Raw genomic sequence first — 71,524 nt, 5'->3', positions numbered from 1 at the left:
GAGGAGGAGGGAGACAGGGGGATGGGGTAGAGAGGAGGAGGGAGACAGGGGGATGGGGTAGAGAGGAGGAGGGAGACAGGGGGATGGGGTAGAGAGGAGGAGGGAGACAGGGGGATGGGGTAGGGAGGAGGAGGGAGACAGGGGGATGGGGTAGGGAGGAGGAGGGAGACAGAGGAATGGGGTAGGGAGGAGGAGGGAGACAGGGTGATGGGGTAGAGAGGAGGAGGGAGACAGGGGGATGGGGTAGAGAGGAGGAGGGAGACAGGGGGATGGGGTAGAGAGGAGGGGGGATGGGGTAGAGAGGAGGGGGGAGACAGGGGGATGGGGTAGAGAGGAGGAGGGAGACAGGGGGATGGGGTAGGGAGGAGGAGGGAGACAGGGGGATGGGGTAGAGAGGAGGGAGACAGGGGGATGGGGTAGAGAGGAGGAGGGAGACAGGGGGATGGGGTAGAGAGGAGGGGGGAGACAGGGGGATGGGGTAGAGAGGAGGGGGGAGACAGGGGGATGGGGTAGAGAGGAGGGGGGAGACAGGGGGATGGGGTAGAGAGGAGGGGGGAGACAGGGGGATGGGGTAGAGAGGAGGAGGGATACAGGGGGATGGGGTAGAGAGGGGGTAGAGAGGAGGAGGGAGACAGGGGGATGGGGTAGAGAGGAGGGAGACAGGGGGATGGGGTAGAGAGGAGGAGGGAGACAGGGGGATGGGGTAGAGAGGAGGAGGGAGACAGGGGGATGGGGTAGAGAGGAGGAGGGAGACAGGGGGATGGGGTAGAGAGGAGGAGGGAGACAGGGGGATGGGGTAGAGAGGAGGAGGGAGACAGGGTGATGGGGTAGAGAGGAGGAGGGAGACAGGGGGATGGGGTAGAGAGGAGGAGGGAGACAGGGGGATGGGGTAGAGAGGAGGGAGACAGGGGGATGGGGTAGAGAGGAGGGAGACAGGGGGATGGGGTAGAGAGGAGAAGGGAGACAGGGGATGGGGTAGAGAGGAGGAGGGAGACAGGGGGATGGGGTAGAGAGGAGGAGGGAGACAGGGGGATGGGGTAGAGAGGAGGAGGGAGACAGGGGGATGGGGTAGAGAGGAGGAGGGAGACAGGTTGATGGGGTAGAGAGGGGGTAGAGAGGAGGAGGGAGACAGGGGGATGGGGTAGAGAGGAGGAGGGAGACAGGGGGATGGGGTAGAGAGGAGGAGGGAGACAGGGGGATGGGGTAGAGAGGAGGAGGGAGACAGGGGGATGGGGTAAAGAGGAGGAGGGAGACAGGGGGATGGGGTAGAGAGGAGGGGGGAGACAGGGGGATGGGGTAGAGAGGAGGGGGAGACAGGGGGATGGGGTAAGGAGGAGGAGGGAGACAGGGGGATGGGGTAGAGAGGAGGGGGGAGACAGGGGGATGGGGTAGAGAGGAGGGGGGAGACAGGGGGATGGGGTAGAGAGGAGGGGGGAGACAGGGGGATGGGGTAGAGAGGAGGAGGGAGACATGGGGATGGGGTAGAGAGGAGGGGGGAGACAGGGGGATGGGGTAGAGAGGAGGGGGGAGACAGGGGGATGGGGTAGAGAGGAGGAGGGAGACATGGGGATGGGGTAGAGAGGAGGGGGGAGACAGGGGGATGGGGTAGAGAGGAGGAGGGAGACATGGGGATGGGGTAGAGAGGAGGAGGGAGACATGGGGATGGGGTAGAGAGGAGGAGGGAGACATGGGGATGGGGTAGAGAGGAGGAGGGAGACAGGGGGATGGGGTAGAGAGGAGGAGGGAGACAGGGGGATGGGGTAGAGAGAAGGGAGACAGGGGGATGGGGTAGAGAGGAGGAGGGAGACAGGGGGATGGGGTAGAGAGGAGGAGGGAGACAGGGGGATGGGGTAGAGAGGAGGAGGGAGACAGGGGGATGGGGTAGAGAGGAGGAGGGAGACAGGGGGATGGGGTAGAGAGGAGGAGGGAGACAGGGGGGTGGGGTAGAGAGGAGGAGGGAGACAGAGGGGTGGGGTAGAGAGGAGGAGGGAGACAGGGGGATGGGGTAGGGAGGAGGAGGGAGACAGGGAGATGGGGTAGAGAGGAGGGGGGATGGGGTAGAGAGGAGGGGGGATGGGGTAGAGAGGAGGAGGGAGACAGGGGGATGGGGTAGAGAGGAGGAGGGAGACAGGGGGATGGGGTAGAGAGGAGGAGGGAGGCAGGGGGATGGGGTAGAGAGGAGGAGGGAGGCAGGGGGATGGGGTAGAGAGGAGGAGGGAGGCAGGGGGATGGGGTAGAGAGGAGGAGGGAGACAGGGGGATGGGGTAGAGAGGAGGAGGCAGACAGGGGGATGGGGTAGGGAGGAGGAGGCAGACAGGGGGATGGGGTAGGGAGGAGGAGGGAGACAGGGGGATGGGGTAGGGAGGAGGAGGGAGACAGGGGGATGGGGTAGGGAGGAGGAGGGAGACAGGGGGATGGGGTAGAGAGGAGGGAGACAGGGGGATGGGGTAGAGAGGAGGGAGACAGGGGGATGGGGTAGAGAGGAGGAGGGAGACAGGGGGATGGGGTAGAGAGGAGGAGGGAGACAGGGGGATGGGGTAGGGAGGAGGAGGGAGACAGGGGGATGGGGTAGAGAGGAGGGGGGAGACAGGGGGATGGGGTAGAGAGGAGGGGGGAGACAGGGGGATGGGGTAGAGAGGAGGGGGGATACAGGGGGATGGGGTAGAGAGGGGGTAGAGAGGAGGAGGGGGATGGGGTAGAGAGGAGGGAGACAGGGGGATGGGGTAGAGAGGAGGAGGGAGACAGGGGGATGGGGTAGAGAGGAGGAGAGAGACAGGGGGATGGGGTAGAGAGGAGGAGGGAGACAGGGGGATGGGGTAGGGAGGAGGAGGGAGACAGGGGGGATGGGGTAGGGAGGAGGAGGGAGACAGGGGGATGGGGTAGAGAGAAGGGAGACAAGGGGATGGGGTAGAGAGGAGGGGGGAGACAGGGGGATGGGGTAGAGAGGAGGGGGGAGACAGGGGGATGGGGTAGAGAGGAGGAGGGAGACAGGGGGATGGGGTAGAGAGGAGGGGGGAGACAGGGGGATGGGGTAGAGAGGAGGGGGGAGACAGGGGGATGGGGTAGAGAGGAGGGGGGAGACAGGGGGATGGGGTAGAGAGGAGGAGGGAGACAGGGGGATGGGGTAGAGAGGAGGAGGGAGACAGGGGGATGGGGTAGAGAGGAGGGGGGAGACAGGGGGATGGGGTAGAGAGGAGGGGGGAGACAGGGGGATGGGGTAGAGAGGAGGGGGGAGACAGGGGGATGGGGTAGAGAGGAGGAGGGAGACAGGGGGATGGGGTAGAGAGGAGGAGGGAGACAGGGGGATGGGGTAGAGAGGAGGGGGGAGACAGGGGGATGGGGTAGAGAGGAGGGGGGAGACAGGGGGATGGGGTAGAGAGGAGGAGGGAGACAGGGGGATGGGGTAGAGAGGAGGAGGGAGACAGGGGGATGGGGTAGAGAGGAGGAGGGAGACAGGGGGATGGGGTAGAGAGGAGGAGGGAGACAGGGGGATGGGGTAGAGAGGAGGAGGGAGACAGGGGATGGGGTAGAGAGAAGGGAGACAGGGGGATGGGGTAGAGAGGAGGGGGGAGACAGGGGGATGGGGTAGAGAGGAGGGGGGAGACAGGGGGATGGGGTAGGGAGGAGGAGGGAGACAGGTGGATGGGGTAGAGAGGAGGGGGGAGACAGGGGGATGGGGTAGAGAGGAGGAGGGAGACAGGGGGATGGGGTAGAGAGGAGGAGGGAGACAGGGGGATGGGGTAGAGAGGAGGAGGGAGACAGGGGGATGGGGTAGAGAGGAGGAGGGAGACAGGGGGATGGGGTAGAGAGGAGGAGGGAGACAGGGGGATGGGGTAGAGAGGGGGTAGAGAGGAGGAGGGAGACAGGGGGATGGGGTAGAGAGGAGGAGGGAGACAGGGGGATGGGGTAGAGAGGAGGAGGGAGACAGGGGGATGGGGTAGAGAGGAGGAGGGAGACAGGGGGATGGGGTAGAGAGGAGGAGGGAGACAGGGGGATGGGGTAGAGAGGAGGAGGGAGACAGGGGGATGGGGTAGAGAGGAGGAGGGAGACAGGGGGATGGGGTAGAGAGGAGGAGGGAGACAGGGGGATGGGGTAGAGAGGAGGAGGGAGACAGGGGGATGGGGTAGAGAGGGGGTAGAGAGGAGGAGGGAGACAGGGGGATGGGGTAGAGAGGAGGAGGGAGACAGGGGGATGGGGTAGAGAGGAGGAGGGAGACAGGGGGATGGGGTAGAGAGGAGGAGGGAGACAGGGGGATGGGGTAGAGAGGAGGAGGGAGACAGGGGGATGGGGTAGAGAGGAGGAGGGAGACAGGGGGATGGGGTAGGGAGGAGGAGGGAGACAGGGGGATGGGGTAGGGAGGAGGAGGGAGACAGGGTGATGGGGTAGAGAGGAGGAGGGAGACAGGGGGATGGGGTAGAGAGGAGGGGGGAGACAGGGGGATGGGGTAGAGAGGAGGAGGGAGACAGGGGGATGGGGTAGGGAGGAGGAGGGAGACAGGGGGATGGGGTAGAGAGGAGGGAGACAGGGGGATGGGGTAGAGAGGAGGAGGGAGACAAGGGGATGGGGTAGAGAGGAGGGGGGAGACAGGGGGATGGGGTAGAGAGGAGGGGGGAGACGGGGGGATGGGGTAGAGAGGAGGGGGGAGACGGGGGGATGGGGTAGAGAGGAGGGGGGAGACGGGGGGATGGGGTAGAGAGGAGGGGGGAGACGGGGGGATGGGGTAGAGAGGAGGGGGGAGACGGGGGGATGGGGTAGAGAGGAGGGGGGAGACAGGGGGATGGGGTAGAGAGGAGGGGGGAGACAGGGGGATGGGGTAGAGAGGAGGGGGGAGACAGGGGGATGGGGTAGAGAGGAGGGGGGAGACAGGGGGATGGGGTAGAGAGGAGGGGGGAGACAGGGGGATGGGGTAGAGAGGAGGGGGGAGACAGGGGGATGGGGTAGAGAGGAGGGGGGAGACAGGGGGATGGGGTAGAGAGGAGGGGGGAGACAGGGGGATGGGGTAGAGAGGAGGGGGGAGACAGGGGAATGGGGTAGAGAGGAGGGGGGAGACAGGGGAATGGGGTAGAGAGGAGGGGGGAGACAGGGGAATGGGGTAGAGAGGAGGGGGGAGACAGGGGCATGGGGTAGAGAGGAGGGGGGAGACAGGGGCATGGGGTAGAGAGGAGGGGGGAGACAGGGGCATGGGGTAGAGAGGAGGGGGGAGACAGGGGCATGGGGTAGAGAGGAGGGGGGAGACAGGGGGATGGGGTAGGGAGGAGGAGGGAGACAGGGGGATGGGGTAGAGAGGAGGGAGACAGGGGGATGGGGTAGAGAGGAGGAGGGAGACAGGGGGATGGGGTAGAGAGGAGGAGGGAGACAGGGGGATGGGGTAGAGAGGAGGAGGGAGACAGGGGGATGGGGTAGAGAGGAGGAGAGAGACAGGGGGATGGGGTAGAGAGGAGGAGGGAGACAGGGGGATGGGGTAGAGAGGAGGAGGGAGACAGGGGGATGGGGTAGAGAGGAGGAGGGAGACAGGGGGATGGGGTAGGGAGGAGGAGGGAGACAGGGGGATGGGGTAGAGAGGAGGGGGGAGACAGGGGGATGGGGTAGAGAGGAGGGGGGAGACAGGGGGATGGGGTAGAGAGGAGGAGGGAGACAGGGGGATGGGGTAGAGGTAGAGGGATGTGGGGTAGTTATGGGTCTCAGAACCAGTCTTCAGGGCTGTGTTGATGTGGGCTAGTTATGGGTCTCAGACCCAGTCTTCAGGACTGTGTTGATGTGGGGTAGTTATGGGTCTCAGAACCAGTCTTCAGGACTGTATTGATGTGGGGTAGTTATGGGTCTCAGAACTAGTCTTCAGGACTGTGTTGATGTGGGGTAGTTATGGGTCTCAGACCCAGTCTTCAGGACTGTATTGATGTGGGGTAGTTATGGGTCTCAGACCCAGTCTTCAGGACTGTATTGATGTGGGGTAGTTATGGGTCTCAGAACCAGTCTTCAGGACTGTATTGATGGGGTAGTTATGGGTCTCAGAACCAGTCTTCAGGACTGTGTTGATGTGGGGTAGTTATGGGTCTCAGAACCAGTCTTCAGGGCTGTGTTGATGTGGGGTAGTTATGGGTCTCAGACCCAGTCTTCAGGGCTGTGTTGATGTGGGGTAGTTATGGGTCTCAGAACCAGTCTTCAGGGCTGTGTTGATGTGGGGTAGTTATGGGTCTCAGACCCAGTCTTCAGGACTGTGTTGATGTGGGGTAGTTATGGGTCTCAGACCCAGTCTTCAGGACTGTATTGATGTGGGGTAGTTATGGGTCTCAGACCCAGTCTTCAGGGCTGTGTTGATGTGGGGTAGTTATGAGTCTCAGACCCAGTCTTCAGGACTGTGTTGATGTGGATATAAGCCTTTGTATGGGTTATAGAGAAGGAGGAATGGACCGGAGCTGGAGGAGGGCGAGGAGGAACCTATGGTAGAGGTACAACACAGGTGCAGTCTGACAGCAGGACATCATAACACTAGCTCTACCTGAATGGAGAAGTCTGCTGGTCATTCAGTGTGTGGGAAATGCACTCCACAAACTAAATATCTATATTATTACTATTATTATGTGTCACACAAACAAAGATCTGGCACAAAGCAGCTGAGCGGCATGTCATGAACTGACATCACATGATATGATCCACATGTAAAGGCATTGTATTCAGCAGTAGAACATGAATGGTTCTAAAACGTCTAGATGTTAGAGAAGACTAGTCATGTGGTCCTCTGTAGCTCAGCTGGTAGAGCACGGCGCTTGTAACGCCAAGGTAGTGGGTTCGATCCCTGGGACCACCCATACACAAAAATGTATGCACGCATGACTGTAAGTCGCTTTGGATAAAAGCGTCTGCTAAATGGCATATTATTATTTTTATTTTTTTAAAGATCACTATCTACTGATAAATCTGACATATGGTCGACCAACTAGCGTTACACTCTAGGCTACTAAAAGTTAGTGGGTCAATCAGACTGTAGCCTCCTTTGGTGTTTCAATAGGATTTTACTCTAATTATACTGGGAGTTACAGGTTTGTCTTTACAAAAAGTCGCCAGAGATTTTTCAACTAACCTGGTATTGGCGATACCATCTTCGGTCTCGATTCATGGCAAATCTGTAACTCCCAGGATAATGGCTCCCAAAATGTTTGCGTTTAATCACATTATCTGGTGTTACAATCTCTAACTATAGCCTACTATGCTAGTGTCACACTGACACAGAGGACCGAACAAAAATGGCTCCACTGAACATAATGCACAGAAGCCTACAGTAGTAAGCAGCCTAGTGTGAAAGTCCTACCGTCATGTAAGAATTCAACCTGGGACTGATTATAACCAATAGACCGGCATTCAACAGACACGCGCTGTTCCTTCAGGGACTTTGACAACTGCTGGGTTGCAAAATAAAGCAGCAACATAGAGATACAACTCAGCTCAAATTACGCGCCATAAACACGAATCGTGGCGAATGTGATAAACGTGTGATTGTATCCTATGGTTACTTCTGAGACAGGCTGGCTACATTGTAGCCGCTACAAACACACAAACCGAGACATAGATACAGTGGGGAAATAAAGTATTTAGTCAGCCACCAATTGTGCAAGTTCTCCCACTTAAAAAGATGAGAGGCCTGTAATTTTCATCATAGGTACACGTCAACTATGACAGACAAAATGAGATTTTTTTTTCCAGAAAATCACATTGTAGGATTTTTAATGAATTTATTTGCAAATGATGGTGGAAAATAAGTATTTGGTCAATAACAAAAGTTTCTCAATACTTTGTTATATACCCTTTGTTGGCAATGACACAGGTCAAACGTTTTCTGTAAGTCTTCACAAGGTTTTCACACACTGTTGCTGGTATTTTGGCCCATTCCTCCATGCAGATCTCCTCTAGAGCAGTGATGTTTTGGGGCTGTCGCTGGGCAACACAGACTTTCAACTCCCTCCAAAGATTTTCTATGGGGTTGAGATCTGGAGACTGGCTAGGCCACTCCAGGACCTTGAAATGCTTCTTACGAAGCCACTCCTTCGTTGCCCGGGCGGTGTGTTTGGGATCATTGTCATGCTGAAAGACCCAGCCACGTTTCATCTTCAATGCCCTTGCTGATGGAAGGAGGTTTTCACTCAAAATCTCACGATACATGGCCCCATTCATTCTTTCCTTTACACGGATCAGTCGTCCTGGTCCCTTTGCAGAAAAACAGCCCCAAAGCATGATGTTTCCACCCCCATGCTTCACAGTAGGTATGGTGTTCTTTGGATGCAACTCAGCATTCTTTGTCCTCCAAACACGACGAGTTGAGTTTTTACCAAAAAGTTCTATTTTGGTTTCATCTGACCATATGACATTCTCCCAATCCTCTTCTGGATCATCCAAATGCACCCTAGCAAATTCAGACGGGCATGGACATGTACTGGCTTAAGCAGGGGGACACGTCTGGCACTGCAGGATTTGAGTCCCTGGCGGCGTAGTGTGTTACTGATGGCAGGCTTTGTTACTTTGGTCCCAGCTCTCTGCAGGTCATTCACTAGGTCCCCCCGTGTGGTTCTGGGATTTTTGCTCACCGTTCTTGTGATCATTTTGACCCCACGGGGTGAGATCTTGCTTGGAGCCCCAGATCGAGGGAGATTATCAGTGGTCTTGTATGTCTTCAATTTCCTAATAATTGCTCCCACAGTTGATTTCTTCAAACCAAGCTGCTTACCTATTGCAGATTCAGTCTTCGCAGCCTGGTACAGGTCTAACATTTTGTTTCTGGTGTCCTTTGACAGCTCCTTGGTCTTGGCCATAGTGGAGTTTGGAGTGTGACTGTTTGAGGTTGTGGACAGGTGTCTTTTATACTAATAACAAGTTCAAACAGGTGCCATTAATACAGGTAACGAGTGGAGGACAGAGGAGCCTCTTAAAGATGAAGTTACAGGTCTGTGAAAGCCAGAAATCTTGCTTGTTTGTAGGTGACCAAATATTTATTTTCCACCCTAATTTGCAAATAAATTCTTTAAAAATCCTACAATGTGATTTTTTTTTCTCAATTTGTCTGTCATAGTTGACGTGTACCTATGATGAAAATTACAGGCCTCTCTCGTCTTTTTAAGTGGGAGAACTTGCACAATTGGTGGCTGACTAAATACTTTTTTCCCCCACTGTACATGTAACTACTGCCACCTAGATTCACCGGGACATAGATACATGTAACTACTGCCACCTAGATTCACCGGGACATAGATACATGTAACTACTACCACCTAGATTCACCGGGACATAGATACATGTAACTACTGCCACCTAGATTCACCGGGACATAGATACATGTAACTACTACCACCTAGATTCACCGGGACATAGATACATGTAACTACTGCCACCTAGATTCACCGGGACATAGATACATGTAACTACTGCCACCTAGATTCACCGGGACGTAGATACATGTAACTACTGCCACCTAGATTCACCGGGACATAGATACATGTAACTACTACCACCTAGATTCACCGGGACGTAGATACATGTAACTACTACCACCTAGATTCACCGGGAAAAAGATACATGTAACTACTGCCACCTAGATTCACCGGGACATAGATACATGTAACTACTACCACCTAGATTCACCGGGACGTAGATACATGTAACTACTACCACCTAGATTCACCGGGACATAGATACATGTAACTACTGCCACCTAGATTCACCGGGACATAGATACATGTAACTACTGCCACCTAGATTCAGTAAGGATCAAGCTGAAGCAACTATAATCAGAATAATGCAATAACACACCAAAAGACAATATACACTATTGATATACAAGTCATTTACACACAAATGTAAATTGTTAATTTTTCTTTAGTGTCCATTGATTGAGAGTTCTGTCCCAAAATGATAGAAGCGTGCTACTCCGTATAACAAACAGGTTTTATTCATGTTTGCAATCAGCAGCTCCTCTACTATTGATTCGAATATTTTGAGCCAGATTCTAATAGGTATGTCTAATTTAATAGATTGTTTAATGGCAGAGAAAACCCTCCTTGGTTTGTCTTTCAGGTTGAAGTTCCCTGTGGAGCTCATTTCTAGTCCTAAATATGTGTAGGTGTGTGTTTTCTACTTTTGCATATTTGTGATACTGAATGTTATCAGAGCTTCAACCAAAACCTAATATTAGATAAAGGGAACATAAGTGAACAAATAACACAACAATTACATATTTATTTCAGAAACAAAGTTATGCAACACCCAATTCCCCTGTGTGAAAAAGTAATTGCCCCCTTACACTCAATAACTGGTTGTGCCACCTTTAGCTGCAATGCCTCCAACCAAATGCTTCCTGTAGTTGTTGATCAGTCTCTCACGTCACTGTGGAGGAATTTTGGCCCACTCTTCCATGTGGAACTGCTTTAACTCAGTGACGTGTGGGTTTTCACGCATGAACTGCTCGTTTCAAGTCCTGCCACAACATCTCAATTGGGATTAGGTCTGGACTTTGACTAGGCCATTCCAAAACTTCCAATTTGTTGCTTTTAGCAATTTTCATGTAGACTTGATTGTGTGTTTTGGATCATTGTCTTGCTGCATGACCCAGCTGCGCTTCAGCTTCAGCTCACAGACGGATGGTCTGACATTCTCCTGTAGAATTCTCTGATACAGAGCAGAATTCATGGTTGCTTCTATTAAGGCAAGTCATCCAGGTCCTGAGGCAGCAAAGCATCCTCAAACCATCACACCATCACCAAGATGCTTGACCTTTGGTATGATGTTCTTACTGTGGAATGCAGAGTTTTGTTTTCGCCAGGCATTACTGGAACCATGTCGTCCAAAAAGTTATACTTTTGAATCATCTGTCCATAGAACGTTCTTCCAAGAGTCTTGATGATCATCCAGGTGCTTTTTGGCAAACTTGAGTCAACTTTTTGTATGAGATGGGTCCCATTATGCCTGGCGAAAACCAAACATTGCATTCCACAGTAAGAACTTGTGAAAAAAAGTGACATTTGGGGGTTTTCAAGCCCTGCCACTTCTCAATTGGGATTAGGTCTGGATTTTGACTAGGCATTTGATTTCTGTGTCATTAAGAGTGAGAACGGGTGCTGTTGATATCTCAAGCGTTTTGGACAATTCATTTATATGGTTGTCTAGCAATGATCAACAACCAATTTGACAGAACTTGAAGAATTTTGAAAAGAATAATGGGCAAGTGTTGCACAGTCCAGGTGTGGAAAGCTCTTAGACTTAGCTAGAAAGGCTCACAGCTGTAATCACAGGTGACTGTAACATGTATTGACTCACAGGGTTGAAGACTTATCTAGTCAAGTTAGTGTTATTTTTATTTTTTATTTTTACAAACGTTAGAATTTTTCTTCCACTTTGACATGAATATTTTGTGTAGATCGTTGACAAAAAAGGACAATTAAATCCATTTGAATCTCACTTTTTAACAAGAAAATGTGGAAAAAAGTAAAGGGGTGTGACTACTTTATGAAGGCACTGTGTGTGTGTGTGTGTGTGTGTGTGTGTGTGTGTGTGTGTGTGTGTGTGTGTGTGTGTGTGTGTGTACACGCACAGTGCCTTTAGAAAGTAGTCACAATGCTTAACTTTTTTCCACATTTTCTTGTTAAACCATAAAAATCTGCATGGGCAGATTGGGCCAGACCACATTTTAATGGGGTGGGCTGGTCAGAATTGACCCAAAAAAGTATATATACATATACACACATATACATATACACTTTTTTTGGGGGGGGGTCAATTTTGACCAGCCCACCCCCATTAAAATATGGTCCAGCCCAATCTTCCCATGCAGACAGGTATACTATACTGTATAAAGGACTAATGTAACAATTTTTAGAGTGTAGGACCAAACGTTTAATTCTCCCTGCATCAATTGACTTCATCATCACCACCATAGTCACTATCATCACCACCACGATTGAACATTTTCATGACAGGACAGTTCCTGTACAGCCACATTCTGTAGAAGACATTCCAGAACATTCTCAGTTTCGAGGAAGCCTAGTATTCTGATGACCACATTCCCATTCATGCTTTCAGTTTCGACGAAGCTATAATACAAAACGTATCGATATTATTCATACAGTCAGTTAAATGCATTATCGTGATTGGTTCCTTTCTTATTAGGCTAAACTGCCTATATGTTATAACGTAAGGAGAATGATACTAAAATGAAAAGGCGGCAATATATTTGTATAATATAATGTGCGTGTATTTTAGCATATTATTAACTATGCTGATATAGCCTACTTCTGAAACCCAACATTTAGATACACATATAAAGTTAGTCGTATAATAGCCTATATCAGGTTTGACGAGTTAGAAGCTGTCTAAACCAGATGCAACAGGTGACACCACACCCAGCTTGTCGGTAATCAAGGTACCTCCCCTCTCAGTTTCAGTCTAACAAGTTTTTAAGACAACACTCCAGACTGTCGACTTCAGTTTACTTAGACAGACTAGGCTAGTGCTGCTGTATCACCTGAACAGGTTAGTAACAGCAGTCCAGCAGCTATGCCGAGCCAAACTGAGCAGTGGATCCGCACTTCGTTGCGCACCCCGGGCATTTTTATCTTCGGAATGGTCCTTGCCCCTTGCGGCTGGATCCTAAACCTCACAGCGACAGTCTCTCCCAACTGGAGAACCATCCACACTATCCCCTCAAACCCGCCTGATACGTTCCTTCAGCAAGGCATCTGGGACATATGCCTGGCGTCCGACTCATCCCGAGTGGTCCTCTGTAACCAAAATGACATAACCTACTTCAACAACCAGATTATAGTGGTCGCCCAGGGCTTGATGGTAGCGTCTCTGATACTGACTCTGATCGGGCTGGCCACGGCAACCCCCGGGGTAAGGTGCTGGACAGACCACCCGAACTGGACAGTAGCCGGGCTGGGGGGAATACTCATCTTTCTGTCGGGAGTCATGACGATCATCCCTATTGCATGGTACACTCACATCCTCAAAAGCATCGCAGCATCCAGCACCGACATTCGCGTCGGCTACTGTATTATTTTGGGATACATCGGGGGCATCTTCGAGCTACTGGGCGGCTTGGTCATGTGCATCGGGATGTGTCGTTGCTGTGGCGGTAAGAACCGCGGAGAGACGCGAATCTCGGAGACCACCGCACACTTCAGAAACACCAAACCCCCACGGCGCCGCATCGAGGTGCCTAGCATCGCCCGAACCCTGAGCAGCGCTAGCAGCGTCCCCTACTCTAAAGACTCCATGGAAGACGAGGCGGACTTTCCCCGGGCAAAGAGCACCTCGTACGGAGGAAGACGACCTGCTTATGACGCTGATCTGTGAGGACATTATGGTGAAGAGGGTCAGTTGCCATTGATAGAAGTTGTGACATGTACTGTACAGTGCTATAGAAGATATATCTACCAAATGAAGGACATTTACCTCTACATGTAGGCATGTTGTTTTAACCATAAAACACATTTTAACTACACCTAATCTTGTTGTTTGGGTGAATATGATAGAACTAAAAAGTATTTCACACTTTTAGGAATATGCCTATGATGTGGCCTGTGGCATTTTTGTATTTGAAGATGTTTGGTAGTCATTTGTAAATGGTTACTATGTCAGCTCCATAGAACATGGAATATATATATATATATACACACTTTTAAATATTGGATGGGTCAGGATCTGTGAGCTCAAATCATTGTGGACTTAACTGTCTAAATACACTTTACATTCTATTCCAGGAGGATAGACTGTTAGGCCTACATGTTGTGATCCTACTGTAAATTAGTTTAATAAGGGCTGCTAGGCCTACAAGTTATCCTACATGTTAGGCCTACATGTTGTGATCCTACTGTAAGTGATTTTTAGGGCTGTTAGGCCTACATCTCCCGAGTGGCGCAGTGGTCTAAGGCACTGCATTGCAGTGCTAGCTGTGCCACTAGAGATCCTGGTTCGAATCCAGGCTCTGTCGTAGCCAGCCGCGACCGGGAGAACCATGGGGCGGTGCACAATTGGCCCAGGGTAGGGGAGAGAATGGCCGGCAGGGATGTAGCTCAGTTGGTAAAGCATGGCGTTTGCAACGCCAGGGTTGTGGGTTCGATTCCCACGGGGGGGCCAGTATGAAAAAATAAACAATAAAAAAAGCACTCACTAACTGTAAGTCGCTCTGGATAAGAGCGTCTGCTAAATGACTATACATGTTGTGATCCTACTGTAAGTGATTTTTAGGGCTGTTATGTTCCTACTGTGGGATTTTAATAAATACACTTTTTTTTATAGTTGTGTTGGGGTTTTCTGTTGAATATATTGTATTAATTCCTACTGGGGATTGACATGTTGTTGAATTGACAGTTTAACGGTCGACTAGTGAAACAAAAGTCACAGGAATTAGAGTTGACAGACAATCGCTAGGGTGAACACATTTAAAGGGATGATTTTGCAGGACAGTGTAGCCTATACATTCATATTTTGGGGGGCTTAACATCACCAGCACCACATCCTTATGATATAATATCTTGTAAGTGCAACGTGACAGGTTGGAATGTCAATTCTCATCAAATGAAGTCTGAAATACGTGGCAAATTCACCTTTTTTTGTAAATTAGTGGTTTTAATTTGTTGATAAAATGTGGGACATGATTGTTTGGGTGCAGGACAAAGGGCCAACATGTGGAACTAAAGTGATCTATACTATTCCGGAACAGAACCGTATTCCGGAACAGAACCGTTATTTTAAAAGCATGGGATCGGTTAATAACTTTATTTTATGTTCTTTTTGACCCACAAAACTCAAAGCCATCCTATGCAAAGCCATCCTTCTGTCAATCAGAAACTTATTTCAGTGTCTGCCTGCAAGCTGAAAATCTTTGACTGTGTTTGGTCTACCTGCCAAAAATAATTTGTTCCAAACCCTGCTTTCTAATCTCAGAATGCCAACGAGTTGTTTTGTTGGCCAAGTGCATGGATGTCATAAACAGGTAAAAACTAGGCCTAGTGATCTAAAGGTTAGTTCTGCAAAGTGTGATGTGTTCTCCAAATGTGATAGACAATCTGTTTAAAAGCATACCACTGGGAGACATTGATCACACAGAAGTGAAGTAAACAGTGTTTAATGTGAATTTGCCCAGGTTTAAACATTTCCATATGTAAATTCAGATACAAGAACAAAGCTTAAAAAATTAAAATAATAAAACATTTTGTTCGCAGTGCTTCTACTATAATTATTCAAGAACATAATAGCATTTTATCTACATAGAATGAACAACGCGGTTGTGCGTTCCAAAGGTCCATGACCAGGCTTCCACTGTGTTCTCACCAACATCCAGATGGAGACTCCAGCAGCTTGGAATTAACACATACAAAAAACACTAGAGTTTACAACAGAGTTTACAGTTACAAGAGAAAATTATATCAGCGAGGGGACCAGACTTGTATACAACGGTTTATATTTTCAAACCTCTGTGGCCAATGAAAAGCACTGTTGGAATTCCTGTCATGTTTTGGAGCAACTGAATGTTTCCATTGCTTAGGTGTGCCTATCGGTCACTTGTCATGAGTCAGAGATAACACTAAGTCAGGCAACACAAAATCAGTCAGGCAACAGTCAGGCAACACAAAATCAGTCAGGCAACAGTCAGGCAACACAAAATCAGTCAGGCAACAGTCAGGCAACACAAACCAGTCAGGCAACAGTCAGGCAACACAAATCAGTCAGGCAACGGAGTGCATCACCACACTAACCAGTCATAACAGCCTTTATCAGCATATAAACCAGACAGGCCAGGATCAGTGTGAGAAAACCCGCTGCTCGTTAAGGCTTTGGTTTCCCAGAATGCAAAGCATAAAGTCAGTCAGTGTAAAGTAGCCAAAAAAATTGTCCTTTATACAAGTAGTCCTACCATATAGCGATTTATATTAGTACCACAGCATAGTTGTTTATATAAGTAGTCCTATGGTATAGTAGTTAACACTCGTATAGTAGTCCTATGGTATAGTAGTTAACACTCGTATAGTAGTCCTATGGTATAGTAGTTAACACTCGTATAGTAGTCCTATGGTATAGTAGTTAACACTCGTATAGTAGTCCTATGGTATAGTAGTTAACACTCGTATAGTAGTCCTATGGTATAGTAGTTAACACTCGTATAGTAGTCCTATGGTATAGTAGTTAACACTCGTATAGTAGTCCTATGGTATAGTAGTTAACACTCGTATAGTAGTCCTATGGTATAGTAGTTAACACTCGTATAGTAGTCCTATGGTATAGTAGTTAACACTCGTATAGTAGTCCTATGGTATAGTAGTTAACACTCGTATAGTAGTCCTATGGTATAGTAGTTAACACTCGTATAGTAGTCCTATGGTATAGTAGTTAACACTCGTATAGTAGTCCTATGGTATAGTAGTTAACACTCGTATAGTAGTCCTATGGTATAGTAGTTAACACTCGTATAGTAGTCCTATGGTATAGTAGTTAACACTCGTATAGTAGTCCTATGGTATAGTAGTTAACACTCGTACTAGCGTATGTAGTTTACATGAATAGTACTACAGTATATAGTTGTTTATATGAAGAGTACTACAGAATATAGTTGCTTATATAAATAGTACTACAGTATATAGTTGTTTATACCGGGGATAAAGCCTGATGAAGAGGATGTGCTCTGATGTGGACAGTCAACCTAACCTAAAAGAAGAGAAACAACGTCATTCAAATCACACAGAAGACATTCAGTTCTCTAGCCATGTTAAACACTTCATAAATGTTAAACATATATACTAATTATTTTAACTACTGTAAATCACAACATATCATACCTGTTTTTTGTTAGCATGAAATTCATGTTTTTGTGGCATGAGCTAGAGTTTAGTTCATGCTAATTGTCCTACCTTGAGTATGATGGTGCAACAGAATGCCTTTCTCTACCCCGTTGGAATCCTTGGCTGCAGCTTTCCTATAACGACACAAGGAGTAAGGTTTCACCATACGTTCAGTTGGCTGTATTTATATTGAGTTATTATGATTATAATGATTCTATAGTTACCGCCTTTTGGCCTTGACCCTCTGCCTGATGAAAGAAATGAGGAAGGACAGGATGAGGATACCAACGATTAAGGCCAACACCCCCAGGGTGAGCGGAATCCTGATTTCCTCATTGACACTCTCATGGCAGAACTCTCCTCTGTACCCCAGGATACACTCACAGGTGGTGGCCTGGCCCTGAGCCACACAATGACCATGTCCTTTACACAGCTGGGCAGCACAGGACTGCAGGTCCAGACCACGCACCACACCATCGTCCAGGTGTAGGGTTACGGTGGGAGAGATGGCCATGATGTCGGCTGAGCCTTAGGTCACACCAGGGGAGCTGGGGATAGAGCATAGACTTAGAGCCTTCACATACAGTATGTATAGTAACATCTATACCATGTGTTCTAATGGAATCCATACAGTATGTATAGTAACATCTATACCATGTGTTCTAATGGAATCCATACAGTATGTATAGTAACATCTATACCATGTGTTCTAATGTAATACATTCAGATGTAGTTATGGCAGAGCAGACAACTAGATTAGAAGTCAAATGTAGCCTTTTTATGGCTGAGCAGAGAACTACATCTGTCTTCTAATCTAGCTATGGCTGAGCAGACAGCTAGACTAGAATACAAATGTACAGTGCAGTCGGAAAATATTCAGACCCCTTCACGTTTTTCACATTTTCAATCAATACAAAATACCCCATAAATGACAAAGGAAATAGGTTTAGAAATTCTTGCAAATCTATTTAAAATAAAAAACTGAAATATGCCATATATATAAGTATTCAGAGCCTTTACTCAGTACTTTGTTGAAGCACCATTGGCAGCAATTACAGCCTCGAGTCTTCTTGGGTATGACGCTACAAGCTTGGCACACCTTTATTTGGGGAGTTTCTCCCAATCTTATCTGCAGATCCTCTCAAGCTCCGTCAGGTTGGATGAGGAGCGACGCTGCACAGCTATTTTCAGGTCTCTCCAGAGAGATCGGGTTCAAGTCCGGGCTCTGGCTGGGCCTCAAGGACATTCAGAGACTTGTCCCGAAGCCACTCATGTGTTGTCTTGACTGTGTGCTTAGGGTCATTGTCCTGTTGGAAGGTGTACAGGTGCAGTGCAGTGATCGGTAAGGTGCTCTGACAACTGATGCTTAAAGTTAGTGAGGGAGATAAGTGTCTCCAGCTTCAGAGATTTTTGCAGTTCGTTCCAGTCATTTGCAGCAGAGAACTGGAAGGAATGGCGGCCAAAAGAGGTGTTGGCTTTGGGGATGACCAGTGAGATATACCTGCTGGAGCGCATACTACGGGTGGGTGTTGCTATGGTGACCAATGAGCTAAGATAAGGCAGGGATTTGCCTAGCAGTAATTTATAGATGGCCTGGAGCCAGTGGGTTTGGCGACGAATATGTAGTGAGGACCAGCCAACAAGAGCGTACAGGTCACAGTGGTGGGTAGTGTATGGGGCTTTGGAGACAAAACGGATGGCACTGTGATAGACTACATCCAATTTGCTGAGTAGTGTTGGAGGCTATTTTATAAATGACATCGCCGAAGTCAAGGATCGGTAGGATAGTCAGTTTTACGAGGGCATGTTTGGCAGCATGAGTGAAGGAGGCTTTGTTGCGAAATAGGAAGCCGATTCTAGAATTAACTTTTGATTGGAGATGCTTAATGTGAGTCTGGAAGGAGAGTTTACAGTCTAACCAGACACCTAGGCATTTGTAGTTGTCCACATACTCTAGGTCAGACCCGCTGAGAGTAGTGATTCTAGTCGGGTGGGCGGGTGCCACCAGCATTCGATTGAAGAGCATGCATTTAGTTTTACTAGTGTTTAAGAGCAGTTGGAGGCTACTGAAGGAGTGTTGTATGGCATTGAAGCTCATTTGGAGGTTTGTTAACAGTGTCCAATGAAGGGCCAGATGTATACAAAATGGTGTTGTCTGCGTAGAGGTGGATCTGAGAGTCACCAGCAGCAAGAGCGACATCATTGATATACACAGAGAAAAGAGTCGGCCCAAGAATTGAACCTTGTGGCACCTCCATAGAGACTGCAATAGGTCCAGACAACAGGCCCTCCGATTTGACACATTGAACTTTATCTGAGAAGTAGTTGGTGAACCAGGCGAGGCAGTCATTTGAGAAACCAAGGCTATTTAGTCTGCCAATAAGAATGCGGTGGTTGACAGAGTCGAAAGCCTTGGCCAGGTCGATGATGACGGCTGCACAGTACTGTCTATTATCGATTGCGGTTATAATATAACATGCTTCACCGTAGGGATGGTGCCAGGCTTCCTCCAGACGTGACGCTTGGCATTCAGGCCAAAGAGTTCAATCTTGGTTTCATCAGACCAGAGAATCTTGTTTCTCATGGTCTGAGAGTCCTTTAGGGGTCTTTTGGCAAACTCCAAGCGGGCCGTCATGTGCCTTTTACTGAGTAGTGGCTTCCGTCTGGCCACTCTACCATAAAGGCCTGATTGGTGGGAGTGCTCCAGAGATGGTTGTCTTTCTGGAAGGTTCTCCCATCTCCACAGAGGAACTCTGGAGCTCTATCAGAGTGACCATTGGTGTCTTGTCACCTCCCTGACCAAGGCCCTTCTCCCCCGATTGCTCAGTTTGTCCGGGCAGACAGCTCCAGGAAGAGTCTTGGTGGTTCCAAACTTCTTCCATTTAAGAATGATGGAGGCCACTGTGTTCTTGGGGACCTTCAATGCTGCAGACAATTTTTGGTACCCTTCCCCAGATCTGTGCCTCGACACAATCCTGTCTCTGAGCTCTACGGACAATTCCTTCGACCTCATGGCTTGGTTTTTGCTCTGACATTAACTTTCAACTGTGGGACCTTTATATAGACAGGGGTGTGCCTTTCCAAATCATGTCCAATCAATTGAATTTACCACCGGTGGACTCCAATCAAGTTGAAGAAACATCTCAAGGATGATAAATGGAAACAGGATGTACCGGAGTTCAATTTCGAGTCTCATAGCAAAGGGTCTGAATACTTACGTAAATGTGATATTTCCTTTAAAAAATATATATAAAATACAGTTTGGGTGTGTGTATCTAAATACTTACATAAATAAGAGATATATATATATACACACATACATACAGTTGAAGTCGGAAGTTTACATACACCTTAGCCAAATACATTTAAACTCAGGTTTTTCACAATTCCTGACATTTAATCCTAGTAAAAATTCCCTGTCTTAGGTAAATTAGGATCACCACTATTTTAAGAATGTGAAATGTCAGAATAATAGTAGAGAGAATTATTTTATTTCAGCTTTTATTTATTTCATCACATTCCCAGTGGGTCAGAAGTTTACATACACTCAATTAGTATTTGGTAGCGTTGCCTTTAAATTGTTTAACTTGGGTCAAACGTTTCAGGTAGCCTTCCACAAGCTTCCCACAATAAGTTGGGTGAATTTTGGCCCATTCCTCCTGACAGAGCTGGTGTAAGTGAGTCAGGTTTGTAGGCTTCTTTGCTGCACACGCTTTTACAGTTCCGCCCACACATTTTCTATAGGATTGAGGTCAGGGCTTTGTGATGGCCACTCCAATACCTTGACTTTGTTGTCCTTAAGCCATTTTGCCACAACTTTGGAAGTATGCTTGGGGTCATTGTCCATTTGGAAGACCCATTTGCGACCAAGATTTAACTTCCTGATTGATGTCTTGAGATGTTGCTTCAATATATCCACATAATTTTCCTTCCTCATGATGCCATCTATTTTGTGAAGTGCACCAGTCCCTCCTGCAGCAAAGCACCCCCACAGCATGATGCTGCCACCCTCGTGCTTCACGGTTGGGATGGTGTTCTTCGGCTTGCAAGCCACACCCTTTTTCCTCCAAACATAACGATGGTCATTATGGCCAAACAGTTCTATTTTTGTTTAATCAGACCAGAGGACTTTTCTCCAAAAAGTACGATCTTTGTCCCCATGTGCAGTTGCAAACCGTAGTCTGGCTTTTTTATGGTGGTTTTGGAGGAGTGGCTTCGTCCTTGCTGAGCGGCCTTTCAGGTTATGTCGATATAGGACTCGTTTTACTGTGGATATAGATACTTTTGTACCTTTCCTCCAGCATCTTCACAAGGTCCTTTGCTGTTGTTCTGGGGTTGATTTGCACTTTTCACACCAAAGTACGTTACTCTCTAGGAGACAGAACGTGTCTCCTTCCTGAGCGGTATGACGGCTGCGTGGTCCCATGGTGTTTATACTTGCATACTATTGTTTGTACAGATGAACATGGTACCTTCAGGCGTTTGGAAATTGCTCCCAAGGATGAACCAGAATTGTGGAGGTCTACAATTTTTTTTATGATGTCTTGGCAGATTTCTTTTGATTTTCCCATGATGTCAAGCAAAGAGGAACTGAGTTTGAAGGTAGGCCTTGAAATACATCCACAGGTACACCTCCAATTGACTCAAATGATGTCCAGTAGCCTATCAGAAGCTTCTAAAGCCATGACATCCTTTTCTGGAATTTTCCAAGCTGTTTAAAGGCACAGTCAACTTAGTGTATGTAAACTTCTGACCCACTGGAATTGTGATACAGTGAATTATAAGTGAAATAATCTGTCTGTGAACAATTGTTGGAAAAATTACTTGTGTCATGCACAAAGTAGCTGTCCTAACCGACTTGCCAAAACTATAGTTTGTTAACAAGAAATGTGTGGAGTGGTTGAAAAACGAGTTAATGACTTCAACCTAAGTGTATGTAAACTTCCGACTTCAACTGTATGTATGTATGTATATATATGCAAAAATATCTAAAAACCTGTTTTCGCTTTTCATTATGGGGTATTATGTGTAGATTGATGAGGAAAAAAATGAATTTATTCAATTTTAGAATAATGCTGTAACGTAACAAAATGTGGAAAAAGTTAAAGGGTCTGAATACTTTTCAAATGCACTGTATCCTAGTTATGGCAGAGCAGACAGCTAGATTAGGAGACACAGATTTAGTTATGGATGAGCAGACAACTAGATTAGAAGACAAATATAGTTATGGCTGATGAGATTGCTAGAAAGAAGAGATGGAGCCTAGTTATGGCTGAGCAAACGCCTAGATTAGAAGACGTACACTACCGGTCAAAAGTTTTACAACACCTACTCATTCAAGGGTTTTTCTGGAATAATAGTGAAGACATCAAAACTATGAAATAACACATATGGAATCATGTAGTAACCAAAATAAATATATTTGAGATTTGAGATTCTTCAAATACCCACCCTTTGCCTTGACAGCTTTGCACACTCTTGGCATTCTCTCAACCAGCTTCATGAGGTAGTCACCTGGAATGCATTTCAATTAACAGGTGTGCCTTCTTAAAAGTTAATTCGTGGAATTTCTTTCCTTCTTAATGCGTTTGAGCCAATCAGTTGTGTTGTGACAAGGTAGGGGGGGTATACAGATGATAGCCCTATTTGGTAAAAGACCAAGTCCATATTATGGCAAGAACAGCTCAAATAAGCAAAGAGAAACGACAGTCCATCATTACTTTAAGACATGTAGGTCAGTCAACCCGTCAAGTGCAGTCACAAAAACCATCAAGCGCTATGACGAAACTGGCTCTCATGAGGACCGCCACAGGAATGGAAGACCCAGAGTTACCTCTGCTGCAGAGGATAATGTCATTAGAGTTACCAGCATCAGAAATTGCAGCCCAAATAAATGCTTCACAGAGTTCAAGTAACAGACACATCTCAACATCAATTGTTCAGAGGAGACTGATTTAGGCCTTCATAGTCGAATTGCTGCAAAGAAACCACTACTAAAGGACACCAATAAGAAGAAGAGATATTAGACCGGTGGAAATCTGTCCTTTGGTCTGTAGTCCAAATTGGAGATTTTTGGTTCCAACCGCCCTGTCTTTGTGAGACGCGGTGTGGGTGAACGGATGATCTCCGCACGTGTATTTCACAGCGTAAAGCATGGAGGAGATGGTGTGATGGTGCTTTCCTGGTGACAGTGATCTGCAGCGATGCGCCATCCCATCTGGTTTGGGCTTAGTGGGACTATCTATTACATTTTTTTCAACAGCACAATGACCCAACACACCTCCAGGCTCTGTAAGGGCTATGTTTACCAAGGAGGAGAGTGATGGAGTGCTGCATCAGATGACCTGGGCTCCACAATCCCCGACCTCAACCCAATTGAGAAGGTTTGGGATGAGTCGGACCGCAGAGTGAAGGAAAAGCAGCCAACAAGTGCTCAGCATAAGTGGGAACTCCTTCAAGACTGTTGGAAAAGCATTCCAGGTGAAGCTGGTTGAGAGAATGCCAAGAGTGTGCAAAGCTGACATCAAGGAAAAGGGTGGCTATTTGAAGAACCTCAAATATAAAATATATTTTGATTTGTTTAACACTTTTTTGGTTACTACATGATTCCATATGTGTTATTTCATAGTTTTGGTGTCTTCACTATTATTCTACAATGTAGAAAATAGTAAAAATAAAGATAAACCCTTGAATGAGTTGGTGTTCAAACTTTTGACCGGTAGTGTATATTGCCTAATTATGGCTGAGCAGACAAATAGATTAGAAGACACACGTAACCTAGTTATGGCTGAGCAGACAGCTAGATTAGACAGATAAAGCCTAGTTATGGCTGAGCAGACAGCTAGATTAGACAGATACAGCCTAGTTATGGCTGAGTAGACAGCTAGATTAGACAGATACAGCCTAGTTATGGCTGAGTAGACAGCTAGATTAGACAGATAAAGCCTAGTTATGGCTGAGCAGACAGCTAGATTAGACAGATACAGCCTAGTTATGGCTGAGCAGACAGCTAGATTAGACAGATATAGCCTAGTTATGGCTGAGCAGACCGCTAGATTAGACAGATAAAGCCTAGTTATGGCTGAGCAGACAGCTAGATTAGACAGATACAGCCTAGTTATGGCTGAGCAGACAGCTAGATTAGACAGATAAAGCCTAGTTATGGCTGAGCAGACAGCTAGATTAGACAGATATAGCCTAGTTATGGCTGAGTAGACAGCTAGATTAGACAGATAAAGCCTAGTTATGGCTGAGCAGACAGCTAGATTAGACAGATATAGCCTAGTTATGGCTGAGCAGACAGCTAGATTAGACAGATAAAGCCTAGTTATGGCTGAGTAGACAGCTAGATTAGACAGATAAAGCCTAGTTATGGCTGAGCAGACAGCTAGATTCGACAGATATAGCCTAGTTATGGCTGAGCAGACAGCTAGATTAGACAGATATAGCCTAGTTATGGCTGAGTAGACAGCTAGATTAGACAGATAAAGCCTAGTTATGGCTGAGCAGACAGCTAGATTAGACAGATAAAGCCTAGTTATGGCTGAGCAGACAGCTAGATTAGACAGATAAAGCCTAGTTATGGCTGAGTAGACAGCTAGATTAGACAGATAAAGCCTAGTTATGGCTGAGCAGACAGCTAGATTAGACAGATAAAGCCTAGTTATGGCTGAGCAGACAGCTAGATTAGACAGATAAAGCCTAGTTATGGCTGAGCAGACAGCTAGATTAGACAGATAAAGCCTAGTTATGGCTGAGCAGACAGCTAGATTAGACAGATACAGCCTAGTTATGGCTGAGTAGACAGCTAGATTAGACAGATAAAGCCTAGTTATGGCTGAGCAGACAGCTAGATTAGACAGATAAAGCCTAGTTATGGCTGAGCAGACAGCTAGATTAGACAGATATAGCCTAGTTATGGCTGAGCAGACAGCTAGATTAGACAGATAAAGCCTAGTTATGGCTGAGTAGACAGCTAGATTAGACAGATAAAGCCTAGTTATGGCTGAGCAGACAGCTAGATTAGACAGATAAAGCCTAGTTATGGCTGAGCAGACAGCTAGATTAGACAGATAAAGCCTAGTTATGGCTGAGCAGACAGCTAGATTAGACAGATAAAGCCTAGTTATGGCTGAGCAGACAGCTAGATTAGACAGATATAGCCTAGTTATGGCTGAGCAGACAGCTAGATTAGACAGATAAAGCCTAGTTATGGCTGAGTAGACAGCTAGATTAGACAGATATAGCCTAGTTATGGCTGAGTAGACAGCTAGATTACAATACATATGTAGCCTAGTTATGTCTGAACAAACACCTAGAATAGAAGACAGATGTATCCTAGTTATGTCTGAACAAACACCTAGAATAGAAGACAGATGTGTCCTGTTATGGCTGAACAAACACCTAGAATAGAAGACAGATGTGTCCTAGTTATGGCTGAACAAACACCTAGAATAGAAGACAGATGTGTCCTAGTTATGGCTGAACAAACACCTAGAATAGAAGACAGATGTGTCCTAGTTATGGCTGAACAAACACCTAGAATAGAAGACAGATGTGTCCTAGTTATGGCTGAACAAACACCTAGAATAGAAGACAGATGTGTCCTAGTTATGGCTGAACAAACACCTAGAATAGAAGACAGATGTGTCCTAGTTATGGCTGAACAAACACCTAACCCTAACCCTAACCCAATAGAATGTTATTTATATGGGGGATACAATCTTCCCAGCTCTGCAGGTTTTGCTGTGAAGAGACAGAATCATTAGATCATTTGTTTTGGTTCTGTCCATTTGTAGCTTGTGTTTGGACACAGGTCCAGGAATGGCTAAAGGATTGCAATATTTACCTGGAACTAACCTTGCAGATAGCATTACTGGGTGATCTGAAAAGTCATAGTCAATCATTCAATAATATAATAATACTTTTAGCAAAAATGTTTATTTTTAATTCACAATCTGTAGAAGCAATGAGAATAGAAAGGTTCAGAATTTTTGTAAAACATCACAGTACGGTTGAAATATATATGGCAAATAGAAATCCTATATGGATGGTGTTAAGAGATAGATGGGAGGTATTGAATAGAGTTGAAGGATGGGACTAATAACAAATAACAACAAATAATAACAAAGATAGCTAATAATGTAAGCATACTGTGTCCATAATAAGTATATAGGTTGTATGTTGGGAGCTTTTGGGAAGGAGCACAGTTAGAAAGATATGGCATATAGAAGCAAACCAGATGGACACCATGAAAATGATCGGAGAGTTTGAGAGTAGAAGAAGTTCAGGGGCAAAAAAACAAAAAACAAAAATCTCTATATATATATATATATATATATATATATATATATATAAAATAGAATTATTGTAAAATTAACTCTGTCCATAAGGTGTAGATAGTAAGTATAGACCGGAAGTAGAGGCCTGGGCATTGTTGTTCACTAATTTACTCCAAGTAGGGAAAGGATGGTGGGGTTGAAAAGTAATAAAGGGGAGTATATATATAAAAAAAAAAAAAACATGGGGGATTGGAAGTGATGCAGACAATTACATTGATAGAAGATACAATCTATCTGCAATATTAAGCTGATCCATTCCCCCCCCCCAAAAAAAAAAAAATATATATATATATATAAAAAAAAAAAAAAAAAAACAACACCTAGAATAGTAGACAGATGTGTCCTAGTTATGGCTGAACAAACACCTAGAATAGAAGACAGATGTATCCTAGTTATGGCTGAACAAACACCTAGAATAGAAGACAGATGTGTCCTAGTTATGGCTGAACAAACACCTAGAATAGAAGACAGATGTGTCCTAGTTATGGCTGAACAAACACCTAGAATAGAAGACAGATGTGTCCTAGTTATGGCTGAACAAACACCTAGAATAGAAGACAGATGTGTCCTAGTTATGGCTGAACAAACACCTAGAATAGAAGACAGATGTGTCCTAGTTATGGCTATCAGACATGGTTCTACGGGAGGCTTTATCTGGACATGGTTCTACAGGAGGCTTTATCTGGACATGGTTCTACAGGACCCTTTATCTGGACATGGTTCTACAGGAGGCTTTATCTGGACATGGTTCTACAGGACCCTTTATCTGGACATGGTTCTACAGGACCCTTTATCTGGACATGGTTCTACAGGACCCTTTATCTGGACATGGTTCTACAGGACCCTTTATCTGGACATGGTTCTACAGGACCCTTTATCTGGACATGGTTCTACAGGACCTCCACCAGCCGAAGCTAAGTAGTAACATTAACCCTATGCCATCTAATTGCAGTCGCTGTACTCATAATATACAGGAGAACTATCGCCTTATGGTGAGGATAGCCGTGCTGCAAGTACAGCTTCAGATGCAATCCTTAGGCAAGGGCAATTTAATTGTAGGAAAGGATGAAAGAGCGTCTGTGCCACCAGTAAGTACAGATAGTAGTATAAATCCCCTCTCAGAGTCCACGCAGCCGGACAATTTTCTCAAGGCTTCTGGAAAGAAATGTTGTTGGCATGCTCAACCGGTGTCGCTCATTCAGCCGACAAACTTTCAACCGGTTCTCCCCATTAAGCAACGAGTCGGAGTCTGAGTCTGAGCCTTCTCAGGTCTCTCCTCCACCCGTTACGGGGTCTGAGCTGCCGAAGCCTCCCAACATTATCTGACTAATTGAAAACTCATGTCATTTACGACTCTATTACCCGCAATATTAGACTTTAAAATAATCATCCAGCGATCATACACTGTTACCCAGGGGGCAGGGCTACCGACATAAAGGCTAATCTGAAGATGGTGCTGGCTAAGGGTAAAACTGGCGAGTGTAGAGAGTATAGGGATATTGTTATCCACGTTGGCACCAACGATGTTAGGATGAAAAAGTCAGAGGTCACCAAACGCAACATAGCTTCATCGTGTAAATTAGCTAGAAAGATGTGTCGGCATTGAGTAATTGTCTCTGGCCCCCTCCCAGTTAGGGGGAGGAGTGATGAGCTCTACAGCAGTAATTGTCTCTGGCCCCTCCCAGTTTGGGGGAGTGATGAGCTCTACAGCAGTAATTGTCTCTGGCCCCTCCCAGTTAGGGGGAGTGATGAGCTCTACAGCAGTAATTGTCTCTGGCCCCTCCCAGTTAGGGGGAGGAGTGATGAGCTCTACAGCAGAGTCTCACAACTCAATCGCTGGTTGAGAACTGTTTTCTGTCCGTCCCAAAAGATAGAATTCGTAGATAATTGGCCCTCTTTCTGGGACTCACCCAGAAACAGGACCAAGCCTGGCCTGCTGAGGAGTGATGGACTCCATCCTAGCTGGAGGGGTGCTACAGGACCAAGCCTGGCCTGCTGAGGAGTGATGGACTCCATCCTAGATGGAGGGGTGCTCTCATCTTATCTACCAACATAGACAGGGCTCTAACTCCTCTAGCTCCACAATGAGACAGGGTGCAGGCCAGGCAGCAGGCTGTTAGCCAGCCCAATGAGACAGGGTGCAGGCCAGGCAGCAGGCTGTTAGCCAGCCCAATGAGACAGGGTGCAGGCCAGGCAGCAGGCTGTTAGCCAGCCTGACAGCTTAGTGGAGTCTGCCACTAGCACAGTCAGTGTAGTCAGCTCAGCTATCCCTGTTGAGACCGTGTCTGTGCCTCGATCTAGGTCAGGCAAAACAAAACATGGCGGTATTCGCCTTAGCAATCTCACTGGAATAAAGACCTCCTCCATTCCTGTCATTATTGAAAGAGATTGTGATATTTCACATCTCAATATAGGGTTACTTAATGTTAGATCCCTCACTTCCAAAGGAGTCATAGTCAATGTACTAATCACTGATCATAATCTTGATGTGATTGGCCTGACTGAAACATGGCTTAAGCCTGATTAATTTACTGTGTTAAATGAGGCCTCTCCTCCTGGTTACACTAGTGACCATATCCCCCGCGCATCCCGCAAAGGCGAAGGTGTTGCTAACATTTATGACAGCAAAATTACTGCGTTTTATTCTTTTGAGGTTCTAGTCATGAAATCTATGCAGCCGACTCAATCCCTTTTTATAGCTACTGTTTACAGGCCTCCTGGGCCGTATAAAGCGTTCCTCACTGACTTCCCTGAATTCCCATCGGACCTTGTAGTCATGGCAGATAATATTCATATTTTGGTGCCTTTAATAATCACATGGAAAAGTCCACAGACTCAGTGGGTTTTGTCCAACATGTCTCCGGACCTACTCATTGCCACAGTCATACACTAGATCTAGTTTTGTCCCGTGGAATAAATATTGTGGATCTAAATGTTTTTACTCATAATCCTGGACTGTCGGACCACCATTTCTTTACGTTTGCAATCGCAACAAATAATCTGCTCAGACCCCAACCAAGGACCATCAAAAGCCGTGCTATAAATTCTTGGACAACCCAAAGAACCCTAGATACCCTTCCAGACTCCCTCCACCTACCCAAGGACGTCGGAGTACAACAATCGGTTAACCACCTAACTGAGGATCTTAATTTAACCTTGCGCTATACCCTAGATGCAGTCACACCCCTAAAAACAAAAAACTTTCGTAACAAGAAATTTGCTCCCTGGTATACAGAAAATAACAGAGCCCTGAAGCAAGCTTCCAGAAAATTGGAACGGAAATGGCGCTGAAGCAAACTGTCTTCCGACTAGCTTGGAAAGACAGTACCGTGCAATATCGAAGAGCCCTCACTCATGATCATTAGAAAGCAAATTATGGACTCCACATTGAATCTGCGTATTTCTCCAATGCTCAGTTGTCCTGAGTCTGCACAGAACTGCCAGGACCTAGGATCAATGGAGACACTCACGTTTTTTTATCCTGTATCTCGACACATTCATGAACATAGTCATGGCCTCTAAACCTTCAAGCTGCATACTGGATCCTATTCCAACTAAACTACTGAAAGAGCTACAGTGCCTTGCAAAAGTATTCATCCCCCCCCCCTTGGCGTTTTTCCTATTTTGTTGCATCACAACCTGTAATTTAAATGGATTTTGATTTTGATTTCATGTAATGAAAGCTGGAGACTTATCTCCCTCACTAACTTTAAGCATCAGTTGTCAGAGCAGCTTACCAATCACTGCAACTGTACACAGCCCATTTGTAATTAGCCCACCCAACAACCTCATCCCCATATTGTTATTTATTTTGCTCATTTGCACCCCAGTATCTCTATTTGCACATAATCTCTTGCACATCTAGCATTCCAGTGTTAATACTAATTGTAATTATTTTGCAGTATGGCCTATTTATTGCCTTACCTCCATAACTTACTACATTTGCACACACTGTATATAGATTTTCAATTGTGTTATTGACTGTACGTTTTGTTTATCCCATATGTAACTGTGTTGTTTTTAAATCGCACTGCTTTGCTTTATCTTGGCCAGGTCGCTGTTGTAAATAATATAATAATATGCCATTCAGCAGACGCTTTTATCCAAAGCGACTTACAATCATGCGTGCATACATTTTTGTGTATGGGTGGTCCCGGGGATCGAACCCACTACCTTGGCGTTACAAGCGCCGTGCTCTACCAGCTGAGCTACAGAGGACCACTACAAGTTCACATCCAAATGAGAACTTGTTCTCAACTGGCTTACCTGGTTAAATAAAGGTTAAATAAAATAAAAATACAAAAAATAATGGACATACAAAAAATAGTCCAAATTGGTGAACTGAAAAGATAAAAATTATAAAAAATAAATAACGGAAAAGTGGTGGGTGCATATGGATTCACCCTTTGCTATGAAGCCCCTAAATAAGATCTGGTGCAACCAATTACCTTCAGAAGTCACATAATTAGTTAAATAAAGTCCACCTGAGCGCAATCTAAGTGTCACATGATCTCAGTATACAGTGGGAAGAACAAGTATTTGATACACTGCCGATTTGCAGGTTTTCCTACTTACAAAGCATGTAGAGGTCTGTAATTTTTATCATAGGTACACTTCAACTGTGAGAGACAGAATCTAAAACAAAAATCCAGAAAATCACATTGTATGATTTTTAAGTAATTAATTTGCATTTTATTACATGACATAAGTATTTGATCACCTACCAACCAGTAAGAATTCCGGCTCTCACAGACCTGTTCGTTTTTCTTTAAGAAGCCCTCCTGTTCTCCACTCATTACCTGTATTAACTGCACCTGTTTGAACTTGTTACCTGTATAAAAGACACCTGTCCACACACTCAATCAAACAGACTCCAACCTCTCCACAATGGCCAAGACCAGAGAGCTGTGTAAGGACATCAGGGATACAATTGTAGACCTGCACAAGGCTGGGAAGGGCTACAGGACAATAGGCAAGCAGCTTGGTGAGAAGGCAACAACTGTTGGCGCAATTATTTGAAAATGGAAGAAGTTCAAGATGACGGTCAATCACCCTCGGTCTGGGGCTCCAAGCAAGATCTCACCTCGTGGGGCATCAATTATCATGAGGAAGGTGAGGGATCAGCTCAGAACTACACGGCAGGACCTGGTCAATGACCTGAAGAGAGCTGGGACAACAGTCTCAAAGAAAACCATTAGTAACACACAACGCCGTCATGGATTAAAATCCTGCAGCGCACGCAAGGTCCCCCTGCTCAAGCCAGCGCATGTCCAGACCCGTCTGAAGTTTGCCAATGACCATCTGGATGATTCAGAGGAGGAATGGGAGAAGGTCATGTTGTCTGATGAGACAAAAATAGAGCTTTTTGGTCTAAACTCCACTCGCCGTGTTTGGAGGAAGAAGGATGAGTAGAACCCCAAGAACACCATCCCAACCGTGAAGCAAGGAGGTGGAAACATTATTTGGGGATGCTTTTCTGCAAAGGGGACAGGACGACTGCACCGTATTGAGGGGAGGATGGATGGGGCATTGTTTCGCGAGATCTTGGCCAACAACCTCCTTCCCTCAGTAAGAGCATTGAAGATGGGTCGTGGCTGGGTCTTCCAGCATGACAACGACCCGAAACACACAGCCAGGGCAACTAAGGAGTGGCTCCGTAAGAAGCATCTCAAGGTCCTGGAGTGACCTAGCCAGTCTCCAGACCTGAACCCAATAGAAAATCTTTGGAGGGAGCTGAAAGTCCGTATTGCCCAGCCACAACCCAGAAACCTGAAGGATCTGGAGAAGGTCTGTATGGAGGAGTGGGCCAAAATCCCTGCTGCAGTGTGTGCAAACCTGGTCAAGACCTACAGGAAACGTATGATCTCTGTAATTGCAAACAAAGGTTTCTGTACCAAATATTAAGTTCTGCTTTTCTGATGTATCAAATACTTATGTCATGCAATAAAATGCAAATTAATTACTTAAAAATCATACAATGTGATTTTCTGGATTTTTGTTTTAGATTCCGTCTCTCACAGTTGAAGTGTACCTATGATAAAACCTCTACATGCTTTGTAAGTAGGAAAACCTGCAAAATCGGCAGTGTATCAAATACTCTCATAATTCTCCCCACTGTGTGTGTGTGTATATATATATATTATATATATATATATATATAAACACACACAGTGAGGGAAAAAAGTATTTGATCCCCTGCTGATTTTGTACGTTTGCCCACTGACAAAGACATGATCAGTCTATAATTTTAATGGTAGGTTTATTTGAACAGTGAGAGACAGAATAACAACAAAAAAATCCAGAAAAACGCATGTCAAAAATGTTATAAATTGATTTGCATTTTAAATGAGGGAAATAAGTATTTGACCCCTCTGCAAAACATGACTTAGTACTTGGTGGCAAAACCCTTGTTGGCAATCACAGAGGTCAGACGATTGTTGTAGTTGGCCACCAGGTTTGCACACATCTCAGGAGGGATTTTGTCCCACTCCTCTTTGCAGATCTTCTCCAAGTCATTTAGGTTTCGAGCCTGACGTTTGGCAACTCGAACCTTCAGCTCCCTCCACAGATTTTCTATGGGATTAAGGTTTGGAGACTGGCTAGGCCACTCCAGGACCTTAATGTGCTTCTTCTTGAGCCACTCCTTTGTTGCCTTGGCCGTGTGTTTTGGGTCGTTCTCTTGCTGGAATACCCATCCATGACCCATTTTCAATGCCCTGGCTGAGGGAAGGAGGTTCTCACCCAAAATTTGACGGTACATGGCCCCGTCCATCATCCCTTTGATGCGGTGAAGTTGTCCTGTCCCCTTAGCAGAAAAACACCCCCAAAGCATAATGTTTCCACCTCCATGTTTGACGGTGGGGATGGTGTTCTTGGGGTCATAGGCAGCATTCCTCCTCCAAACACGGCGAGTTGAGTTGATGCCAAAGAGCTCGATTTTGGTCTCATCTGACCACAACACTTTCACCCAGTTCTCCTCTGAATCATTCAGATGTTCATTGCCAAACTTCAGACGGGCCTGTATATGTGCTTTCTTGAGCAGGGGGACCTTGCGGGCGCTGCAGGATTTCAGTCCTTCACGGCGTAGTGTGTTACCAATTGTTTTCTTGGTGACTATGGTCCCAGCTGCCTTGAGATCATTGACAAGATCCTCCCGTGTAGTTCTGGGCTGATTCCTCACCGCTCTCATGATCATTGCATCTCCACGAGTTGAGATCTTGCATGGAGCCCCAGGACGAGGGAGATTGACAGTCCTTCTGTTTCTTTCATTTGCGAATAATCGCACCAACTGTTGTCACCTTCTCACCAAGCTGCTTGGCGATGGTCTTGTAGCCCATTCCAGCCTTGTGTAGGTCTACAATCTTGTCCCTGACATCCTTGGAGAGCTCTTTGGTCTTGGCCATGGTGGAGAGTTCGGAATCGGATTGATTGATTGCTTCTGTGGACAGGCGTCTTTTATACAGGTAACAAACTGAGATTAGAAGCACTCCCTTTAAGAGTGTGCTCCTAATCTCAGCTCGTTACCTGTATAAAAGACACGTAAGAGCCAGAAATCTTTCTGATTGAGAGGGGGTCAAATACTTATTTCCCTCATGAAAATGCCAATCAATTTATAAAATTTTTGACATGCGTTTTTCTGGATTTTTTTGTTGTTATTCTGTCTCTCACTGTTCAAATAAACCTACCATTAAAATTATAGACTGATCATTTCTTTGTCAGTGGGCAAACGTACAAAATCAGCAGGGGAATCAAATACTTTTTTCCCTCACTGTACATCTGCATTGCTTGCTCTTTGGAGTTTAAGGCTGGGTTTCTGTATAGCATTTTGTGACATCTGCTGATGTAAAAAGGGCTTTATAAATACATTTGATTGATTGATAGATCTACCAAGAGAGTTTATCTATATTCTTCCACAAACCGATGCTGGCACTAAGACCGCACTCAACGAGTTGTATAAGGCCATAAGCAAACAAGAAAATGCTCATCCAGAAGAGGCGCTCCTAGTGGCCGGGAACTTTAACGCAGGCAAACTTAAATCCGTTTGACCTCAATTCAACCAGCACGTCACGTGCAACCAGAGGAAAAACAACTCTAGACCACCTTTACTCCAAAACACAGAGAATCCTTCAAAGCTCTCCCTCGCCCTCCATTTGGCAAATCTGACCATAGTGACCGTACGTACATATCCCAACCAGAAGCCATGGATTACAGGCAATATCCGCACTGAGCTAAAGGCTAGAGCTGCCGCTTTCAAGGAGGACACTAATCCGGACGCTTTTAAGAAATCCTGCAATGCCTTCAGACGAACCATCAAACAGGCAAAGTGTCAATAAGGACGAAAATTGAATCTTACAACACCGGCTCTGAAACTCGTCAGATGTGCCAGGGCTTACAAACTATTACGGCCTACAAAGGGGTCCCAGCGGCAAGCTGCCCAGTGACGTCAGCCTACCAGACGAGCTAAATGCCTTTTATGCTCGCTTCGAGGCAAGCAACACTGAAGCATGTATGAGCACACAAGCTGTTCCGGACGACTGTGTGATCAAGCTCTCCGTTGCAGATGTGAGCAAGACCTTTAAACAGGTCAACATTCACAAGGCCGCGGGGCAGGACGGATTTCCAGGACGTGTACTCAGAGCATGCGTGGACCAACTGGTAAGTGTCTTCACCTACATTTTCAACCTCTCCCTGACCGAGTCTGTAATACCTACATGTTTCAAGCAGACCACCATGAAAAGCGAAGGTAACCTGCCTAAATGACTACCCCATAGCAATCACGTCGGTAGCCATGAAGTGCTTTGAAAAGCTGGTCATGGCTCACATCAACACCATCATCCAGGAAACCCTAGACCCACTCCTATTCGCATACCGCCCCAACAGATCCACAGATGACGCAATCTCAATCGCACTCCACACTGCCCTTTCCCACCTTTCCAAAAGGAACACCTGTGAGAATGCTGTTCATTGACTACAGCTCAGCACTCAACACCATACTGCCCACAATGCTCATCACTAAGTAAGGACCCTGGGACTGAACACCTCCCTCTGCAACAGGATCCTGGACTTCCTGACGGGCCGCCCCCAGGTGGTAAGGGTATGCAACAACACATCTGCCACGCTGATCCTCAACACGGGGGCCCCTCAGGGGTGCGTGCTCAGTCCCCTCCTGTACTCCCTGTTCACCCATGACTGCTTGGCCAGGCACGACTCAAAACACCATCATTAAGTTTGCTGACAACAACTGTGGTAAGCCTGATCACAGACAACGATGAGACAGCCTATAGGGAAGTCAGAGACCTGGCAGTGTGGTGCCAGGACAACAACCTCTTCCTCAACGTGAGCAAGACAAAAGGAGCTGATCGTGGACTACAGGAAAAGGAGGGCTGAACACGCCCCCATACACATAGACATGGCTTTGGTGGAGCGGGTCGAGAGTTTCAAGTTCCTTGGTGTCCACATCACCAACAAACTATCATGGTCCAAACACACCAAGAAAGTTGTGAAGAGGGCACGACAATGCCTTTTCCCCCTCAGGAGACTGAAAAGATTTGGCATGGGTCCCTAGATCCTCAAAAGGTTATACAGCTGCACCATCGAGAGCATCCTGACCAGTTGCATAACTGCCTGGTATGGAAACTGATCGGCATCCGACTAAGGCGCTACAGAGGGTCGTGCGTATGGCCCAGTACATCACTGGGGCCAAGCTTCCTGCCATCCAGGACCTACAGTTGAAGTCGGAAGTTTACATACACTTAGGTTGGAGTCATTAACTTGTTTTTCAACCACTCCACAAATTTCTTAACAAACTATAGTTTTGGCAAGTCGGTTAGGACAACTACTTTGTGCATGACAAGTAATTTTTCCAACAATTGTTCACAGACCAATTATTTCACTTAAAATTCACTGTATCACAATTCCAGAGGGTCAGAAGTTTACATACACTAAAGTTGACTGTGCCTTTAAACAGCTTGGAAAATTCCAGAAAATGATGTCATGGCTTTAATTAGCCTATCAGAAGATTCTGACATTATTTCAGTCAATTGGAGGTGTACCTGTGGATGTATTTCAAGGTCTACCTTCAAACTCAGTGCCTCTCTGCTTGACATCATCGGAAAATCAAAATAAATCAGAAAAAAATTGTAGACCGCCACAAGTCTGGTTCATCCTTGGGAGCAATTTCCAAACGCCTGAAGGTACCACGGTCATCTGTACAAACAATAGTACGCAAGTATAAACACCATGGGACCACGCAGCCGTCATACCGCTCAGGAAGGAGACGCGTTCGGTCTCCTAGAGATGAACGTACTTTGGTGTGAAAAGTGCAAATCAACCCCAGAACAACAGCAAAGGACCTTGTGAAGATGCTGGAGGAAAGGTACAAAAGTATCTATATCCACAGTAAAACGAGTCCTATATTGACATAACCTGAAAGGCCGCTCAGCAAGGAAGAAGCCACTGCTCCAAAACCGCCATAAAAATAGCCAGACTACGGTTTGCAACTGCACATGGGGACAAAGATCGTACTTTTTGGAGAAATGTCCTCTGGTCTGATTAAACAAAAATAGAACTGTTTGGCCATAATGACTATCGTTATGTTTGGAGGAAAAAGGGGGAAGGCTTGCAAGCTGAAGAACACCATCCCAACCGTGAAGCACGGTGGTGGCAGCATCATGCTGTGGGGGTGCTTTGCTGTAGGAAGGACTGGTGCACTTCACAAAATAGATGGCATCATGAGGAAGGAAAATTATGTGGATATATTGAAGCAACAGCTCAAGACATCAGTCAGGAAGTTGGTCGCAAATGGGTCATCCAAATGGACAATGACCCCAAATATACTTCCAAAGTTGTGGCAAAATGGCTTAAGGACAACAAAGTCAAGGTATTGGAGTGGCCATCACAAAGCCCTGACCTCAATCCTATAGAAAATGTGTGGGCAGAACTGAAAAAGCGTGCGCGAGCAAGGAGGCCTACAACCCTGACTCAGTTACACCCGCTGTCAGGAGGAAAGGTGTATGTAAACTTCCGACTTCAACTGTATATACTTGGTGGTTTCAGAGGAAGGCCCAAAAAATTGTTGAAGACTCCAGTCACCCAAGTCAGACTGTTCTCTCTGCTACCGCACGGCAAGCTGTACCGGAACGCCAAGTCTAGGCCCAAAAGGCTCCTTAACAGCTTCTACCCACAAGCTATAAGACTGCTGAACAATTAATCAAAATGGCCACACTGACTATTTACATTGACCCCCCCCCCCCCCCCATTTGTTTTTACACTGCTGCTACTCTGTTTATTATCTATGTATAGTCACTTTACTCCTACCTACATGTACATATTACCTCGACTAACCTGTACCGCCACACATTGACTCTGTACCGGTACCACCTGTATATAGCCTCGTTATTGTAATATATTTTCTAAACTCTATTTCTTGAACAGCATTGTTGTTTAAGGGTTTGTAAGTAAGCATTTCACGTTAAGGTCTACACCTGCTGTATTCGGCGCATGTGAAATAAAATTTGATTTGATTTTTTGATAAGAAGACAGATGTATCCTAGTTATGGCTGAGCAGACAGCTAGATTATAAACACAGATGTAGTTATGGCTGAGCAGACAGCTAGATTACACAGATAAAGCCTAGTTATGGCTGAGCAGACAGCTAGATTAGAAGACAGATGTATCCTAGTTATGGCTGAGCAGACAGCTAGATTATAACACAGATGTAGTTATGGCTGAGCAGACAGCTAGATTAGAACACAGATGTAGTTATGGCTGAGCAGACAGCTAGATTACACAGATAAAGCCTGGTTATGGCTGAGCAGACAGCTAGTCTAGACAGATAAAGCCTAGTTATGGCTGAGCAGACAGCTAGATTAGAACACCGATGTAGTTATGGCTGAGCAGACAGCTAGATTAGAACACAGATGTAGTTATGGCTGAGCAGACAGCTAGATTAGAACACAGATGTAGTTATGGCTGAGCAGACAGCTAGACTAGACAGATAAAGCCTAGTTATGGCTGAGCAGACAGCTAGATTAGACAGATAAAGCCTAGTTATGGCTGAGCAGACAGCTAGATTAGAACACAGATGTAGTTATGGCTGAGCAGACAGCTAGATTAGAACACAGATGTAGTTATGGCTGAGCAGACAGCTAGATTAGAACACATATGTAGTTATGGCTGAGCAGACAGCTAGATTAGAAGACCGAGGTAGTTATGGCTGAGCAGACAGCTAGATTAGACAGATAAAGCCTAGTTATGGCTGAGCAGACAGCTAGATTAGAACACATATGTAGTTATGGCTGAGCAGACAACTAGACTAGACAGATAAAGCCTAGTTATGGCTGAGCAGACAGCTAGATTAGAACACAGATGTAGTTATAGCTGAGCAGACAGCTAGATTAGAACACAGATGTAGTTATGGCTGAGCAGACAGCTAGATTAGAAGACCGAGGTAGTTATGGCTGAGCAGACAGCTAGATTAGACAGATAAAGCCTAGTTATGGCTGAGCAGACAGCTAGATTAGAACACAGATGTAGTTATGGCTGAGCAGACTGCTAGATTAGATCACAGATGTAGTTATGGCTGAGCAGACTGCTAGATTAGATCACAGATAAAGCCTAGTTATTGCTGAGCAAACAGCTAGATTAGAACACATATGTAGTTATGGCTGAGCAGACAGCTAGATTAGAACACAGATAAAGCCTAGTTATGGCTGAGCAGACAACTAGATTAGAACACAGATACAGCCTAGTTATGGTTGAGCAGACAGCTAGATTAGACAGATAAAGCCTAGTTATGGCTGAGTAGACAGCTAGATTAGACAGATAAAGCCTAGTTATGGCTGAGCAGACAGCTAGATTAGACAGATATAGCCTAGTTATGGCTGAGTAGACAGCTAGATTAGACAGATATAGCCTAGTTATGGCTGAGTAGACAGCTAGATTAGACAGATATAGCCTAGTTATGGCTGAGCAGACAGCTAGATTAGACAGATAAAGCCTAGTTATGGCTGAGTAGACAGCTAGCTTCGAAGACCGATGTAGCCTAGTTATGCTTGAGCAGCTTGGAGGCAGTCAGTCTAATTATACTACAGTCACCCAGTCAGTCAGGTTGAACAGGATCACAGACCTTAAACAATGGCTCCAGGTGAGAAACGGAAAACGCCTAAGGCAGGAATGGTGGAGAACATTACATACCAACACATCTCTAAAAGGTATACTTACTCGTATCAGAGTGTAGAGAAGACTAACCAGTCAGGGCGTAGAGAATGCTTCTTTAAAGAGGATTCCTTGGTTTAATCTGGGATATGAGTCTGAATGTAAACTCCTGCTGTAGAGGTGTTCAGAGAGAGAGCGAGAGAAAGAAACTTTCCTTTACAAAAGAAATCAGGAACAGAGGGGGGAACAGGAAGGAGGCGAGCCCTACCCCAAGCTCTGAATACCTGAAAACAGGAACTATCAGCTCAGCTGGAGGTAACTACTCCTCCCTGCAGTCACATAGACACTCACTGAACTGCTGCAGAGAAGACTGGCTGCATTTACACAGGCAGCCCAATTCTGATCTTTATTTCACTAATTGGTCTTTTGACCAATCAGATAAACTCTGAAAAAGATCTGATGTGAAAAGATCTTATGTGATTGGTCAACAAAAAAAAAATCAGAATCGGGCTGCCTGTTTAAAGGCAGCCACAGACATTCACTGGACAGCTGCAGAGAGCACAGGAATTAAGAAAAACTCATGCAAATTATTGCTAGAAAAAAACTAGAAATGAGGTGCAAATGGACAGTTGAGCGCTAGAGCATTCAATGGTAAATCAGTTTCAGGGCAGTGTCCTCTACTGCTCCTCGAAACTGCTCTGTTTTGGCCATTGTGTAGAGTGAGCGAGAGACTAGCGCGTGTTGCATGACCTAATATTGCTGCACTCGCTAAGTCTAAGGGTCTTATGTTGTCTGATTAATCATGCTGTAATACACTATTCAGCAGTGGTGGAATAAGTACCCAATTGTCATACTTGAGTAAAACTAAAGATACCTTCAAAAGTAAAAGTATAAATCATTTCAGATTCCTTATATTAAGCAAACAGCACCATTGTGTTTATTTTTACTTAAGTACTTTACACCACTGCAATTCATTGGTTTAATACAGCCTGAACCATGAGTGCAAAATCGTGTAAATGTTCCTTTTAAGCCAGAATATTGAATAACATTTAATTTAAAACGTACTCTACCAGTTGGTCCTTCAGCTGCTCGACAGGAAGGATTGTTTACCATACTTTTTAGAGAGGTGGTAGGTTTGGCACTGCCAGCTGAAAGCGAGGAAACCGATCATTCGTAATGTTCAGTCTGTGGTTCAGTTACTCTCTGCTGTTGTTTACATATTGTGCAAGTGTTTTAGTCGTGTGCGTCAGAACTAAAATACACACCGGAAATACAACCTACCGGCGCTCTAAACAGTTGGTTAACAATACTTTCCTGTGAATACTCAAATGTAGAGCAGCTGAAGGACAACCGGTAGAGTAAGTTCACATGTAATGTTATTCAACATTCTGGCTGGTTAGGAACATTTACACGATTTTACACTTCAAGGTTTCAGGCTGTATGCAGTACGTGCATTACATACAGCCTGATTAATCAGACAAGGTGTCATGGACGCCTTGTTATCTGGTCTGTAACCTGATTTAAGATGTGCATATATAGCTAGGTTTCCATCCAAAAAGGTGACATTTTCCTGAAACTATAAAACCCGCATAAAGAAAAATGTGGTGCACACAAAATGTGCTTTTTCGCTTAAATTGTCATCTACCAAATAAATGTCGAACAAATTATCTGTCGGCATTTTAAAAATTGTACAGAAACGTCCTATTTCCATCACAGCTGTCGTGATTATTATTTGTTTATACTGTATGACTTTACTCGCATAAAAACTGTGGATGGAAACTTGGTTGATGTGCGAAATCAAGACCGTGTTGTATATACATGTGCTCAGGAGATTGCAAACGTACCGAGTTCAGGGCCAGCTCAGTCTTGACCTCTTGGTCGTTGACAAAATAAATATGTACAAAAAAGCAACTAGATTAGAAGACAGATGTAGCCTCGTTATGGCTAACCCTAACTAAAGAGGTTAACTAACATAAATAAACGAGCAAAGGCTGGTTGAAAGGCTTCTAGCCTCCTTTCTCACGGACTGCCAATCAATCCTGAGTGTTCACACCTGAGTAATTATTACGACTTCCTGGCAGAGCACATCACCTAAACTGGTTGCTGCTGCCCCCTGGGGATTTTTATTGATTTGATTTAACCTTTAATGAGGTATGGTAGTGTAGTATGTTGTCTCTACAAAACCCCCCGTCGCCCTCAGCTTTAGCCTCGAGGTTAGAGACGCAGGCCAGCAACTGGAGGGTTGCCGGTTTGACTCCAACTGGAGGGTTGCCGGGCCAGCAACTGGAGGGTTGCCGGTTTGACTCCAACTGGAGGGTTGCCGGTTTGACTCCAACTGGAGGGTTGCCGGTTTGACTCCAACTGGAGGGTTGCCGGTTTGACTCCCAGTGCCGACGGAGGAAAAAATAGTAAACACATTTCTTAAAACTGCCTTGTTGAACTGTTGTTAGGGTTACCCTATGTTGGTTAAGGGCTGTAAGTAAACGTTTCACTGTAAGGTTTACACCTGTTGTATTAGGCGCATGTGGCAAATAACATTTGATTGGTCAATATCTCAGGTGCAGGTCCTTACGGCAACTTAACCCGCTAAACTTCTCATTGGGCGCTGCACTGCGGCAACCCTCTGCTCCAGCCTTTCTAACCTAATGCGTGTATATCGGGGGTTGGATAAGAGCATAAGACACATTTCCATCTTGCATGGATTTATAAAGTACATATTATCTGCTAGTAATTCATGCCCTGTACTAACACTATTACATACATCGTTTAATCTGCCCTTTGGTATTGTTACGATCGTTAACAAACGAGAAGGACCAAGGCGCAGCGTGATATGCATTCATGTTTATTTAACGAATAAACACACAACCAAAACAACAAACGAAACGTGAAGCAGGAACGGGCCGAACCGTACTGGGAACACACACCACTGGCTTAGTGCGGGAAGCAGGAACGGGCCGGACCGGACTGGCGACACGCACCACTTGATTGGTGCAAGGAGCGGGACTGGGTTCTTTCATTAACCCCCGCTCCTTCTGCTGCCTAACCAGCTCCTCTCGCCGTCCCTCTACACTTTCCTTCTGCTCCCTCTGAACCAATGACCCCCCTAATCTGGTGGCCTCCTCTGCTAAACAGGGGAACCGCTCTATCACGGCCTCCTGCTGCCTCGTCGTGAGCCCCCCCCCCCTACATTTTTTTGGGGATTGTCTCTCCCCCGTGATCATGGCCTCCATCCCTCTTGCCAGACTCGCTCATCTCCTCCCAAGTCCAACCTCTCTCCTCGTCACGCTGCTTGATCCAGGATTGGTGGGATCTTCTGTCACGATCGTTAACGAACGAGAAGGACCAAGGCGCAGCGTGATAAGCGTACATGTTTATTACAACTGTGCAAACACGACAAAACAACAAACAAACGATACGTGAAGTCTTAAGGTACACACAACAAACCTATACGGAACAAGATCCCACAACCCACTAGTGCCAACAGGCTACCTAAGTATGGTCCCCAATCAGAGACAACGAGCTTAGCAGACGCTCCAGAGCGACTTACAAATAGGTGCATTCACCTTATAGCCAGTGGGATAACCACTTTACAATGTTTTTTTTAATGTTTTTTTTTTTTTTGGGGGGGGTTGGGGTAAGTTGGGGTAAGGGGGGATAGAAGGATTACTTTATCCTATTCCAGGTATTCCTTAAAGAGGTGGGGTTTCAAATGTCTCCGGAAGGTGGTGAGTGACTCCGCTGTCCTGGCGTCGTGAGGGAGCTTGTTCCACCATTGGGGTGCCAGAGCAGCGAACAGTTTTGACTGGGCTGAGCGGGAACTATGCTTCCGCAGAGGTAGGGGAGCCAGCAGGCCAGAGGTGGATGAACGCAATGCCCTTGTTTGGGTGTAGGGACTGATCAGAGCCTGAAGGTACGGAGGTGCCGTTCCCCTCACAGCTCCATAGGCAAGCACCATGGTCTTGTAGCAGATGTGAGCTTCAACTGGAAGCCAGTGGAGTGTGCGGAGGAGCGGGGTGACGTGAGAGAACTTGGGAAGGTTGAACACCAGACGGGCTGCGGCATTCTGGATGAGTTGTAGGGGTTGAATGGCACAGGCAGGGAGCCCAGCCAACAGCGAGTTGCAGTAATCCAGACGGGAGATGACAAGTGCCGCTTCCTGTGTAAGGCAGGGTCGTACTCTCCGAATGTTGTAGAGCATGAACCTACAGGATCGGGTCACCGCCTTGATGTTAGCGGAGAACGACAGGGTGTTGTCCAGGTTCACGCCAAGGCTCTTCGCACTCTGGGAGGAGGACACAACGGAGTTGTCAACCGTGATGGCGAGATCATGGAACGGGCAGTCCTTCCCCGGGAGGAAGAGCAGCTCCGTCTTGCCAAGGTTCAGCTTGAGGTGGTGATCCGTCATCCATACTGATATGTCTGCCAGACATGCAGAGATGCGATTCGCCACCTGGTTATCAGAAAGGGGAAAGGAGAAGATTAGTTGTGTGTCGTCAGCGTAGCAATGATAGGAGAGGCCATGTGAGGATATGACAGAGCCAAGTGACTTGGTGTATAGCGAGAATAGGAGAGGGCCTAGAACTGAGCCCTGGGGGACACCAGTGGTGAGAGCACGTGGTGCGGAGACAGCTTCTCGCCACGCCACTTGGTAGGAGCGACCGGTCAGGTAGGACGCAATCCAAGAGTGAGCCGCGCCGGAGATGCCCAGCTCGGAGAGGGTGGAGAGGAGGATCTGATGGTTCACAGTATCAAAGGCAGCAGACCGGTCTAGAAGGACAAGAGCAGAGGAGAGAGAGTTAGCTTTAGCAGTGCGGAGAGCCTCCGTGACACAGAGAAGAGCAGTCTCAGTTGAATGACCAGTCTTGAAACCTGACTGGTTTGGATCAAGAAGGTAATTCTGAGAGAGATAGCAAGAGAGTTGGCTAAAGACGGCACGCTCAATAGTTTGAGAGAGAAAAGAAAGAAGGGATACTGGTCTGTAGTTTTTGACATCAGAGGGATCGAGTGTTGGTTTTTGAGAAGGGGTGCAACTCTCGCTCTCTTGAAGACGGAAGGGACATAGCCAGCGGTCAAGGATGAGTTGATCAGCGAGGTGAGGTAAGGGAGAAGGTCACCGGAGAGGGTCTGGAGAAGAGAGGAGGGGATAGGGTCAAGCGGGCAGGTTGTTGGGCGGCCTGCCGTCACAAGTCGCAAGATTTTATCTGGAGAGAGAGGGGAGAAAGAAGTCAAAGCATAGGGTAGGGCAGTGTGAGCAGGACCAGCAGTGTCATTTGACTTAACAAACGAGGATCGGATGTCGTCAACCTTCTTTTCAAAATGGTTGACGAAGTCATCCACAGAGAGGGAGGAGGGGGGAGGAGGATTCAGCAGGGAGGAGAATGTGGCAAAGAGCTTCCTAGGGTTAGAGGCAGATGCTTGGAATTTAGAGTGGTAGAAAGTGGCCTTAGCAGCAGAAACAGATGCCAGGTCCGCAGGGAGTCTAGTTTTCTTCCATTTCCTCTCAGCTGCCCGGAGCTCTGTTCTGTGAGCTCGCAATGAGTCATCAAGCCACGGAGCTGGAGGGGAGGACCGAGCCGGCCGGGAGGATAGGGGACATAGAGTCAAAGGATGCAGAAAGGGAGGAGAGGAAGGTTGAGGAGGCAGAATCAGGAGATTGGAGGGAGAAGGATTGAGCAGAGGGAAGAGATGATAGGATGGAAGAGGAGAGAGTAGCGGGAGAGAGAGAGTGAAGGTCGCGACGGCGCATTACCATCTGAGTAGGGGCAGAGTGAGTAGTGTTGGAGGAGAGGGAGACAGAAAAGGATACAAAGTAGTGGTCGGAGACTTGGAGGGGAGTTGCAGTGAGATTGGTAGAACAACAGCATCTAGTAAAGATGAGGTCAAGCGTATTGCCTGCCTTGTGAGTAGGGGGGGACGGTGAGAGGGTGAGGTCAAAAGAGGAGAGGAGTGGAAAGAAGGAGGCAGAGAAAAATGAGTCAAATGTAGACGTAGGGAGGTTGAAATCCCCCAGAACTGTGAGGGGTGAGCCATCCTCAGGAAAGGAACTTATCAAGGCGTCAAGCTCATTGATAACTCTCCAAGGGAACCTGGAGGGCGATAGATGACAAGGATATTAAGCTTAAATGGGCTAGTGACTGTGACGGCATGGAATTCAAATGAGGAGATAGACAGATGGGTCAGTGGAAAATTTGAGAATGTCCACTTGAGAGAGATGAGGATTCCTGTGCCACCACCCCGCTGACCAGATGCTCTCGGGGTATGCGAGAACACATGGTCAGACGAGGAGAGAGCAGTAGGAGTAGCAGTGTTTTCAGTGGTAATCCATGTTTCCGTCAGCGCCAAGAAGTCGAGGGACTGGAGGGTAGCATAGGCTGAGATGAACTCTGCCTTGTTGGCAGCAGAACGGCAGTTCCAGAGGCTGCCTGAGACCTGGAACTCCACGTGGGTGGTGTGTGCCTCTCTCCTGGATGAAACAGTTTATTAAAAAAAAAAAATATTTCACCTTTATTTAACCAGGTAAGCCAGTTGAGAACAAGTTCTCATTTACAACTGCGACCTGGCCAAGATAAAGCAAAGCAGTGCGATAAAAACAACACAGAGTTACATATGGGGTAAAACAAAACATAAAGTCAAAAATACAACAGAATATATATATACAGTGTGTGCAAATGTAGCAAGTTATGGAGGTAAGGCAATAAATAGGCCATAGTGCAAGATAATTACAATTAGTATTAACACTGGAATGATAGATGTGCAAGAGATTATGTGCAAATTGAGATACTGGGGTGCAAATTAGCTAAATAAATAACAATATGGGGATGAGGTAGTTGGGTGGGCTAATTTCAGATGGGCTGTGTACAGGTGCAGTGATCGGTAAGCTGCTCTGACAACTGATGCTTAAAGTTAGTGAGGGAGATAAGAGTCTCCAGCTTCAGAGATTTCTGCAGTTCGTTCCAGTCATTGGCAGCAGAGAACTGGAAGGAATGGCGGCCAAAGGAGGTGTTGGCTTTGGGGATGACCAGTGAGATATACCTGCTGGAGCGCATACTACGGATGGGTGTTGCTATGGTGACCAATGAGCTAAGATAAGGCGGGGATTTGCCTAGCAGTGATTTATAGATGGCCTGGAGCCAGTGGGTTTGGCGACGAATATGTAGTGAGGACCAGCCAACAAGAGCGTACAGGTCACAGTGGTGGGTAGTGTATGGGGCTTTGGAGACAAAACGGATGGCACTGTGATAGACTACATCCAATTTGCTGAGTAGTGTTGGAGGCTATTTTGTAAATGACATCGCTGAAGTCAAGGATCAGTAGGATAGTCAGTTTTAAGAGGGCATGTTCGGCAGCATGAGTGAAGGAGGCAATTTTAGATGTAACTTTGGATTGGAGATGCTTAACGTGAGTCTGGAAGGAGTGTTTACAGTCTAACCAGACACCTAGGTATTTGTAGTTGTCCACATACTCTAGGTCAGACCCGTTGAGAGTAGTGATTCTAGTCGGGTGGGCGGGTGCCAGCAGCGTTCGATTGTAGAGCATGCATTTAGTTTTACTAGTGTTTAAGAGCAGTTGGAGGCTACTGAAGGAGTGTTGTATGGCATTGAAGCTCGTTTGGACGTTTGCTAACACAGTGTCCAATGAAGGGCCAGATGTATACAAAATGGTGTCATCTGCGTAGAAGTGGATCTGAGAGTCACCAGCAGCAACAGCAACATCATTGATATACACAGAGAAAAGAGTCGGCCCAAGAATTGAACCCTGTGGCACCCCCATAGAGACTGCCATTGGTCCAGACAACAGGCCCTCCGATTTGACACATTGAACTCTATCTGAGAAGGAGTTGGTGAACCAGGCGTGGCAGTCACTTGAGAAACCAAAGCTATTTAGTCTGCCAATAAGAATGCGGTGGTTGACAGAGTCGAAAGCCTTGGCCAGGTCGATGAAGACGGCTGCAGAGTACTGTCTATTATCGATCGCGGTTATAATATCGTTCAGGACCTTGAGCATGGCTGAGGTGCACCCATGGCCAGCTCGGAAACCAGATTGCATAGTGGAGAAGGTACGGTGGGATTCGAAATGGTCAGTGATCTGTTTGTTACCTTGGCTTTCAAATACTTTCGAAAGGCTGGATATAGGTCTGTAACAGTTTGGATCTAGAGTGTCACCCCCTTTGAAAAGGGGGATGACCGCGGCAGCTTTCCAATCTCTGGGGATCTCAGACGTTTCGAAAGAAAGGTTGAACAGGCTAGAAATAGGGGTTGCGACAATTTCGGCAGCTAATTTGAGAACGAAAGGGTCCAGATTGTCTAGCCCAGATGATTTGTAGGGGTCCAGATTTTGCAGCTCTTTCAGAACATCAGCTGTCTGAATTTGTGTGATGGAGAAGCAGGGGGGGCATGGGCAAGTTACAGCGGAGGGTGCAGAGCTGGAGGCCGAGGTAGTGGTAGCCAGGTGGAACGCATGGCCAGCCGTAGCAAAATTCTCGATTATTGTAGATTTATCGGTGGTGATAGTGTTTCCTAGCCTCAGTGCAGTGGGCAGCTGGGAGGAGGTGCTCTTATTCTCCATGGACTTTAGTGTCCCAAAACTTTTTGGAGTTAGTGCTACAGGATGCAAATTTCTGTTTTAAAAATCTAGCCTTTGCTTTCCTAACTGATTGTGTATATTGGTTCCTAACTTCCCTGAAAAGTTGCATATCACGGGGGCTATTCGATGCTAATGCAGTACACCACAGGATGTTTTTGTGCTGGTCAAGGGCAGTCAAGTCTGAGGAGAACCAGGGGCTATATCTGTTCTTAGTTCTGTATTTTTTGAAAGGGGCATGTTTATTTAAGATTGAGAGGAAATTACTTTTAAAGAACAACCAGGCATCCTCTACTGACGGAATGAGATCTATATCCATCCAGGATACCCGGGCCAGGTCAATTAGGAAGGCCTGCTCGCTAAAGTGTTTTAGGGAGCGTTTGACAGTGATGAGGGGTGGTCGTTTGACCTCAGACCCATTACGGACGCAGGCAATAAGGCAGTGATCGCTGAGATCCTGGTTGAAGACAGCAGAGGTGTATTTAGAGGGTAAGTTAGTCAGGATGATATCTATGAGGGTGCCCATGTTTACGGATTTAGGGTTGTACCTGGTAGGTTCGTTGATAATTTGTGTGAGATTGAAGGCATGTAGTTTGGATTGTAGGATGGCCGGGGTGTTAAGCATATCCCAGTTGGTCATTCACTCACCCCCATCCTCACCTACAGGTTAGGGTTAGGGTTAGGGTTAGGTTACCTCACCTACAGGTTCTCCTGGCTGGCTGAGTTAGTGCTGTATAGCCTATTTTTCAACCAATGCAAACGCCACTATTTAGGATATCCAGTTTATTCAAAATGGAATACTGACTCGCAAATCCTGAACATGCTGCAAAGCAATTGTGGTCCCACAGCGACCATGTTTATAGTGTATTTAGGCTATCTAGGGCTTTAAAAAAATCTAGAGCTAACTACTAGACATTTACACAATTGTATTTATTTCACCTTTCAGGAAAGAACCTCTGATGCAACCTCTCTCCTGGATGACAAAGAGGAGAAGTACTGCTACTCACCACAGCTGTGTCCCTGACCAGAGCTCCCCTTTAAGAAGAGAATTATTACTACTCACCACAGCTGTGTCCCTGACCAGAGCTCCCCTTTAAGAAGAGAAGTACTACTACTCACCACAGCTGTGTCCCTGACCAGAGCTCCCCTTTAAGAAGAGAAGTACTACTCCTCACCACAGCTGTGTCCCTGACCAGAGCTCCCCTTTAGGAAGAGAAGTACTACTACTCACCACAGCTGTGTCCCTGACCAGAGCTCCCCTTTAAGAGAAGAAGTACTGCTACTCACCACAGCTGTGTCCCTGACCAGAGCTCCCCTTTAAGAAGAGAAGTACTGCTACTCACCACAGCTGTGTCCCTGACCAGAGCTCCCCTTTAAGAAGTACTGCTACTCACCACAGCTGTGTCCCTGACCAGAGCTCCCCTTTAAGAAGAGAAGTACTGCTACTCACCACAGCTGTGTCCCTGACCAGAGCTCCCCTTTAAGAAGTACTGCTACTCACCACAGCTGTGTCCCTGACCAGAGCTCCCCTTTAAGAAGAGAAGTACTGCTACTCACCACAGCTGTGTCCCTGACCAGAGCTCCCCTTTAAGAAGAGAAGTACTACTACTCACCACAGCTGTGTCCCTGACCAGAGCTCCCCTTTAAGAAGAGAAGTACTGCTACTCACCACAGCTGTGTCCCTGACCAGAGCTCCCCTTTAAGAAGTACTGCTACTCACCACAGCTGTGTCCCTGACCAGAGCTCCCCTTTAAGAAGAGAAGTACTACTACTCACCACAGCTGTGTCCCTGACCAGAGCTCCCCTTTAAGAAGAGAAGTACTGCTACTCACCACAGCTGTGTCCCTGACCAGAGCTCCCCTTTAAGAAGAGAAGTACTGCTACTCACCACAGCTGTGTCCCTGACCAGAGCTCCCCTTTAAGAAGAGAAGTACTACTACTCACCACAGCTGTGTCCCTGACCAGAGCTCCCCTTTAAGAAGTACTGCTACTCACCACAGCTGTGTCCCTGACCAGAGCTCCCCTTTAAGAAGAGAAGTACTGCTACTCACCACAGCTGTGTCCCTGACCAGAGCTCCCCTTTAAGAAGAGAAGTTCTGCTACTCACCACAGCTGTGTCCCTGACCAGAGCTCCCCTTTAAGAAGAGAAGTACTGCTACTCACCACAGCTGTGTCCCTGACCAGAGCTCCCCTTTAAGAAGAGAAGTACTACTACTCACCACAGCTGTGTCCCTGACCAGAGCTCCCCTTTAAGAAGAGAAGTACTGCTACTCACCACAGCTGTGTCCCTGACCAGAGCTCCCCTTTAAGAAGTACTGCTACTCACCACAGCTGTGTCCCTGACCAGAGCTCCCCTTTAAGAAGAGAAGTACTACTACTCACCACAGCTGTGTCCCTGACCAGAGCTCCCCTTTAAGAAGAGAAGTACTGCTACTCACCACAGCTGTGTCCCTGACCAGAGCTCCCCTTTAAGAAGAGAAGTACTGCTACTCACCACAGCTGTGTCCCTGACCAGAGCTCCCCTTTAAGAAGAGAAGTACTACTACTCACCACAGCTGTGTCCCTGACCAGAGCTCCCCTTTAAGAAGAGAAGTACTACTACTCACCACAGCTGTGTCCCTGACCAGAGCTCCCCTTTAAGAAGTACTGCTACTCACCACAGCTGTGTCCCTGACCAGAGCTCCCCTTTAAGAAGAGAAGTACTGCTACTCACCACAGCTGTGTCCCTGACCAGAGCTCCCCTTTAAGAAGAGAAGTTCTGCTACTCACCACAGCTGTGTCCCTGACCAGAGCTCCCCTTTAAGAGAAGTACTGCTCCTCACCACAGCTGTGTCCCTGACCAGAGCTCCCCTTTAAGAAGAGAAGTACTGCTACTCACCACAGCTGTGTCCCTGACCAGAGCTCCCCTTTAAGAAGAGAAGTACTACTACTCACCACAGCTGTGTCCCTGACCAGAGCTCCCCTTTAAGAAGAGAAGTACTGCTACTCACCACAGCTGTGTCCCTGACCAGAGCTCCCCTTTAAGAAGAGAAGTACTGCTACTCACCACAGCTGTGTCCCTGACCAGAGCTCCCCTTTAAGAAGTACTGCTACTCACCACAGCTGTGTCCCTGACCAGAGCTCCCCTTTAAGAAGAGAAGTACTACTACTCACCACAGCTGTGTCCCTGACCAGAGCTCCCCTTTAAGAAGTACTGCTACTCACCACAGCTGTGTCCCTGACCAGAGCTCCCCTTTAAGAAGAGAAGTACTACTACTCACCACAGCTGTGTCCCTGACCAGAGCTCCCCTTTAAGAGAAGTACTACTACTCACCACAGCTGTGTCCCTGACCAGAGCTCCCCTTTAAGAGAAGAAGTACTGCTACTCACCACAGCTGTGTCCCTGACCAGAGCTCCCCTTTAAGAAGAGAAGTACTACTACTCACCACAGCTGTGTCCCTGACCAGAGCTCCCCTTTAAGAAGAGAAGTACTACTACTCACCACAGCTGTGTCCCTGACCAGAGCTCCCCTTTAAGAAGAGAAGTACTGCTACTCACCACAGCTGTGTCCCTGACCAGAGCTCCCCTTTAAGAAGTACTGCTACTCACCACAGCTGTGTCCCTGACCAGAGCTCCCCTTTAAGAAGAGAAGTACTACTACTCACCACAGCTGTGTCCCTGACCAGAGCTCCCCTTTAAGAAGAGAAGTACTGCTACTCACCACAGCTGTGTCCCTGACCAGAGCTCCCCTTTAAGAAGAGAAGTACTGCTACTCACCACAGCTGTGTCCCTGACCAGAGCTCCCCTTTAAGAAGACAAGTACTACTACTCACCACAGCTGTGTCCCTGACCAGAGCTCCCCTTTAAGAAGTACTGCTACTCACCACAGCTGTGTCCCTGACCAGAGCTCCCCTTTAAGAAGAGAAGTACTGCTACTCACCACAGCTGTGTCCCTGACCAGAGCTCCCCTTTAAGAAGAGAAGTTCTGCTACTCACCACAGCTGTGTCCCTGACCAGAGCTCCCCTTTAAGAAGAGAAGTACTGCTACTCACCACAGCTGTGTCCCTGACCAGAGCTCCCCTTTAAGAAGAGAAGTACTACTACTCACCACAGCTGTGTCCCTGACCAGAGCTCCCCTTTAAGAAGAGAAGTACTGCTACTCACCACAGCTGTGTCCCTGACCAGAGCTCCCCTTTAAGAAGTACTGCTACTCACCACAGCTGTGTCCCTGACCAGAGCTCCCCTTTAAGAAGAGAAGTACTACTACTCACCACAGCTGTGTCCCTGACCAGAGCTCCCCTTTAAGAAGAGAAGTACTGCTACTCACCACAGCTGTGTCCCTGACCAGAGCTCCCCTTTAAGAAGAGAAGTACTGCTACTCACCACAGCTGTGTCCCTGACCAGAGCTCCCCTTTAAGAAGAGAAGTACTACTACTCACCACAGCTGTGTCCCTGACCAGAGCTCCCCTTTAAGAAGAGAAGTACTACTACTCACCACAGCTGTGTCCCTGACCAGAGCTCCCCTTTAAGAAGTACTGCTACTCACCACAGCTGTGTCCCTGACCAGAGCTCCCCTTTAAGAAGAGAAGTACTGCTACTCACCACAGCTGTGTCCCTGACCAGAGCTCCCCTTTAAGAAGAGAAGTACTGCTACTCACCACAGCTGTGTCCCTGACCAGAGCTCCCCTTTAAGAAGAGAAGTACTGCTACTCACCACAGCTGTGTCCCTGACCAGAGCTCCCCTTTAAGAAGTACTGCTACTCACCACAGCTGTGTCCCTGACCAGAGCTCCCCTTTAAGAAGAGAAGTACTACTACTCACCACAGCTGTGTCCCTGACCAGAGCTCCCCTTTAAGAAGAGAAGTACTGCTACTCACCACAGCTGTGTCCCTGACCAGAGCTCCCCTTTAAGAAGAGAAGTACTGCTACTCACCACAGCTGTGTCCCTGACCAGAGCTCCCCTTTAAGAAGAGAAGTACTACTACTCACCACAGCTGTGTCCCTGACCAGAGCTCCCCTTTAAGAAGTACTGCTACTCACCACAGCTGTGTCCCTGACCAGAGCTCCCCTTTAAGAAGAGAAGTACTGCTACTCACCACAGCTGTGTCCCTGACCAGAGCTCCCCTTTAAGAAGAGAAGTTCTGCTACTCACCACAGCTGTGTCCCTGACCAGAGCTCCCCTTTAAGAAGAGAAGTACTGCTACTCACCACAGCTGTGTCCCTGACCAGAGCTCCCCTTTAAGAAGAGAAGTACTACTACTCACCACAGCTGTGTCCCTGACCAGAGCTCCCCTTTAAGAAGAGAAGTACTGCTACTCACCACAGCTGTGTCCCTGACCAGAGCTCCCCTTTAAGAAGTACTGCTACTCACCACAGCTGTGTCCCTGACCAGAGCTCCCCTTTAAGAAGAGAAGTACTACTACTCACCACAGCTGTGTCCCTGACCAGAGCTCCCCTTTAAGAAGAGAAGTACTGCTACTCACCACAGCTGTGTCCCTGACCAGAGCTCCCCTTTAAGAAGAGAAGTACTGCTACTCACCACAGCTGTGTCCCTGACCAGAGCTCCCCTTTAAGAAGAGAAGTACTACTACTCACCACAGCTGTGTCCCTGACCAGAGCTCCCCTTTAAGAAGAGAAGTACTACTACTCACCACAGCTGTGTCCCTGACCAGAGCTCCCCTTTAAGAAGTACTGCTACTCACCACAGCTGTGTCCCTGACCAGAGCTCCCCTTTAAGAAGAGAAGTACTGCTACTCACCACAGCTGTGTCCCTGACCAGAGCTCCCCTTTAAGAAGAGAAGTTCTGCTACTCACCACAGCTGTGTCCCTGACCAGAGCTCCCCTTTAAGAGAAGTACTGCTCCTCACCACAGCTGTGTCCCTGACCAGAGCTCCCCTTTAAGAAGAGAAGTACTGCTACTCACCACAGCTGTGTCCCTGACCAGAGCTCCCCTTTAAGAAGAGAAGTACTACTACTCACCACAGCTGTGTCCCTGACCAGAGCTCCCCTTTAAGAAGAGAAGTACTGCTACTCACCACAGCTGTGTCCCTGACCAGAGCTCCCCTTTAAGAAGAGAAGTACTGCTACTCACCACAGCTGTGTCCCTGACCAGAGCTCCCCTTTAAGAAGTACTGCTACTCACCACAGCTGTGTCCCTGACCAGAGCTCCCCTTTAAGAAGAGAAGTACTACTACTCACCACAGCTGTGTCCCTGACCAGAGCTCCCCTTTAAGAAGTACTGCTACTCACCACAGCTGTGTCCCTGACCAGAGCTCCCCTTTAAGAAGAGAAGTACTACTACTCACCACAGCTGTGTCCCTGACCAGAGCTCCCCTTTAAGAGAAGTACTACTACTCACCACAGCTGTGTCCCTGACCAGAGCTCCCCGTTAAGAGAAGAAGTACTGCTACTCACCACAGCTGTGTCCCTGACCAGAGCTCCCCTTTAAGAAGAGAAGTACTACTACTCACCACAGCTGTGTCCCTGACCAGAGCTCCCCTTTAAGAAGAGAAGTACTACTACTCACCACAGCTGTGTCCCTGACCAGAGCTCCCCTTTAAGAAGAGAAGTACTGCTACTCACCACAGCTGTGTCCCTGACCAGAGCTCCCCTTTAAGAAGTACTGCTACTCACCACAGCTGTGTCCCTGACCAGAGCTCCCCTTTAAGAAGAGAAGTACTACTACTCACCACAGCTGTGTCCCTGACCAGAGCTCCCCTTTAAGAAGAGAAGTACTGCTACTCACCACAGCTGTGTCCCTGACCAGAGCTCCCCTTTAAGAAGAGAAGTACTGCTACTCACCACAGCTGTGTCCCTGACCAGAGCTCCCCTTTAAGAAGACAAGTACTACTACTCACCACAGCTGTGTCCCTGACCAGAGCTCCCCTTTAAGAAGTACTGCTACTCACCACAGCTGTGTCCCTGACCAGAGCTCCCCTTTAAGAAGAGAAGTACTGCTACTCACCACAGCTGTGTCCCTGACCAGAGCTCCCCTTTAAGAAGAGAAGTTCTGCTACTCACCACAGCTGTGTCCCTGACCAGAGCTCCCCTTTAAGAAGAGAAGTACTGCTACTCACCACAGCTGTGTCCCTGACCAGAGCTCCCCTTTAAGAAGAGAAGTACTACTACTCACCACAGCTGTGTCCCTGACCAGAGCTCCCCTTTAAGAAGAGAAGTACTGCTACTCACCACAGCTGTGTCCCTGACCAGAGCTCCCCTTTAAGAAGTACTGCTACTCACCACAGCTGTGTCCCTGACCAGAGCTCCCCTTTAAGAAGAGAAGTACTACTACTCACCACAGCTGTGTCCCTGACCAGAGCTCCCCTTTAAGAAGAGAAGTACTGCTACTCACCACAGCTGTGTCCCTGACCAGAGCTCCCCTTTAAGAAGAGAAGTACTGCTACTCACCACAGCTGTGTCCCTGACCAGAGCTCCCCTTTAAGAAGAGAAGTACTACTACTCACCACAGCTGTGTCCCTGACCAGAGCTCCCCTTTAAGAAGAGAAGTACTACTACTCACCACAGCTGTGTCCCTGACCAGAGCTCCCCTTTAAGAAGTACTGCTACTCACCACAGCTGTGTCCCTGACCAGAGCTCCCCTTTAAGAAGAGAAGTACTGCTACTCACCACAGCTGTGTCCCTGACCAGAGCTCCCCTTTAAGAAGAGAAGTACTGCTACTCACCACAGCTGTGTCCCTGACCAGAGCTCCCCTTTAAGAAGTACTGCTACTCACCACAGCTGTGTCCCTGACCAGAGCTCCCCTTTAAGAAGAGAAGTACTACTACTCACCACAGCTGTGTCTCTGACCAGAGCTCCCCTTTAAGAAGTACTGCTACTCACCACAGCTGTGTCCCTGACCAGAGCTCCCCTTTAAGAAGAGAAGTACTACTACTCACCACAGCTGTGTCCCTGACCAGAGCTCCCCTTTAAGAGAAGTACTACTACTCACCACAGCTGTGTCCCTGACCAGAGCTCCCCTTTAAGAGAAGAAGTACTGCTACTCACCACAGCTGTGTCCCTGACCAGAGCTCCCCTTTAAGAAGAGAAGTACTACTCCTCACCACAGCTGTGTCCCTGACCAGAGCTCCCCTTTAAGAAGAGAAGTACTACTACTCACCACAGCTGTGTCCCTGACCAGAGCTCCCCTTTAAGAAGAGAAGTACTCACCACAACTGTATCCCTGACCAGAGCTCCCCTTTAAGAAGAGAAGTGACCAGAGCTCCCCTTTAAGAAGAGAAGTGACCAGAGCTCCCCTTTAAGAAGAGAAGTACTGCTACTCGCCATAGCTGTGTCCCTGACCAGAGCTCCCCCTTTTCATGCCAATAAAAACCAGAGGTATCTGTACAGCCCCTTTACTGTGATATGAACCCAGGCTCTCCATCTGTATTCCCCTTGCCTGACTTGTGTTCTGGATTTGTTGAGTGTCTGAGTAAAGCTGGAACAAAATTGGCTGATCTTGGCTGATGGCTGATGAAATCTTACGATACACCGGGGCGGCGCAGTCAGTAATGGTTACTGATGCTTTACCCTGGTCTCCTGAAACGTATTGTGGCTTGCATGTCATATTAAAAGGGATCGAGACAAAAACAGTACCTGTACCATTACACTGGGTCCACTTAGTGTCAGACTTGGTATCCGGATGTTTCCGTATTGGTGTAGTGTCTACACTGCCAGTAAAAGGAGTTACATTGTTACTAGGGAATGATATTGCTGGTGGTAACGTCACCCCTGTGTTAGAGGTAGTAGACAACCCAGAAATCAGAATTGCAGATGATAAACTGGTTCAAGCATTTCCACGTTTTTCCAGCTTGTGTGTTAACGAGGGCACAATCTCGCAAGCTAGGAGATGTGGTGGATTTGGCTAGTTCCATTTTTGAGAAGGTTGAGGTAGAAGACAGTGCACCGAGTATTCCTTCTGCTATGCCGACAGTTTTTACCCCCGTAAAAACTAAGGCAGGGGAAAGTGAAATCGCGCCCCAATTACATGACATTCTTTTGTCTGTCACCCCTGAGAAGGTGATTGAATGTCAAAAGAGACCAGTCTTCGCAAGTGTTTTACTTCGGTAATGTCCATTGAGGAAGCTAAAACTAAGGAGACTGCCTACTTTATGGAAGCAGGAGTTTTGATGCGTAAATGGGCAGCTCATGACACCGTTAGTAACTGGAGTGAAGTGTGTCAAGTGGTTGTTCCTACACCGTTCCGACAGCAGGTGCTGTCACTCGCCCATGACCAGGCTTGGTCCGGACACTTGGGGATCACGAAGACTTATAACCGAGTCCTTCAACATTTTTTGGGGGCCAGGTTGGAAGTCTAACGACGTCCAATTTTGTAAAACATGTCACGTATGTCAACTCACTGGGAAAGCGAATCAAACAGTTCCTCGTGCGCCGGTCTGCCCGATTCCTGTGGTGGGGGAACCGTTTGAAAAAGTGATAATTGATTGTGTAGGTCCGTTGCCGAAAACCAGGTCAGGTAACCAGTTCTTACTAACAATAATGTGCAGTGCTACTCGATACCCAGAGGCTATTCCTCTCCGTACAATAACGGCTAAGACTGTCGTGAAGGTACTAGTAAAGTTATTCTCTACGTTTGGACTCCCTAAAGTAATCCAAACTTATCAGGGATCCAATTTTATGTAAAAGCTGTTCTCTAATGTGTTGAAGACGCTGTGTATTTCCCCATCAGGTCTCCAGTCCGTATCATCCTGAGAGTCAAGGGGCTCTCGAATGCTGGCATCAGACGCTAAAGGCAATGCTACGCAAGTATTGCATGGATACCAGTACCGATTGGGATGAGGGGGTGCCCTTTGTCCCATTTGCTAGTAGGGAAGCAATACAAGAGTCCTTAGTGTTCAGCCCTGCTTGTGTTTGGACACACCCCACGGGGTCCGCTGAAAGGGTTGAAGGAGCATATCTTATCTCCTACACCCAGTAGTGCCCCTAAAAATGTGTTGGATTATGTCAGTAAGATGCGGGAGAGACTGCACGCTGCATGTGCGTTAGCCCAAAAGTCTCTCTCCTCTACTCAAAAACGCATGATGTTGCATTATGACAAAAAGGCTGTTGGTCGTTCTTTTGCACCAGGGGATCAAGTTTTAGTTTTGTTGCCAATTACATTTACGTCATTTAGCAGACGCTCTTATCCAGAGTGACTTACAAATTGGTGCATTCACCTTATAGCCAGTGGGATAACCACTTTACAATACGTTTTTTTTTTTTTTTCTTTCTTTGGGGTGGGGTAAGGGGGGGGGGGTAGAAGGATTACTTTATCCTATCCCAGGTATTCCTTAAAGAGGTGGGGTTTCAAGTGTCATCAAGAGCCAATCCCTGGCTCATCTCTGTCAGCACGTTTTTCTGGACCATATCTTGTGGAAAAGAAACTCAGTGACACCAATTATGTAATATAGACCCCAGATCGGAGGCGTTCTTCCCGAGTGTGTCATGTTCACATGCTGAAAGCATATTATGTGCGTGATTCTCCAAACAGTTCCTCAGGTAAGCCGGTCCAGGCCGCCGTCTCCAGTGTGGCTGCGGTTGTGCTGAAGCCTGGCTTGGACCTAGAGGAGGATAAGGAGGACGGGTTGGAGTTACGCCATACGTTACAGCAGTGTGAACGCTTATGTAATTCAGAGATGTTCAAAAAGTTACCCTCTCAAATGGAACATTTGGATAACGAGCAAACTAAGCATCTTATCCTATTGATTAACAGTTTTCTCAATGTGTTTCAGGACATCCATCTTGGAACATGACGTGGATATGGGGAACGCGGCTCCTATAAGTCAGCATCCGTACCGGGTTAATGCAAAGAAAAGGGAGGTAATGAAAAGTGAAGTAGCTTATTTATTACAGAATGACATGGCAAAACCCAGTAACAGCTCCTGGAGTTCTCCGTGTATTCTTGTTCCTAAGCCTGACGGTACGTCTCGCTTATGTACGGACTATCGTCGAGTAAATGCCGTTACAAAGTCTGATTATTTTCCTCTACCTCGCTTAGAAGACTGCATTGATAGAATTGGCTCTGCTGCTTATGTTAGCAAGTTAGATTTGCTAAAAGGTTATTGGCAGGTGCCTCTGACCTCTCGAGCTTCTAACATCTCGGCTTTCGTTACGCCAGATAACTTCGTACCCCTAACCCTAACACTGTGATGCCCTTTGGAATGTGTAATGCACCTGCTACCTTTCAGCGGCTAGTTAACATTGTGTTCGTCGATGTGCCAAATTGTACTGCTTACCTTGATGATATGGTGATTCATTAGTTTACTTGGTCTGATCATCTCGCCACCTTGAAGTGTGTTTCAGCGGTTGGAGAATGCTTCTTTAACCCTCAATTTGGCCAAGTGTGAGTTTGGGAAGGCTACTGTGACTTACTTAGGGAAACAAGTGGGACGAGGTCAAGTTTATTTTTTATTTCACCTTTATTTAACCAGGTATGCCAGTTGAGAACAAGTTCTCATTTACAACTGCGACCTGGCCAAGATAAAGCAAAGCAGTGCGATAAAAACAACACAGAGTTACATATGAGGTAAAAAACATAAAGTCAAAAATACAACAGAAAATATATATACAGTGTGTACAAATGTAGCAAGTTATGGAGGTAAGGCAATAAATAGGCTATAGTGCAAAATAATTACAATAGTATTAACACTGGAATGCTAGATGTGCAAGAGATTATGTGCAAATAGAGATACTGGGGTGCAAAAGAGCAAAATAAATAACAATATAGGGATGAGGTAGTTGGGTGGGCTAATTTCAGATGGGCTGTGTACAGGTGCAGTGATCGGTAAGGTGCTCTGACAACTGATGCTTAAAGTTAGTGAGGGAGATAAGAGTCTCCAGCTTCAGACATTTTTGCAATTCGTTCCAGTCATTGGCAGCAGAGAACTGGAAGGAATGGCGGCCAAAGGAGGTGTTGGCTTTGGGAATGACCAGTGAGATATACCTGCTGGAGCGCAGACTACGGGTGGGTGCTGCTATGGTGACCAATGAGCTAAGATAAGGCGGGGATTTGCCTAGCAGTGATTTATAGATGGCCTGGAGCCAGTGGGTTTGACGACGAACATGTAGTGAGGACCAGCCAACAAGAGCGTACAGGTCACAGTGGTGGGTAGCGTATGGGGCTTTGGAGACAAAACGGATGGCACTGTGATAGACTACATCCAATTTGCTGAGTAGAGTGTTGGAGGCTATTTTGTAAATGACATCGCCGAAGTCAAGGATCGGTAGGATAGTCAGTTTTACGAGGGCATGTTTGGCAGCATGAGTGAAGGAGGCTTTGTTGCGAAATAGGAAGCCGATTCTAGATTTAACTTTGGATTGGAGATTCTTTATGTGAGTCTGGAAGGAGAGTTTACAGTCTAGCAAGACACCTAGGTATTTGTAGTTGTCCACATACTCTAGGTCAGACCCGTCAAGAGTGGTGATTCTAGTCGGGTGGGCGGGTGCCTGCAGCGTTCGATTGAAAAGCATGCATTTAGTTTTACTAGTGTTTAAGAGCAGTTGGAGGCTACTGAAGGAGTGTTGTATGGCATTGAAGCTCGTTTGGAGGTTTGTTAACACAGTGTCCAATGAAGGGCCAGATGTATACAAAATGGTGTCGTCTGCGTAGAGGTGGATCTGAGAGTCACCAGCAGCAAGAGCGACATCATTGATATACACGGAGAAAAGAGTCGGCCCAAGAATTGAACCCTGTGGCACCCCCATAGAGACTGCCATAGGTCCAGACAACAGGCCCTCCGATTTGACACACTGAACTCTATCTGAGAAGTAGTTGGTGAACCAGGCGAGGCAGTCATTTGAGAAACCAAGGCCAAGTGCGCCCAGTAACTGGCAAAACCAAGTGCGCCCAGTAACCGGCAAAGTGGAAGCAATTGTTGCCAGTTGCGCAGATTCCTGAGGATGGTAGGGTACTATCGAACATTCTGTAAGAATTTCTCAACGGTAGTAGCTCCCCTTACATCTCTGCTTAGTCCTAAGGTACCATTTATGTGGTCCCAGGACTGTAACTATGCTTTTGACTGTAACTTTGTAGTGCCCCAGTGCTTGCCGCCCCCAACTTTGACAAACCTTTTAAGTTGGAGGTAGACGCTAGTAGTGGGGGTGGGTGCGGTTCTCTTGCAGGAAGATGAAGATTGAGTGGATCGACCCGTCAGTTTCTTCTCCCGTAAGTTCAACTCGTGTCAGTCAAGGTACTCCACAATTGAACAGGAGACGCTGGCTTTTTTGCTAGCCTTACAGTTATTTGAGGTATATGTGGGCTCCAGTGCCTTGCCTGTTATGGTCTTCACGGACCATAACCCGTTGGTGTTCTTAAAGCAAATGTACAATCAGAACCGTCGCCTTATGCGGTGGGCTCTGATTGTACAAGGATATAATGTACAGATAGCCTATGTGAAGGGCTCTGCAAATGTGGTTGCAGACGCCCTATCACGGGTTTAATAACTGGGGATGCGTTGGTTTTTGTTATTGCAAACTGTATGTTTGCATTTTTAGTGGTGGGCGTGTTACGTTCCCCAGTTTCTGTGTTGTGGTTTGTGTATTGTCATGTATGTATTTCAGGAAATGGGTACCTGAAATTCCCCAACAAGCAGCTGATTGGTCAATGAACATTGATGATTGGAGAGCTAACCCCGCGCCCTCGTCAGGACGCAGCTGTCTCCAATTACCAACTCCTTCTGAAGCTATATAAGCCCCAGTTCTGTTGCTCAGAAGGGGGGAACCAGAGATTAGAGAGCGGGCTAATGGCTGAGAGTTATAGCATGTTGGTTGTTGCTAAGATATTTGGTATGTACTGTGTAGTTGTTGCTGTGAGAGCTGATTGTAATGTTTTGTGTTAGTTTGTTGCTCAGAGAGTTTCTTTAATGTCCTGACTTTTTTCTCAGGTTTTGTTGTGAACCAGTTTGTGTTATTCTGTTTCATTTGTTCCCAAGGGGGGGAAGGGGAAGGCACCTAGGGAGTGCTTAGGCAAGAGGCCTGCGGGCATACATTACCCGTAGAAGTTGACTGTCTATGCACACTAGGAAAGACCTGGGCGGACCATCCCCTGTATTTTGGTTAGTGCACCAGGTGGTGCTAGTTCAGTAAGCAGTGGGTAGGCAGGTAAGGTAGGAGAGGGGGCTTTGATATTTACTTTCTTTGCTTTGGTTCCGTCCAGCCCCTTTTCCCCAAACTTACCGTGCGAAGGAATAAATTCCCTGTTAACGGTATTCTTTGCCTTTTGTCATCCTTACTCACACCTACAGTCCCATACCTCTTTCACACCACGGAGAGTTGGGTTGTAGCAGGGTGTTGCGTTCCCTCTTCCGAGAGGAGCGTGTAACAAGTGTATACTTTTGTTTCAAAGTAGATTTGTTTAAGACTACCAAGAAACGCTCTGTGTGACCCTGATTCAGCCCACTGCAGTTAAAGATGAAATAAATGGCGTTTTTTTTTTTTTTACATTGTCATGCTGCTAAAAAGCTCACGAAAAGCCACCACATCTTGGCAGTGGTTTGGAGCATTCCCTGAACAGTCCCTGATCTTCCTCTGGACACAGTATGCAGTCCTTGGTGTAATGCATCAGTCATTATCATCACCGTAAGCCTGGCTACATGATATATTGCTATTAGCCTTTACTGAAAACAGAAACGGGAATATATTACATCCTGTTTCAATGCCATGTGTGTGCCTGTCTGTGTGGTGTGGTAATGAACATGTGAACTGGGCGGCAGGTAGCTTAGTGGTTAAGAGCGTTGTGCCAGTAACCGAAAGGTCGCTGGTTCTAATCCCCGAGCCGACTAGGTGAAAAATCTGTCGATGTGCCCTTGAGCAAGGCACTTAACCCTAATTGCTCCTGTAAGTCGCTCTGGATAAGAGCGTCTGCTAAATGACCTATTATTATTATTATTATTATTAACTGTGCGTCTGTCTCCTGCTGGTCATTCTCCGTCCACTAACCAGGGCGCCCGGACAGAACTACCTATATTTAAACAGTCACCTCTTTGGAGACCACCACCAGTTGGTGCCGCTGATTCATTGTCCATCTATGTGCTTCACACTAAACCAACACCCATATCATAACAGGTTTATGACCAGGAACTGGTCTATAGGGCTATGATGTTCAGCTACATGTGATGTTTGTCTGAGAAAATAAAACACACCATCAGGTTTAACATCCTAGACTACATTCTTTATTTCAGTGAGGAGGAGGAAAGACAACATTTACAGACGTTGAGGTGTCCCATCAGCAGAAGACATCAATACCTAAACAAAAAGAAGTAAGCTAAGTAGGGTATACAGTGGTAGGGTCTACAGTAGTAGGGTCTACAGTAGTAGGGTCTATAGGGTCTACAGTAGTAGGGTCTACAGTAGTAGGGTATATAGTAGTAGGGTCTACAGTGGTAGGGTCTACAGTAGTAGGGTCTATAGTAGTAGGGTCTATAGTAGTAGGGTCTATAGGGTCTACAGTAGTAGGGTCTACAGTAGTAGGGTCTATAGGGTCTACAGTAGTAGGGTCTATAGGGTCTACAGTAGTAGGGTCTATAGGGTCTACAGTAGTAGGGTCTACAGTAGTAGGGTCTATAGGGTCTACAGTAGTAGGGTCTATAGGGTCTACAGTAGTAGGGTCTATAGGGTCTACAGTAGTAGGGTCTATAGTAGTAGGGTCTACAGTAGTAGGGTCTATAGGGTCTACAGTAGTAGGGTCTATAGTAGTAGGGTCTATAGGGTCTATAGTAGTAGGGTCTACAGTAGTAGGGTCTACAGTAGTAGGGTCTATAGGGTCTATAGTAGTAGGGTCTACAGTAGTAGGGTCTACAGTAGTAGGGTCTATAGGGTCTACAGTAGTAGGGTCTATAGGGTCTATAGTAGTAGGGTCTACAGTAGTAGGGTCTATAGGGTCTATAGTAGTAGGGTCTACAGTAGTAGGGTCTATAGTAGTAGGGTCTATAGGGTCTACAGTAGTAGGGTCTATAGGGTCTACAGTAGTAGGGTCTACAGTAGTAGGGTCTACAGTAGTAGGGTCTATAGGGTCTATAGTAGTAGGGTCTATAGGGTCTACAGTAGTAGGGTCTATAGGGTCTATAGTAGTAGGGTCTACAGTAGTAGGGTCTACAGTAGTAGGGTCTATAGTAGTAGGGTCTACAGTAGTAGGGTCTATAGGGTCTACAGTAGTAGGGTCTATAGGGTCTACAGTAGTAGGGTCTATAGTAGTAGGGTATATAGGGTCTACAGTAGTAGGGTCTACAGTAGTAGGGTCTATAGTAGTAGGGTCTATAGGGTCTACAGTAGTAGGGTCTATAGTAGTAGGGTCTATAGTAGTAGGGTCTATAGGGTCTACAGTAGTAGGGTCTATAGTAGTAGGGTATATAGGGTCTACAGTAGTAGGGTCTATAGGGTCTACAGTAGTAGGGTCTATAGTAGTAGGGTATATAGGGTCTACAGTAGTAGGGTCTATAGGGTCTACAGTAGTAGGGTCTACAGTAGTAGGGTCTATAGGGTCTACAGTAGTAGGGTCTATAGTAGTAGGGTCTACAGTAGTAGGGTCTATAGGGTCTATAGTAGTAGGGTCTATAGTAGTAGGGTCTACAGGGTCTACAGTAGTAGGGTCTACAGTAGTAGGGTCTATAGGGTCTACAGTAGTAGGGTCTATAGGGTCTACAGTAGTAGGGTCTACAGTAGTAGGGTCTACAGTAGTAGGGTATATAGTAGTAGGGTCTACAGGGTCTACAGTAGTAGGGTCTACAGTAGTAGGGTATATAGTATACAGTAGTAGGGTCTACAGTGGTAGGGTATACAGTAGTAGGGTCTATAGTAGTAGGGTCTATAGGGTCTACAGTAGTAGGGTCTACAGTAGTAGGGTCTATAGGGTCTACAGTAGTAGGGTCTATAGGGTCTACAGTAGTAGGGTCTATAGGGTCTACAGTAGTAGGGTCTACAGTAGTAGGGTCTATAGGGTCTATAGTAGTAGGGTCTATAGGGTCTACAGTAGTAGGGTCTATAGGGTCTACAGTAGTAGGGTCTATAGGGTCTACAGTAGTAGGGTCTACAGTAGTAGGGTCTATAGGGTCTATAGTAGTAGGGTCTATAGTAGTAGGGTCTATAGTAGTAGGGTCTACAGTAGTAGGGTCTATAGGGTCTACAGTAGTAGGGTCTATAGTAGTAGGGTCTATAGGGTCTACAGTAGTAGGGTCTACAGTAGTAGGGTCTATAGGGTCTACAGTAGTAGGGTCTATAGGGTCTACAGTAGTAGGGTCTATAGTAGTAGGGTCTATAGGGTCTACAGTAGTAGGGTCTATAGTAGTAGGGTCTATAGGGTCTACAGTAGTAGGGTCTACAGTAGTAGGGTCTATAGGGTCTACAGTAGTAGGGTCTATAGTAGTAGGGTCTATAGTAGTAGGGTATACAGTAGTAGGGTCTATAGGGTCTACAGTAGTAGGGTCTACAGTAGTAGGGTCTACAGTAGTAGGGTCTATAGGGTCTACAGTAGTAGGGTCTACAGTAGTAGGGTCTATAGTAGTAGGGTCTATAGGGTCTACAGTAGTAGGGTCTATAGTAGTAGGGTCTATAGGGTCTACAGTAGTAGGGTCTATAGGGTCTATAGTAGTAGGGTATATAGGGTCTATAGTAGTAGGGTCTACAGTAGTAGGGTCTACAGTAGTAGGGTCTACAGGGTCTACAGTAGTAGGGTCTATAGGGTCTATAGTAGTAGGGTCTATAGGGTCTACAGTAGTAGGGTCTATAGTAGTAGGGTCTATAGGGTCTACAGTAGTAGGGTCTATAGTAGTAGGGTCTATAGGGTCTACAGTAGTAGGGTCTATAGGGTCTATAGTAGTAGGGTCTATAGGGTCTATAGTAGTAGGGTCTATAGTAGTAGGGTCTATAGGGTCTATAGTAGTAGGGTCTATAGGGTCTATAGTAGTAGGGTCTATAGGGTCTACAGTAGTAGGGTCTATAGGGTCTACAGTAGTAGGGTCTATAGGGTCTACAGTAGTAGGGTCTACAGTAGTAGGGTCTATAGGGTCTATAGTAGTAGGGTCTATAGTAGTAGGGTCTATAGTAGTAGGGTCTACAGTAGTAGGGTCTATAGGGTCTACAGTAGTAGGGTCTATAGTAGTAGGGTCTATAGGGTCTACAGTAGTAGGGTCTATAGTAGTAGGGTCTATAGGGTCTACAGTAGTAGGGTCTACAGTAGTAGGGTCTATAGGGTCTACAGTAGTAGGGTCTATAGTAGTAGGGTCTATAGTAGTAGGGTATACAGTAGTAGGGTCTATAGGGTCTACAGTAGTAGGGTCTACAGTAGTAGGGTCTATAGGGTCTACAGTAGTAGGGTCTATAGGGTCTACAGTAGTAGGGTCTATAGGGTCTACAGTAGTAGGGTCTACAGGGTCTACAGTAGTAGGGTCTATAGGGTCTATAGTAGTAGGGTCTATAGGGTCTACAGTAGTAGGGTCTATAGTAGTAGGGTCTATAGGGTCTACAGTAGTAGGGTCTATAGTAGTAGGGTCTACAGTAGTAGGGTCTACAGTAGTAGGGTCTACAGTAGTAGGGTCTACAGTAGTAGGGTCTATAGTAGTAGGGTCTATAGGGTCTACAGTAGTAGGGTCTATAGGGTCTATAGTAGTAGGGTCTATAGGGTCTACAGTAGTAGGGTCTATAGTAGTAGGGTCTACAGTAGTAGGGTCTATAGGGTCTACAGTAGTAGGGTCTACAGTAGTAGGGTCTACAGGGTCTACAGTAGTAGGGTCTATAGGGTCTATAGTAGTAGGGTCTATAGGGTCTATAGTAGTAGGGTCTACAGTAGTAGGGTCTATAGGGTCTACAGTAGTAGGGTCTATAGTAGTAGGGTCTATAGGGTCTATAGTAGTAGGGTCTATAGTAGTAGGGTCTATAGGGTCTATAGTAGTAGGGTCTATAGGGTCTATAGTAGTAGGGTCTACAGTAGTAGGGTCTATAGGGTCTACAGTAGTAGGGTCTACAGTAGTAGGGTCTATAGGGTCTACAGTAGTAGGGTCTATAGGGTCTACAGTAGTAGGGTCTATAGGGTCTACAGTAGTAGGGTCTATAGGGTCTACAGTAGTAGGGTCTATAGGGTCTATAGTAGTAGGGTCTATAGGGTCTACAGTAGTAGGGTCTACAGTAGTAGGGTCTATAGGGTCTACAGTAGTAGGGTCTATAGGGTCTACAGTAGTAGGGTCTATAGGGTCTACAGTAGTAGGGTCTACAGTAGTAGGGTCTATAGGGTCTACAGTAGTAGGGTCTATAGGGTCTACAGTAGTAGGGTCTATAGGGTCTATAGTAGTAGGGTCTATAGGGTCTACAGTAGTAGGGTCTACAGTAGTAGGGTCTACAGTAGTAGGGTCTATAGTAGTAGGGTCTATAGGGTCTACAGTAGTAGGGTCTACAGTAGTAGGGTCTACAGTAGTAGGGTCTATAGTAGTAGGGTCTATAGGGTCTACAGTAGTAGGGTCTATAGGGTCTACAGTAGTAGGGTCTATAGGGTCTACAGTAGTAGGGTCTACAGTAGTAGGGTCTATAGGGTCTACAGTAGTAGGGTCTACAGTGGTAGGGTCTACAGTAGTAGGGTCTATAGGGTCTACAGTAGTAGGGTCTACAGTAGTAGGGTCTACAGTAGTAGGGTCTATAGTAGTAGGGTCTATAGGGTCTACAGTAGTAGGGTCTATAGGGTCTACAGTAGTAGGGTCTATAGGGTCTACAGTAGTAGGGTCTACAGTAGTAGGGTCTATAGGGTCTACAGTAGTAGGGTCTACAGTGGTAGGGTATACAGTAGTAGGGTCTATAGTAGTAGGGTCTATAGGGTCTACAGTAGTAGGGTCTACAGTAGTAGGGTCTATAGGGTCTACAGTAGTAGGGTCTATAGGGTCTACAGTAGTAGGGTCTATAGGGTCTACAGTAGTAGGGTCTACAGTAGTAGGGTCTATAGGGTCTACAGTAGTAGGGTCTACAGTGGTAGGGTCTACAGTAGTAGGGTCTATAGTAGTAGGGTCTATAGGGTCTACAGTAGTAGGGTCTACAGTAGTAGGGTCTATAGGGTCTACAGTAGTAGGGTCTACAGTAGTAGGGTCTACAGTAGTAGGGTCTATAGGGTCTACAGTAGTAGGGTCTACAGTAGTAGGGTCTATAGTAGTAGGGTCTACAGTAGTAGGGTATACATTAGTAGGGTATATAGGGAATACAGTAGTAGGGTCTATAGGGTCTATAGTAGTAGGGTCTACAGGGTCTACAGTAGTAGGGTCTACAGTAGTAGGGTCTACAGTAGTAGGGTCTATAGGGTCTACAGTAGTAGGGTCTATAGGGTCTATAGTAGTAGGGTCTATAGGGTCTACAGTAGTAGGGTCTATAGGGTCTATAGTAGTAGGGTCTATAGGGTCTACAGTAGTAGGGTCTATAGGGTCTACAGTAGTAGGGTCTACAGTAGTAGGGTCTACAGGGTCTATAGTAGTAGGGTCTATAGGGTCTACAGTAGTAGGGTCTATAGGGTCTACAGTAGTAGGGTCTATAGGGTCTATAGTAGTAGGGTCTATAGGGTCTACAGTAGTAGGGTCTATAGGGTCTATAGTAGTAGGGTCTATAGGGTCTACAGTAGTAGGGTCTATAGGGTCTACAGTAGTAGGGTCTATAGGGTCTACAGTAGTAGGGTATATAGGGAATACAGTAGTAGGGTCTATAGGGTCTACAGTAGTAGGGTCTATAGGGTCTATAGTAGTAGGGTCTATAGGGTCTACAGTAGTAGGGTCTATAGGGTCTACAGTAGTAGGGTCTATAGGGTCTACAGTAGTAGGGTCTACAGTAGTAGGGAATACAGTAGTAGGGTCTATAGGGTCTACAGTAGTAGGGTCTATAGGGTCTACAGTAGTAGGGTCTATAGGGTCTACAGTAGTAGGGTCTATAGGGTCTACAGTAGTAGGGTCTATAGGGTCTACAGTAGTAGGGTCTATAGGGTCTATAGGGTATACAGTAGTAGGGTCTACAGTAGTAGGGTCTACAGGGTCTACAGTAGTAGGGTCTATAGGGTCTACAGTAGTAGGGTCTACAGTAGTAGGGTCTACAGTAGTAGGGTCTATAGGGTCTACAGTAGTAGGGTCTATAGGGTCTATAGTAGTAGGGTCTATAGGGTCTACAGTAGTAGGGTCTATAGGGTCTACAGTAGTAGGGTCTATAGGGTCTACAGTAGTAGGGTCTATAGGGTCTACAGTAGTAGGGTCTATAGGGTCTATAGGGTATACAGTAGTAGGGTCTATAGTAGTAGGGTCTACAGGGTCTACAGTAGTAGGGTCTATAGGGTCTACAGTAGTAGGGTCTACAGTAGTAGGGTCTACAGTAGTAGGGTCTATAGGGTCTACAGTAGTAGGGTCTATAGGGTCTACAGTAGTAGGGTCTATAGGGTCTATAGTAGTAGGGTCTATAGGGTCTACAGTAGTAGGGTCTATAGGGTCTATAGTAGTAGGGTCTATAGGGTCTATAGTAGTAGGGTCTATAGGGTCTATAGTAGTAGGGTCTACAGTAGTAGGGTCTACAGGGTCTACAGTAGTAGGGTCTATAGTAGTAGGGTCTATAGGGTCTACAGTAGTAGGGTCTATAGGGTCTACAGTAGTAGGGTCTATAGGGTCTACAGTAGTAGGGTCTATAGTAGTAGGGTCTATAGGGTCTATAGTAGTAGGGTCTATAGGGTCTACAGTAGTAGGGTCTATAGGGTCTACAGTAGTAGGGTCTATAGGGTCTACAGTAGTAGGGTCTACAGTAGTAGGGTCTATAGGGTCTATAGTAGTAGGGTCTACAGTAGTAGGGTCTACAGTAGTAGGGTCTATAGGGTCTATAGTAGTAGGGTCTATAGGGTCTACAGTAGTAGGGTCTATAGGGTCTACAGTAGTAGGGTCTATAGGGTCTATAGTAGTAGGGTCTACAGTAGTAGGGTCTACAGTAGTAGGGTCTATAGGGTCTACAGTAGTAGGGTCTATAGGGTCTACAGTAGTAGGGTCTATAGTAGTAGGGTCTATAGGGTCTACAGTAGTAGGGTCTACAGTAGTAGGGTCTATAGTAGTAGGGTCTATAGTAGTAGGGTATACATTAGTAGGGTATATAGGGAATACAGTAGTAGGGTCTATAGGGTCTACAGTAGTAGGGTCTACAGTAGTAGGGTCTATAGGGTCTACAGTAGTAGGGTCTATAGGGTCTACAGTAGTAGGGTCTATAGTAGTAGGGTCTACAGTAGTAGGGTCTATAGTAGTAGGGTCTATAGGGTCTATAGTAGTAGGGTCTATAGGGTCTATAGTAGTAGGGTCTATAGGGTCTACAGTAGTAGGGTCTATAGGGTCTACAGTAGTAGGGTCTACAGTAGTAGGGTCTATAGGGTCTACAGTAGTAGGGTCTATAGGGTCTACAGTAGTAGGGTCTATAGGGTCTATAGTAGTAGGGTCTATAGGGTCTACAGTAGTAGGGTCTACAGTAGTAGGGTCTATAGTAGTAGGGTCTATAGGGTCTACAGTAGTAGGGTCTATAGGGTCTACAGTAGTAGGGTCTACAGTAGTAGGGTCTATAGGGTCTATAGTAGTAGGGTCTATAGGGTCTACAGTAGTAGGGTCTACAGTAGTAGGGTCTACAGTAGTAGGGTCTATAGGGTCTACAGTAGTAGGGTCTATAGTAGTAGGGTCTATAGGGTCTACAGTAGTAGGGTCTATAGGGTCTACAGTAGTAGGGTCTATAGGGTCTACAGTAGTAGGGTCTATAGGGTCTATAGTAGTAGGGTCTATAGGGTCTATAGTAGTAGGGTCTATAGGGTCTATAGTAGTAGGGTCTATAGTAGTAGGGTCTATAGGGTCTACAGTAGTAGGGTCTATAGGGTCTATAGTAGTAGGGTCTATAGGGTCTACAGTAGTAGGGTCTACAGTAGTAGGGTCTACAGTAGTAGGGTCTACAGTAGTAGGGTCTATAGGGTCTACAGTAGTAGGGTCTATAGGGTCTATAGTAGTAGGGTCTATAGGGTCTACAGTAGTAGGGTCTATAGGGTCTATAGTAGTAGGGTCTATAGGGTCTACAGTAGTAGGGTCTATAGGGTCTACAGTAGTAGGGTCTATAGGGTCTATAGTAGTAGGGTCTATAGGGTCTACAGTAGTAGGGTCTACAGTAGTAGGGTCTATAGTAGTAGGGTCTACAGTAGTAGGGTCTACAGTAGTAGGGTCTACAGTAGTAGGGTCTATAGGGTCTACAGTAGTAGGGTCTATAGGGTCTATAGTAGTAGGGTCTATAGTAGTAGGGTCTATAGGGTCTACAGTAGTAGGGTCTACAGTAGTAGGGTCTATAGGGTCTACAGTAGTAGGGTCTATAGGGTCTATAGTAGTAGGGTCTATAGGGTCTACAGTAGTAGGGTCTATAGGGTCTACAGTAGTAGGGTCTATAGGGTCTACAGTAGTAGGGTCTATAGGGTCTACAGTAGTAGGGTCTATAGGGTCTACAGTAGTAGGGTCTACAGTAGTAGGGTCTATAGGGTCTATAGTAGTAGGGTATACAGTAGTAGGGTCTACAGTAGTAGGGTCTATAGGGTCTACAGTAGTAGGGTCTATAGGGTCTACAGTAGTAGGGCCTACAGTGGTAGGGTCTACAGTAGTAGGGCCTACAGTGGTAGGGTCTACAGTAGTAGGGCCTACAGTGGTAGG

At 46.5% G+C, this 71,524-nt stretch overlaps 2 protein-coding genes across 9 annotated transcripts; one reads left to right on the top strand and one right to left on the bottom strand.

Moving 5' to 3' along the window:
- Positions 1-12,468: 12,468 nt before the first annotated feature.
- Positions 12,469-14,273, top strand: LOC311116066 (claudin-23-like). Its single transcript, XM_084191197.1, has one exon. It carries the CDS (start codon positions 12,538-12,540, stop codon positions 13,336-13,338), a length of 801 nt encoding a protein of 266 aa, XP_084047323.1. The 5' UTR covers positions 12,469-12,537; the 3' UTR covers positions 13,339-14,273.
- An 823-nt stretch (positions 14,274-15,096) lies between these two features.
- On the bottom strand, positions 15,097-40,609 carry LOC311116067 (uncharacterized protein). Of its 8 annotated transcripts, none has more exons than XM_084191201.1 (7): positions 40,385-40,549; positions 39,386-39,491; positions 22,275-22,337; positions 17,048-17,371; positions 16,893-16,957; positions 16,636-16,689; positions 15,097-15,344 (listed from the first exon to the last, which is right to left on the bottom strand). In XM_084191201.1, the coding sequence occupies exons 4-6, from the start codon at positions 17,335-17,337 to the stop codon at positions 16,685-16,687; spliced, it is 360 nt and encodes a 119-aa protein (XP_084047327.1). In that variant the 5' UTR covers positions 17,338-17,371; positions 22,275-22,337; positions 39,386-39,491; positions 40,385-40,549; the 3' UTR covers positions 15,097-15,344; positions 16,636-16,684. The 8 variants fall into 8 exon arrangements, with proteins under 8 accessions (XP_084047327.1, XP_084047330.1, XP_084047324.1 ...); XM_084191204.1 differs by lacking the exon at positions 22,275-22,337 and adding an exon at positions 25,672-25,707 and having other exon boundaries at positions 39,386-39,488; positions 40,385-40,545; XM_084191198.1 differs by lacking the exon at positions 22,275-22,337 and having other exon boundaries at positions 40,385-40,609.
- Between the last annotated feature and the right edge of the window lie 30,915 nt (positions 40,610-71,524).

Source organism: Coregonus lavaretus (assembly GCF_964263955.1).
Source record: "Coregonus lavaretus genome assembly, contig: HAP1_SCAFFOLD_620, whole genome shotgun sequence".
In the NCBI taxonomy this organism is placed as follows: Eukaryota; Metazoa; Chordata; class Actinopteri; order Salmoniformes; family Salmonidae; genus Coregonus; species Coregonus lavaretus.
This window is presented reverse-complemented; position numbering and strand designations above follow the sequence as displayed.

Bases quoted from the DNA above. Each gene is read 5' to 3' on its own strand.
- LOC311116066 (XM_084191197.1), top strand. From the start codon at position 12,538: ATGCCGAGCCAAACTGAGCAGTGGATCCGCACTTCGTTGCGCACCCCG.
- LOC311116067 (XM_084191198.1), bottom strand. From the start codon at position 17,337: ATGGCCATCTCTCCCACCGTAACCCTACACCTGGACGATGGTGTGGTG. The intron at 16,958-17,047 runs GTAACTATAGAA...GTGTCGTTATAG, and splicing joins AGGGTCAAGGCCAAAAGGCG to GAAAGCTGCAGCCAAGGATT.